This window comes from Coregonus lavaretus, assembly GCF_964263955.1.
Source record: "Coregonus lavaretus genome assembly, contig: HAP1_SCAFFOLD_4385, whole genome shotgun sequence".
NCBI lineage: Eukaryota > Metazoa > Chordata > Actinopteri > Salmoniformes > Salmonidae > Coregonus > Coregonus lavaretus.
This window is the reverse complement of record NW_028164527.1, coordinates 1-50,949: the sequence shown is the minus strand read 5'-3', so window position 1 is coordinate 50,949 and position 50,949 is coordinate 1. Positions and strand designations below refer to the sequence as shown.

At 43.4% G+C, this 50,949-nt stretch overlaps 4 protein-coding genes and 2 pseudogenes across 6 annotated transcripts; 2 read left to right on the top strand and 4 right to left on the bottom strand.

Moving 5' to 3' along the window:
* Positions 1 to 6,842: 6,842 nt before the first annotated feature.
* LOC311116947 (gamma-crystallin S-1-like) lies at positions 6,843 to 7,926 on the top strand (the record flags this gene model as incomplete). Its single annotated transcript, XM_084191957.1, has 3 exons — positions 6,843 to 6,851; positions 7,105 to 7,347; positions 7,657 to 7,926. The coding sequence occupies 3 exons, from the start codon at positions 6,843 to 6,845 to the stop codon at positions 7,924 to 7,926; spliced, it is 522 nt and encodes a 173-aa protein (XP_084048083.1).
* Positions 7,927 to 9,100: 1,174 nt separating this feature from the next.
* LOC311116945 (gamma-crystallin M2-like) lies at positions 9,101 to 10,054 on the bottom strand (the record flags this gene model as incomplete). Its single annotated transcript, XM_084191956.1, has 3 exons — positions 9,101 to 9,379; positions 9,593 to 9,835; positions 10,040 to 10,054. The coding sequence occupies 3 exons, from the start codon at positions 10,052 to 10,054 to the stop codon at positions 9,101 to 9,103; spliced, it is 537 nt and encodes a 178-aa protein (XP_084048082.1).
* Positions 10,055 to 11,131: 1,077 nt separating this feature from the next.
* LOC311116946 (gamma-crystallin B-like) lies at positions 11,132 to 11,872 on the bottom strand (annotated as a pseudogene). Its single transcript has 2 exons — positions 11,678 to 11,872; positions 11,132 to 11,397 (listed from the first exon to the last, which is right to left on the bottom strand). The product of its transcript is annotated as a gamma-crystallin B-like (transcript).
* Positions 11,873 to 16,694: 4,822 nt separating this feature from the next.
* Positions 16,695 to 23,622, bottom strand: LOC311116944 (gamma-crystallin M2-like). The gene is made up of 5 exons (XM_084191955.1): positions 23,071 to 23,622; positions 22,838 to 22,968; positions 18,965 to 19,133; positions 18,256 to 18,498; positions 16,695 to 17,339 (listed from the first exon to the last, which is right to left on the bottom strand). The coding sequence occupies exons 3-5, from the start codon at positions 18,971 to 18,973 to the stop codon at positions 17,064 to 17,066; spliced, it is 528 nt and encodes a 175-aa protein (XP_084048081.1). The 5' UTR covers positions 18,974 to 19,133; positions 22,838 to 22,968; positions 23,071 to 23,622; the 3' UTR covers positions 16,695 to 17,063.
* Positions 22,799 to 28,891, top strand: LOC311116942 (MOB-like protein phocein; annotated as a pseudogene). Its single transcript has 8 exons — positions 22,799 to 22,979; positions 24,162 to 24,224; positions 24,530 to 24,630; positions 24,748 to 24,790; positions 24,922 to 25,008; positions 25,405 to 25,484; positions 25,709 to 25,820; positions 26,404 to 28,891. The product of its transcript is annotated as an MOB-like protein phocein (transcript).
* A 2,449-nt stretch (positions 28,892 to 31,340) lies between these two features.
* LOC311116941 (protein boule-like) lies at positions 31,341 to 34,877 on the bottom strand (the record flags this gene model as incomplete). The annotated part of the gene is made up of 10 exons (XM_084191954.1): positions 31,341 to 31,502; positions 31,645 to 31,755; positions 32,003 to 32,131; positions 32,272 to 32,319; positions 32,641 to 32,724; positions 33,136 to 33,296; positions 33,716 to 33,791; positions 34,258 to 34,312; positions 34,453 to 34,544; positions 34,689 to 34,877. The coding sequence occupies 10 exons, from the start codon at positions 34,875 to 34,877 to the stop codon at positions 31,341 to 31,343; spliced, it is 1,107 nt and encodes a 368-aa protein (XP_084048080.1).
* Positions 34,878 to 50,949: the final 16,072 nt, after the last annotated feature.

The window sequence follows — 50,949 nt, the reverse complement described above, 5'->3', positions numbered from 1 at the left end:
GCCCAGCCAACAGCGAGTTGCAGTAATCCAGACGGGAGATGACAAGTGCCTGGATTAGGACCTGTGCCGCTTTCTGTGTAAGGTAGGGTCATACTCTGCAAATGTTGTAGAGCATGAACCTACAGGATCGGGTCACCGCTTTGATGTTAGCGGAGAACGACAGGGTGTTGTCCAGGGTCACGCCAAGGTTCTTTGCACTCTGGGAGGAGGACACAATGGAGTTGTCAACCGTGATGGCGAGATCATGGAGCGGGCAGTCCTTCCCCGGGAGGAAGAGCAGCTCCGTCTTGCCGAGGTTCAGCTTGAGGTGGTGATCCGACATCCACACTGATATGTCTGCCAGACATGCAGAGATGCGATTCGCCACCTGGTTATCAGAAGAAAATTAATTGTGTGTCGTCTGCGTAGCAATCTTTGAGTCAACTACTCACCACATGTTATGCACTGCAGTGCTAGCTAGCTGTATCTTATACTTTCAGTACTAGATTAATTATCTGATCCTTTGATTGGATGAACAACATGTCAGTTCAACCTATCAGAGCTCTTGCAGCATGGAGGATGTCCTCCGGAAGTTGTCATAATTACTGTGTAAATCTATAGAAGGGGGTGAGAACCATGAGCCTCCTAGGTTTTGTTTTGAAGTCAATGTACTCAGAGGAGGACGGAAGCTAGCTGTCCTCCGGCTACACCATGGTGCTACCCTACAGAGTGCTGTTGAGGCTACTATAGACCTTCAATGCAAAATAGTGTGTTTTAATCAATTTATATTTTTATGAAATTCACTGAGGAGGATGGTCCTCCCCTTCCTGCTCTGAGGAGCCTCCACTGATTGTTTTAGTGCTGAAGATAATGAATATGAGGTTCCATAGTGGTTAAGTGCCTCTTCAAGAACCTAATAAAGATTCAAATACACTCTTTTGTTAGAAAGAATGTTGTTTGTGACTTATAAACACAGAAACTCATTTGTTACTTACAACCCCCCATTTCTTGAGGGTAGATAGGATAGTTTCCTACAAAGAAATTAACTTTGCATTGGATTTTGTATTGGAATATGCCACTTACTGTAGATCTAAAGAAAATGTAATACTAACAGAGGAAATGAACATGCATTATATAAATCTTTACGTTTAAATGTTCATGTTATTTATCCACTCACCATCGTTTAGTAACTTCACTTATTTTCTTTGTTTAGACACATACTAGTATTACAACATTTGAGGGATTAAGCCTATAGAACATCTCACAATAGGAGGGTTTGAAGCCAACAAAACCGAAAAAGACAGAGAGTTTATTATGCTGACCCCATAGCAATGAATGGTGTAAATACGCAACGTATAAAAGGTCGACTGCAACACTAAATGAACACAAACATCCCCATGGGAGACGGTTTGTAATGGCTCTAAATACAACATGTAGATTAGAAAGATAATGGATACAAACAACAGTTCAATTGTAATACATTTACATTTACATTTTAGTCATTTAGCAGATGCTCTTATCCAGAGCGACTTACAGTTAGTGAGTGCATACATTATTTTTTTATTTTTCATACTGGCCCCCCGTGGGAAACGAACATAGTTAGAAAAGTATTGGATCTGCATACAGCTTGATCTTACCTGACAAAGTTGTCAACTCTGCAGGGGAAAACAGTGATAGAGCAGATGTTTTGGTCAGTGTTTACTTGACCTCTGACCCAGACCTGCAAGGGCTGTTGTTTACTTGAGTTCTGACCCAGACCTGCAAGGGCTGTTGTTTACTTGACCTCTGACCCAGATCTGCAAGGGCTGTTGTTTACTTGACCTCTGACCCAGATCTGCAAGGGCTGTTGTTTACTTGACCTCTGACCCAGATCTGCAAGGGCTGTTGTTTACTTGACTGACCCAGACCTGCAAGAGCTGTTGTTTACTTGACTGACCCAGATCTGCAAAGGCTGTTGTTTACTTGAGTTCTGACCCATATCTGCAAGGGCTGTTGTTTACTTGACCTCTGACCCAGATCTGCAAGGGCTGTTGTTTACTTTACCTCTGACCCAGATCTGCAAGGGCTGTTGTTTACTTGACCACTGACCCAGACCTGCAAGGGCTGTTGATTGGCCAACACCAGCTACTGCTTACCCTAACCGGCCTTGCAGTGGCATTCCTCACGTACAGTGGGGAGAACAAGTATTTGATACACTGCCGATTTTGCAGGTTTTCCTACTTACAATGCATGTAGAGGTCTGTAATTTTTTATCATAGGTACACTTCAACTGTGAGAGATGGAATGTTAAACAAAAATCCAGAAAATCACATTGTATGATTTTTAAGTAATTAATTTGCATTTTATTGCATGACATAAGTATTTGATCACCTACCAACCAGTAAGAATTCCGGCTCTCACAGACCTGTTCGTTTTTCTTTAAGAAGCCCTCCTGTTCTCCACCTATTACCTGTATTAACTGCACCTGTTTGAACTCGTTACCTGTATAAAAGACACCTGTCCACACACTCAATCAAACAGACTCCAACCTCTCCACAATGGCCAAGACCAGAGAGCTGTGTAAGGACATCAGGGATAAAATTGTATACCTGCACAAGGCTGGGATGGGCTACAGGACAATAGGCAAGCAGCTTGGTGAGAAAGCAACAACTGTTGGCGCAATTATTAGAAAATGGAAGAAGTTCAATATGACGGTCAATCACCCTCGGTCTGGGGCTCCATGCAAGATCTCACCTTGTGGGGCATCAACGATCATGAGGAAGGTGAGGGATCAGCCCAGAACTACACGGCAGGACCTGGTCAATGACCTGAAGAGAGCTGGGACCACAGTCTCAAAGAAAACCATTAGTAACGCACTACGCCGTCATGGATTAAAATCCTGCAGCGCACGCAAGGTCCCCCTGCTCAAGCCAGCGCATGTCCAGGCCCGTCTGAAGTTTGCCAATGACCATCTGGATGATCCAGAGGAGGAATGGGAGAAGGTCGTGTGGTCTGATGAGACAAAAATAGAGCTTTTTGGTCTAAACTCCACTCGCCGTGTTTGGAGGAAGAAGAAGGATGAGTACAACCCCAAGAACACCATCCCAACCGTAAAGCATGGAGGTGGAAGCATCATTCTTTGGGGATGCTTTTCTGCAAAGGGGACAGGACGACTGCACCGTATTGAGGGGAGGATGGATTGGGCCATGTATCGCAAGATCTTGGCCAACAACCTCCTTCCAAGATGGGTCGTGGCTGGGTCTTCCAGCATGACAACGACCCGAAACACACAGCCAGGGCAACTAAGGAGTGGCTCAAGGTCCTGGAGTGGCCTAGCCAGTCTCCAGACCTGAACCCAATAGAAAATCTTTGGAGGGAGCTGAAAGTCCGTATTGCCCAGCGACAGCCCCGAAACCTGAAGGATCTGGAGAAGGTCTGTATGGAGGAGTGGGCCAAAATCCCTGCTGCAGTGTGTGCAAACCTGGTCAAGACCTACAGGAAACGTATGATCTCTGTAATTGCAAACAAAGGTTTCTGTACCAAAAATTAAGTTCTGCTTTTCTTATGTATCAAATACTTATGTCATGCAATAAAATGCAAATTAATTACTTAAAAATCATACAATGTGATTTTCTGGATATTTGTTTTAGATTCCGTCTCTCACAGTTGAAGTGTACCTATGATAAAAATTACAGACCTCTACATGCTTTGTAAGTAGGAAAACCTGCAAAATCGGCAGTGTATCAAATACTTGTTCTCCCCACTGTATGTACAAATGCTTCAACTATTTTGATACCTCTATTTGCTGAGTTTAACATTTCACATAGCAGGGACACCATTTAAAGCAGAATTGTGGGTAGTATGGCCATCGCATGAGATGCATAACAAAATATGATTACAGAAACATATTAAATTAGAGCAGGGCTGTTCAATTTTGGTTTTATGAAAATGTCACAATGTAGAGGACCTGAGGAAGTAACACAAGGCACATTGAATATATAAACATTTTTAATGACTTGACATTGGATAAATGACTCAATTATATGTTTTACAGTGTTTTTTATGTTAAATCCATGCCATCAAATTTTCCCTTCAAATCAAATCAAATCAAATTGTATTTGCCACATGCGCCGAATACAACAGGTGTAGACATTACCGTGAAATGCTTACTTACAGCCCTTAACCAACAATGCAATTATTTTTTAATAAAAAAGTAAAATAAAACAACAACAACAAAAAAGTGTTGAGAAAAAAAGAGCAGAAGTCAAATTAAATAACAGTAGGGAGGCTATATACAGGGGGGTACCGGTGCAGAGTCAATGTGCGGGGGCACAGGCTAGTTGAGGTAATATGTACATGTGGGTAGAGTTAAAGTGACTATGCATAAATAATTAACAGAGTAGCAGCAGCGTAAAAAGATGGGGTGGGGGTGGGGGGGCAGTGCAAATAGTCTGGGTAGCCATGATTAGCTGTTCAGGAGTCTTATGGCTTGGGGGTAGAAGCTGTTGAGAATCCTTTTGGACCTAGACTTGGCGGTAGCAGAGAGAACAGTCTATGACTAGGGTGGCTGGAGTCTTTGAGAATTTTGAGGGCCTTCCTCTGACACCGCCTAGTATAGAGGTCCTGGATGGCATGAAGCTTGGCCCCAGTGATGTACTGGGCCGTACGCACTACGCTCTGTAGTGCCTTGCGGTCGGAGGCCGAGCAGTTGCCATACCAGGCAGTGATGCAACCAGTCAGGATGCTCTCGATGGTGCAGCTGTATAACTTTTTGAGGATCTGAGGACCCATGCCAAATCTTTTCAGTCTCCTGAGGGGGAATAGGCTTTGTCGTGCCCTCTTCACGACTGTCTTGGTGTGTTTGGACCATGATAGTTCATTGGTGATGTGGACACCAAGGAACTTGAAGCTCTCAACCTGTTCCACAACAGCCCCGTCGATGAGAATGGGGGTGTGCTCAGTCCTCTTTTTTTCCCTGTAGTCCACAATCATCTCCTTTGTCTTGGTCACGTTTAGGAAGAGGTTGTTATCCCTATAGGCTGTCTCATCGTTGTCGGTGATCAGGCCTACCACCGTTGTGTTGTCGGAAAACTTAATGATGGTGTTGGAGTCGTGCCTGGTCATGCAGTCATGGGTGAACAGGCAGTACAGGAGTGGACTGAGCACGCACCCCTGAGGGGCCCCCGTGTTGAGGATCAGCGTGGCAGATGTGTTGTTACCTACCCTTACCACCTGGGGGCGGCCTGTCAGGAAGTCCAGGATCCAGTTGCAGAGGGAGATGTTTAGTCCGGGGTCCTTAACTTAGTGATGAGCTTTGAGGGCACTATGGTGTTGAACGCTGAGCTGTAGTCAATGAATAGCATTCTCACGTAGGTGTTCCTTTTGTCCAGGTGGGAAAGGAAGTGTGGAGTGCAATAGAGATTGCTTGAAACATGTTGGTATTACAGACTCAGTCAGGGACAGGTTGAAAATGTTATTGAAGACACTTGCCAGTTGGTCAGCGCATGCTCAGAGTACATGTCCTGGTAATCCGTCTGGCACTGCGGCCTTGTGAATGTTGACCTGTTTAAAGGTCTTACTCACATCGGCTATGGAGAGCGTGATCACACAGTCGTCTGGAACAGCTGATGCTCTCATGCATGCTTCAGTGTTGCTTGCCTCGAAGCGAGCATAGAAGTGATTTAGCTCGTCTGGTTGGCTTGTGTCACTGGGCAGCTCGCGGCTGTGCTTCTCTTTGTAGTCTGTAATAGTTTGCAAGCCCTGCCACATCCAACGAGCGTCGGTGTTGTACGATTCAATCTTAGTCCTGTATTGACGCTTTGCCTGTTTGATGGTTCGTCGGAGGGCATAGGGGGATTTCTTATAAGCGTCCGGGTTAGAGTCCTGCTCCTTAAAAGAGGCAGCTCTACCCTTTAGCTCAGTGCGGATATTGCCTGTAATCCATGGCTTCTGGTTGGGGTATGTACGTACGGTCACTGTGGGGATGACGTCATCGATGCACTTATTCAATGCCATTGGAAAATTCCCGGAACATATTCAAGTCTGTGTTAGCAAAACAGTCCTGTAGCTTAGCTTCTGCGTCATCTGACCACTTCTTTATTGACCGAGTCACTGGTGCTTCCTGCTTTAGTTTTTGCTTGTAAGCAGGAATCAGGAGGATAGAGTTATGGTCAGATTTGCCAAATGGAGGGCGAGGGAGAGCTTTGTATGCGTCTCTGTGTGTGGAGTAAAGGTGGTCTAGAGTTTTTTTCCCTCTGGTTGCACATTTAACATGCTGGTAGAAATTAGGTAGAACGGATTTAAGTTTCACAGAGCCAAGACGAAGATTGGTGACATGGAGTAATTTCCATTTCTAAAAGTTCAATAAAGAACTCCCCCCAAAATGTACTGTGTACTTTGTTTTCTATAAAATGTGATGGGGTACATGCAGGAAAACATAATTTCCACTACTATAATGTTTTAACCTGGATTGGTACACAAAACTGGACACATGTATTACTCAGATTGGTCTGCCATTTCTATACCAGCTTACTCAGTTTAATTTATTCATATAGAAATAGAATTGTGTATCCCAAACAAAGCACAATCTAGTCTAAAACAACATAGTTCTAATCATCAAGAGATGATCACTCATCTACAATACATTTTATGATTACAATCATCCTAACATAAGAAGCCTTTCTTGAAAGGAAAAAATACTTACTTTGTTGACCACCAAAGACAAAAATACATTGCAGTGTTCACAGCATTCTCCCGAAAAAAAAACGCTGACGTGTTAAAAGTCAAACCATTTACATGACAATACTGCAGTTTGTCCATGGATTATAAAGAGAGCACATCCCGATCCGTGCTGAGTGCCAGTGAGCCCAAAGTTGACCTTCACAATGGGAAAGGTAAGGCTGTTTTTTATGCTATGCATATGTGGTGCCCCTGCATTCCTCCATAGATTATTCAATATTATTATAATGAATGAATGATTATTCAAAATCAATAAAAGGGGATGAGATTAATGAAAGGTAATGTGTGCCTCTTATCAGGAATTTTTGTCTGTACAATAATTCTAAATAATTCTAAATCTTGGGGCTCACTGCTGGGGAAGATATCTGGTGTTACACTAAAAAAACACCTCAACTGATCTGTTTTTAGATAATTTTCTATGAAGACAGGAACTTCCAGGGTCACTCTTATGAGTGCGGTGGAGAATGCTCTGACCTCCATGCCCACTTCAGCCGCTGCAACTCCATCAGGGTGGAGAGCGGCAACTGGATGGTGTACGAGAGGCCCAGCTACATGGGCTATCAGTACTTCCTGAAGGAAGGCGAGTTCTCCGACTACCAGCGTTGGATGGGCTTCAATGACTGTGTCAGGTCCTGCCGCATGATCCCCCAGGTAAGCGACAGATTAAGGAAGAGGTTAAAGAGATACCGTTAACTCTGAAGTATTGGAGGGACTCTAAAGTATTACAGGGCCTTTTGGGCCTTTGTAGTTTGATCCCATGAAATCAACTGCTGGACTCTGAGCAGCGGAGGCTGGTGGAGGGAGAAATGGGAAGGACAGGCTCATTATCCTCCCCATTTCTCCCTCCACCAGCCTCCACTGACTCTGTTGGACGTATTCTACTGCTAAATAGTATGAATGTTTTCTGAGATAGGCTAGACATGATTATCATCCCAATAACGTTCCTCTCTGTCTCCACAGCATCAGGGATCTCACCGTATGAGAATCTTCGAGCGCTCTGAGTTCAGAGGACAGATGATGGAATTGACGGACGACTGCCCCAACCTCTACGAGCGCTTCCATTACAACGATATCTACTCCTGCAACCTGATGGAGGGCTCCTGGCTCTTCTATGAGCACCCCAACTACAGGGGGCGCCAGTACCTGCTGACCCCTGGAGAGTACAGGAGATACAATGAGTGGGGAAGCATGAGCGCCAGGGTGGGCTCCATCAGACGTATTACTATGTAAGAAGCTGAATGTACGACTGTTGAATGAATGACCGTGGGAAATCATGTTGAAATAAATCCATCCACACTAGCCGCCTTTTTTTCTCCTGCCTTTTGTATTTTAAACCCCCAGAGACATAATGAATATGCAAATGTATCTGTTAGGTTGGTTGAACTTAAAAAAAGTTTTTACCATGAATTAACACCCATATTACCATGGTTTAAACGGAGTGAAACTGTGGAGTGAAACAACACCAATCGACCTAGAATAGATTGCTACCCTAAATACTTCACATCAAATGCTTGTATTTATTGGTTGCCATCTTTTGTGTACGAGAGCACCATTCACACGAATACAGGCTGTTTGCGACAATCTGAGAATTATATGACGTGAATACCCTACATATTTTGCTTTGCACTCACATTTGTGTAATGTGTTACAGATGTAGGATCTTAATTTGATCACCCTGTTTCAGGAGAACTTTCCTGCAACGCAGAACATTTCAAACTTGTAGTGTAGTTAAGGTTTCAAAAAGGCTTCTGAAGTTTGTCATTTCCACTTTGAAATTACGAAAAATTTATCAACTCCTACAAAAATGTTAATTAATTATAATCCACATGATAATTCACATTTCCTGTTGCTGCAGGATTATTTTCCTGCTGTACCAAACTGGCTCAAGTTAAGATCCTACATCTGTACTCAGCAGAATTTGCTAATATTTTCATTCTTGATACAATAGGGAAACGTCTGGGCAACTCATAGTCAGCACTATTGATTGAAGAACTTGAGTTACAGAAAGGGAATTGATTATGTTGCAACATTGCAACATGAAAATGTGCATCTGATAATGTTTACATTGTATTTATGAACCGTCTTCCATGTTGTAATGGCTGGAATGAAATCAATGGAATGGTCCCAAACACATGGAAACAATGTGTTTAACTCCGTTCCATTGATTCCATTCCAGCCATTATAATGAGCCTGTCCTCCTATAGCTCCTCCTACCAGCCTCCTCTACCATGCATATGTGTAGATTTATTGTTATACAATGCCATTAAAGAGCATGATACTGTAATACTCAATATTGAATACAAATCACTCTGTGTTCTGTGGATGAATCTAGATGCCCCTGTTCACCGTTTGACAGAAAGAGACACATAATGTTTGGTTGAACATGCAGATTTATTGAGAACTTTTAGTTGTTGGACTCAGTGATTCTTCTGAGGGATCCGATCCTGGGGCTCAGGCCACCCCAGTCGCTGGGTCTGCGGTACTCACCAGGCTTCAGGTAGTACTGTCTGCCCTTATAGTTGGGCTGGTCGTACATGAGCCAATGGCCGTCCATCACGTTGCAGGAGTTGATGTCGGACATGCGGAAGCGGTCCTGGACATTGGGACAGTCGTCGTTCAGCTCCTGCATCTGGCCACTCATGTCGGGGCGATCGTACAACCTCATCCTGTAGGAGCCGCGGTGCTACAGGACAAGGACATTTAGATGAAAGGGGTTTTTAGATTAAAATGATGGTCAATCATTAACGAGACAATATAGCAAAAGGAAGTAGGGCCCAAAACTGAGCCTTGAGGAACACCTTTACCAAGTTCAAGAAGTTTTAATTGGTGCTCTTCTATAAAAACACATTGCAATGTGAGCGTAGCCCTGTGTTTGAGACATCTACACTGGGTTTACCATGGGGATCATGCGGCAGGACCTGATACAGTCATTGATGCCAATCATGCGCTGGTTGTCATTGTATTCTCCCCTCCTCAGGAAGTACTGGTGGCCAGTGTAGTTGGGCCTCTCGTAGACCATGAACATGCCACTCTCCACCTTGATGGAGTTGCAGCGGTTGAAGTAGGAGTGCAGGTCGGCACAGTCGCTCATGCACTCATGGTGCCGACCCTGGAAGTTCCTGTCCTCATAGAAGATGATCTGCAAAGGGGAGTGTAGACATTTTAAAGCATAATTTGGTCATTGTTTAAAAAAAAAAGTTTTTTTATCATACATCTACTGATATATTTTTTTCCATTTCGTAATCATTATATGGTGGATAAAAGTAAATGTTTGGTGTTTTTTCCCCGTTATACTATAAAACTGCCTTATAGTAATATGAATGCAAGTGGATGTCTGGCTTACCTTTCCCATTGTCATGGTTGTGTGTGGGGCAGATAGACACTCAATGGTCACTCTCTCTGTGCCTCTGTCCTTTTATAAAAAGCAGCTGTGTGATTGCGCAGCATAAAGTATTGTCATTCAAATAATGATCTGGAGTTAGCACACAAATCTGTTTATATATAGCCATGCCTTACTGTGTGATGAGTTATTGTTGTTGGCCAGTTTTCACATGTTCATCACTATTGACAGAAAACACTACTGTATACTGGAGACCCGGGGCATGGCTGGGCTTAGCATCAGCAAAACAAATCAATGAGACATTTAGCATATCATTGTCATTCACCAACACGGTCCGTTTCAATTGTGTCCTTTTATGCACAATTATGCATATGTATCAGCATATAAAATGCCCTTCTTGGATTGAATCCGTGAGACTTTCAAGTGAGCCACAGAATATGTTTCTTATTTCTAGATGTAGGGATGCACTCTGAAAACGCTGATGTTACCGTAATTATGTAATGAACGGTTGTTTGGCCCCGTTGTTATTTTCTATACTTAAAGATCTGTGTTCTGTGGGCAAACAAAATCTCTGGCCATATGAATATGCATATATGTAATCATATATCATGTTTACATACATAATGGCCAACAATATTGCCATGATGTCATTAGTAAGAAAAAAAAGAAGTAAAAAACTGTGGTAATTCACTTTGAGAGGAAATACTTAATTTTCAAACTGATCCGGAATTTAAAATAAAAGTCAATGTTATACCGCATGTCAGTGAACGCTTACGTGATGAGTAACCTTGTCGGAGACCTGAAGACTTGCGTTAGCTCCACAAACTAAAGCCTAGGCTTTAGCTCAGTGGGCAAACACATTCTTGTGGTGCGCAGGGGACCCAGATATGAATGCCAGTCAGTCACAGAGGCAGCATCATGTCAGTGTTATGTAATTGAGAAAGTTAACAATAGCACTACCTAAGCATCTAGGAAAAACCATCAGGGACATTAGGATTACTGATACCAATTTATTGTGTGAAAAAAGGCGTACAGGAGACACTTGATCAGGATTGGTTTGTCATTGAAGGTCCTTTTCTTAATAGGTCCTTTTCATTAGAAGTCCATAAGATGCTTGATGGAACCGATCCTGGGGCTCATGCCTCCCCAGTCGCTGTATCTACGATCCTGGCCGGTCCTCAGGTAGTACTGCTGCCCCTTTAGTTGGGTTGGTCGTACATAATTCAGTGGCCATCCATCACGTTGCAGGAGTTGAAGTCGGACATGCAGAAGCGGTCCATGCAGTTGGGGCAGTCGTCATCCAGCTCCGTCATCTGGCCGGCCATGTCATGGTGTTCGTACATTCTGAAGCTGACACGGTGCTGTGAGGAATGACAGAGTCACGTCACTCAACCCAATTTCTACATGTCATCAACATAGCCAGAATAAATGCAGCTTGTTGAGTGATGATCAACACATTATTTAACTAGATGTAGATTAGAACCTACAATTGTCAGATAGGTAATTTACACAAATAGTGAACTATAATGGCCCAGGACAAGAACCCTGTGATACTCCAGTACCGTTTTATAGAATTACCAATACATAGCACAAGATTACCGGTGTACAGGCCTACTCATGTTCTGGTATCAAACTCCATACCATGGGGATCATGCGGCAGGACCTGACACAGTCGTTCATGCCCATCATACGCTGGTAGTCGGAGTACTCTCCCCTCCTCAGGAAGTACTGGTGGCCCATGTAGTTGGGACGATCGTAGATCATGAAGCAGCCGCTCTCCACTCTGATGTACTGGCAGCGGTTGAAGTAGGAGTGCAGGTCAGCACAGTCGCCCATGCATAACCGTGGGAAGTAGGGGTGCTGAGGGTTCTGCAGCACACCCTGAAAAATCGGAATAAAAAAATACAAAATACATATACAGTACCTAGACACACCCACTCATTCAAGTTTTTATTTTTTATTTTTCTATTTTCTATTTGTCATTTTTCAAATAGCCACCCTTTGCCTTGATGACAGCTTTGCACACTCTTGGCATTCTCTCAACCAGCTTCACCTGGAATGCTTTTCCAACAGTCTTGAAGGAGTTCCCACATATGCTGAGCACTTATTGGCTGCTTTTCCTTCACTCTGCGGTCCAACTCATCCCAAACCATCTCAATTGGGTTGAGGTCGGGTGATTGTGGAGGCCAGGTCATCTGATGCAGCACTCCATCACTCTCCTACTTGGTCAAATAGCCCTTACACAGCCTGGAGGTGTGTTGGGTCATTGTCCTGTTGAAAAACAAATGATAGTCCCACTAAGCGCAAACCAGATGGGATGGCGTATCACTGCATAATGCTGTGGTAGCCATGCTGGTTAAGTGTGCCTTGAATTCTAAATAAATCACAGACAATATCACCAGCAAAGCACCATTTTTTTTTTTTTTTTTTTTTTTTGTCATTTAGCAGACGCTCTTATCCAGAGCGACTTACATGAGCAATTAGGGTTAAGTGCCTTGCTCAAGGGCACATCGACAGATTTTTCACCTAGTCGGCTCGGGGATTAGAACCAGCGACCTTTCGGTTACTGGCACAACGCTCTTAACCACTAAGCTACCTGCCACCATCACACCTCCTCCTCCATGCTTCACGGTGGGAACCACACATCTGTTCACCTACTCTGCGTCTTACAAAGACACAGCATTTGGAACCAGAAATCTCAAATTTGGACTCATCAGACTAAACAACAAATTTCCACCGGTCTAATGTCCATTGCTCGTGTTTCTTGGCTCAAGCAATTCTCTTCTTCTTATTGGTGTCCTTTCGTAGTGGGTTCTTTGAAGCAATTCGACCACAAAGGCCTGATTCACACAGTCTCCTCTGAACAGTTGATGTTGAGATGTGTCTGTTACTTGAACTCCATGAAGCATTTATTTGTGCTGCAATTTCTGAGGCTGGAAACTCTAATGAACTTATCCTCTGCAGCAGAGGTAACTCTGGGTCTTCCTTTCCTGTGGTGGTCCTCATGAGAGCCAGTTTCATCATAACGCTTGATGGTTTTTGCGACTGCATTTGAAGAAACTTTCAAAGTTCTTGGAATTGTCCGTATTGACTGACCTTCATGTCTTAAAGTAATGATGGACTGTCGTTTCTCTTTGCTTATTTGAGCTGTTCTTGCCATAATATGGACTTGGTCTTTTACCAAATACGGCTATCTTCTGTATACCCACCCTACCTTGTCACAACACAACTGATTGGCTCAAACGCATTAAGAAGGAAATAAATTCCACAAATTAACTTTTAACAAGGCACACCTGTTAATTGAAATGCATTCCAGGTGATTACCTCATGAAGCTGGTTGAGAAAATGCCAAGATTGTGCAAAGCTGTCATCAAGGCAAAGGGTGGCTATTTGAAGAATCTCAAATATAAAATATATTTTGATTTGTTTAACACTTTTTTGGTTACTACATGATTCCATATGCGTTATTTCATAGTTTTGATGTCTTCACTATTATTCTACAATGTAGAAAATAGTAAAAATAAAGAAAAACCCTTTCTCAACAAAACAAAAATAATGTTCGGTACTAGAATTGTTGTTACGTGTCTGACGTGATTGAGAGGATCAAGTCTGTATCAGCGCAGCCCCGCCGCCAAGGGCAACGAGCCTGGTCCACTTCCTCATTCTTTGCTATACCTCTCATGCTGCACAGACGTTAGGGAGTTTTTCCTAGCCACCGTGCTTTTACATCTGCGTGGCTTTTACATCTGCACTATCTCCACCCGGCACAGCCAGAAGAGGACTGGCCACCCCTCAGAGCCTGGTTCCTCTCTTGGTTTCTTGGTTCCTGCCTTTCTATGGATTTTTTTCCCTAGCCATCGTGCTTTTACATCTGCATTGCTTGCTCTTTGGGGGTTTTAGGCTGGGTTTCTGTATAGCACTTTGTGACATCTGCTGATGTAAAAAGGGCTTTATAAATACATTTGATTGATTGATTGTTAACACTTGAATAATGCAACATGGAAATGTAGACATTTTGAAACGTTTTTGTTGTTGCGGTATCGTTTTGGTATTTCGATTATCGCAATACTAAACTTGGTATCAGTATCGAAAGTCAAAATTCTGGTATCGCGACAACACTACATTAATGACATAATCAAGTATTATACTTTTTATGTTACTTTAGTAGTAGGCCTTTTGTACACTGTCTGGTTGAATTCAGATTATTGATATTTGATGTGATCTATTTTTGTACTCTGCAAACAGATATTGTTACAGGTTTTGCTTATACAATATTTTTCTACTCAGAAATGCATATACTGTACACTGAACAAAAATATAAACGCAACATGTAAAGTGTTTCATGAGCTGAACTGAAAAATCCCATTAGTGTTCCGTGTAGCTCAGTTGGTAGAGCATGGCGCTTGCAATGCCAGGGTTGTGGGTTCGTTTCCCACAGGGGGCCAGTATGAAAATGTATGCACTCACTAACTGTAAGTCGCTCTGGATAAGAGCGTCTGCTAAATGACTAAAATTATATGCACAAAAAGCTTATTTAGCTCAAATTTTGTGCACAAATTTGTTTACATCTGTTAGTGAGCATTTCTCCTTTGCCAAGATAATCCATCCACCTGACAGGTGTGGCATATCAAGAAGCTGATTAAACAGCATGATCATTACACAGATGCACCTTGTGCTGGGGACAATAAAAGGCCACTTTTGTCACACAACGCAATGCCACAGATGCGTCAAGTTTTTAGGGAGCATGCAATTGGCATGCTGACTGCAGGAATGTCAACCAGAGCTGTTGCCAGAGGATGTAATGTTAATTTCTCTACCATAAGCTGCCTCCAACTTCATTTTAGAGAATTTGGCAGTATGTCCAACTGGCCTCACAACGTGTAACCACGCCAGCCCAGGACCTCCACATCCGGCTTCTTCACCTGCGAGATCATCATCTATTTCTGTCTGTAATAATGGCCTTTGTGGGGAAAAACTCATTCTGATTGGCTGGGCCTAGGCTCCCTAGTGGGTGAGTCTATGCCCACCCATGGCTGCACCCCTGCCCAGTCATGTGAAATCCATAGATTAGGGCATATTTAATTTATTTCAATGGAATAGATTTCCTTATATGAACTGTAACTCAGTAAAATTATTGCATGTTGCGTTTATAGTTGTGTTCAGTATACATAACTGGAACATAACAGATCTAACCAGACATAGAAAATGTTAGATTTATTATAGAACAATCTTGTAAGTAACAATATGATTCATACCACAATTACAATATTTTAAATTCTGACAGCACTTTAAGCTAAGTTTGATAGCACTTTTAGGTGGTCCTTAAACATTACTAATAAAAGTGTAATTGTATTGATAAAAAGCCATGATGACAATGTAGGCCCATCTATACACCTTGAAGTAATTGTAATATATTATTATTTATATTACTGACATTAACATTTGCTTCTATATACTTTGACTGACAGGGCCTAGTAACCAATAGGATTTATGTTATATGGCATAAGGTGGAAGCTTCCACCAGCAGGTATGAAAAGAGCTTCAGGATCTCTGTTTTCTTATTTTACTCCTTTCTAGTATGGGCTTTGTTCTGGGACCTTCCTTTCTAATATGGGCTTTGTTCTGGGACCTTCCTTTCTAATATGGGCTTTGTTCTGGGACCTTCCTTTCTAGTATGGGCTTTGTACTGGGATCTTCCTTTCTAGTATGGGCTTTGTACTGGGATCTTCCTTTCTAGTATGGGCTTTGTTTTGGGACCTTCCTTTCTAGTATGGGCTTTGTTCTGGGACCTTCCTTTCTAGTATGGGCTTTGTTCTGGGACCTCCTTTCTAGTATTGGCTTTGTTCTGGGACCTTCCTTTCTAGTATGGGCTTTGTTCTGGGACCTTCCTTTCTAGTATTGGCTTTGTTCTGGGACCTTCCTTTCTAGTATGGGCTTTGTTCTGGGACCTTCCTTTCTAGTGTGGGCTTTGTTCTGGGACCTTCCTTTCTAGTATTGGCTTTGTTCTAGGACCTTCCTTTCTAGTATGGGCTTTGTTTTGGTACCTTCCTTTCTAGTATGGGCTTTGTTCTGGGACCTTCCTTTCTAGTATGGGCTTTGTTCTGGGACCTTCCTTTCTAGTATTGACTTTGTTCTAGGACCTTCCTTTCTAGTATGGGCTTTGTTTTGGTAACTTCCTTTCTAGTATGGGCTTTGTTCTGGGACCTTCCTTTCTAGTATGGGCTTTGTTCTGGGACCTTCCTTTCTAGTATGGGCTTTGTTCTGGGACCTTCCTTTCTAGTATGGGCTTTGTTCTGGGACCTTGCTTTCTAGTATGGGCTTTGTTCTGGGACCTTGCTTTCTAGTATGGGCTTTGTTCTGGGACCTTCCTTTCTAGTATGGGCTTTGTTCTGGGACCTTCCTTTCTAGTATGGGCTTTGTTCTGGGACCTTCCTTTCTAGTATGGGCTTTGTTCTGGGACCTTCCTTTCTAGTATGGGCTTTGTTTTGGGACCTTCCTTTCTAGTATGGGCTTTGTTTTGGGACCTTCTTCTGGTTGGGAACTTTGCCAACGAGGAGGCAAGTTTCAACTGTGTGACCCTTTTTGACCCAGTGACTCTGTGTCAAAGAAGCATGAAGAGTGAGTGAGCTAGAAACTTGATCCTGAACATGGTCTGCTTAATGTCATATGATTCACCACTTTAATGTTAAATGTGCAACACAGAGAAACACCATTAAACAGCCCATTCAGGTACATTCTTAAGGTGTATTTCAAATATATATTTACATCCTCTTATGTAGGCCTATTTGCAGTATATTACATTATATTTATGCCTACTTGCAGGATACTGTATAACATTTGCCTCTTGCTCAATGTATTGAGATTTGTCCTCCATTTAAGTTAAAGGCACAAACATAGACCCCAAATATCATAAAGGTCACCAATTAAATCAATCAGTTAATCAGAAACAGTGAAATGGAAATATCAACAGCAAGTTTAATTTAAACAATAGTTTTATTGACTGGTCAGAGTGGAGAAGATGTTGGGCCTAAAAGTCGGTGATCCTACGGAAGGAGCCAGTGGTGGCGCAGGTGGCGCCCCAGTCACTGAACTTCCTGTACTCGCCGGGCCTCATAAAGTACTGGCGCCCCCTGTAGTTGGGGTGCTCGTAGAGGGTCCAGTAGCCATCCATGACGTTGGCGGAGTAGATGTCACGGCTGCGGAAGCGGTCCTGGACAGAGTCACAGTCCTCACCGAACTCCATCATCTGTCCCTGGAAGTCTGGCCTCTCGTAGATTCTCATGCGGTAGGGACTGCCGCTGGCCTGCTCGGACAGAGAGGTACAGGAGAGTTAACACTGTCAAAACACAGGTCACTTGGGGGGCATGGGGAATCACAGGTAACCAGTACATCTGACATTTTTCAGTGGGCCTTAGGTTAACACATGTAAGTAAAAATGCTAAAGAAGCCAAACACCACATTTGGTGTCAGAAGTGGGATATCGCAATTGGGGAGGTCGCAGTGTGTTAACATAGGCCAGGGTCGTTACAGTCACAAAAGGTAGTTTAGAACATTTCCAGAATGTCTCAGAAATGTCTCTTGAGGGAACCCAAGATGAATCCAGAATGATCTGGATCAGATATTCTTCTGATTAGGTATGGTTCTGGTTAGTGGGAGGCTTTAGTCTGTGGCTAGCCAACATGAAATTGCCTTATGTTATATTAACATGACATACTGTACATGCTAGATCATTATGTCATATGAAACCTCCTAATACAAAGGGACCATGGGATTAACATTTTATGGGCATCCATCCATCCATCCATCCATCCATCCATCCATCCATCCATCTATCCACTCTCCTCCTCTAGGTGAGTCGTAGAGTCATTTTGCTTTATTTGACATGCACCTTCAGACCTTTACGTGGTCTGGTTATCTCCCAACCATTCACATACTCATGTGTTGTGCTTGTAAAACTATGGGCGGGATTCCCGGACACAGATGAAGCCTAGTCGTAGACAAAAATCAATGGAAAATCTCCACTGAAAGTGGTTGTTAGTCCAGGACTAGGCTTCATCTGTGTTAAGGCAACCAGCCATAAAACCACCAGTTGAGTGAACAAGTACACACTGATAAATCCCCACAATGCATTACTACAATACAGATTGAGGCATGAACAAATAAGACATTAAAACCCATCTCAAAAGAGAGCCCCCATTTCTCACCTCCCGGCTACTCACATAAGAGAAGGTACGGCAGGAGCGAACAGTGTCGTTGTAGCCCATCCAGCGCTGATACTCTGGGTACTCTCCCCTGGTCAGTACATACTGGTAGCCTGCATAGTTGGGCCTCTCGTACAGCACCCAGCAGCCGCTATCTACCTTGACAGAGTTGCAGCGGCTGAAATGGGGGTGCACATCGGGGCAGTCCGTGTCGCACTCATAGGAGCGACCCTGGAAGTTTTTATCCTCGTAGAAAGTGATCTACACAGCCAGGGCCGAAGTTAGGAGGGAAATGTTAACATCAGTTAAGCATTCCCTTTTTTCTGTCATTTTACTGCATTTCAAATAAAAATACACTTCCTAATATTTGATATAAACACATTTTCTATGATTTCTATAAATGGCAAAATATACTGCCTTCTCTGGACCAACAATTATGTACAAGTAAGTTTGTCTCCTGTTTGTAGGTCTCCTGTTAAAGGCTAATACACTGTTAGCATTCTACAGCTTGTCTACCAGTAAAACAGTGATCAATGATCATTGTCATTACCAAACACTATGAAACTTACCTCTGGATAATTTTTCTTGGCAGCACTATGGAATTACTGTGTTGAACAATCAACCAGTTTCTTTCCAAATCAGCATTAAAATCCATAAAACAACCAGAGACCACGACCCAGAGCGCTGTATAAAGCCAAATAGTTAGAGAAAAACTGGTCTGCCTTACCTTACTCATGTCTGCACAGTTGTTAGAGCACTCTTCCTCAATGTAATATCCAGGACAGAGGGACACGCGCCTCTTTTATAAACCTCAATCAAAGGTTGCCGGATCAGAGGTTTTGTTCTTTTAATGAACAGGGATTTGGTGCCATTGCGATGCTGCCAAGTTCTTGATCCTGTCCATACAGATAAAACCCCTGATTCATCAATGCAAATGTCCTAGCCCTGCACATTATTCACCCACGTGCCATTGGCCACTGCCCTTTTGATACTGTACGTCTACCAAAATACATGTTATTGTCCAGTAATCCACAATAAAGGGACATATGTTTACCGTTTGGAATGCATCATCACAACACTATGGTATAGGACCATCACAACGCTACGGTATAGGACCATCACAACACTATGGTATAGGACCATCACAACACTACGGTATAGGACCATCACAACACTACGGTATAGGACCATCACAACACTACGGTATAGGACCATCACAACACTACGGTACTAGACCATCACAACACTATGGTATAGGACCATCACAACACTACGGTATAGGACCATCACAACACTATGGTATAGGACCATCACAACACTACGGTATAGGACCATCACAACACTACGGTATAGGACCATCACAACGCTACGGTATAGGACCATCACAACGCTACGGTATAGGACCATCACAACACTACGGTATAGGACCATCACAACACTACGGTATAGGACCATCACAACGCTACGGTATAGGACCATCACAACGCTACGGTATTGGACCATCACAACACTACGGTATAGGACCATCACAACGCTACGGTATAGGACCATCACAACACTACGGTATAGGACCATCACAACACTACGGTATAGGACCATCACAACGCTACGGTATAGGACCATCACAACGCTACGGTATTGGACCATCACAACACTACGGTATAGGACCATCACAACACTATGGTATAGGACCATCACAACACTACGGTATAGGACCATCACAACACTACGGTATAGGACCATCACAACACTACGGTATAGGACCATCACAACACAACGGTATAGGACCATCACAACACAACGGTATAGGACCATCACAACACTACGGTATAGGACCATCACAACACTACGGTATAGGACCATCACAACACTACGGTATAGGACCATCACAACACTATGGTATAGGACCATCACAACGCTACGGTATAGGACCATCACAACACTACGGTATAGGACCATCACAACACTACGGTATAGGACCATCACAACACTATGGTATAGGACCATCACAACACTACGGTATAGGACCATCACAACACTACGGTACTAGACCATCACAACACTATGGTATAGGACCATCACAACACTACGGTATAGGACCATCACAACACTACGGTACAGGACCATCACAACACTACGGTACAGGACCATCACAACACTACGGTACTAGACCATCACAACACTATGGTATAGGACCATCACAACACTACGGTATAGGACCATCACAACACTACGGTATAGGACCATCACAACACTACGGTATAGGACCATCACAACACTACGGTATAGGACCATCACAACACTACGGTATAACACTACGGTATAGGACCATCACAACACTACGGTATAACACTACGGTATAGGACCATCACAACACTACGGTATAACACTACGGTACAGGACCATCACAACACTACGGTACAGGACCATCACAACACTACGGTACAGGACCATCACAACACTACGGTACAGGACCATCACAACACTACGGTACTAGACCATCACAACACTATGGTATAGGACCATCACAACACTACGGTATAGGACCATCACAACACTACGGTATAGGACCATCACAACACTACGGTATAGGACCATCACAACACTATGGTATAGGACCATCACAACGCTACGGTATAGGACCATCACAACACTACGGTATAGGACCATCACAACACTACGGTATAGGACCATCACAACGCTACGGTATAGGACCATCACAACGCTACGGTATAGGACCATCACAACACTACGGTATAGGACCATCACAACACTACGGTATAGGACCATCACAACACTATGGTATAGGACCATCACAACACTACGGTACAGGACCATCACAACACTACGGTACAGGACCATCACAACACTACGGTACTAGACCATCACAACACTATGGTATAGGACCATCACAACGCTACGGTACAGGACCATCACAACACTACGGTACAGGACCATCACAACACTACGGTACAGGACCATCACAACACTACGGTACAGGACCATCACAACACTACGGTACTAGACCATCACAACACTATGGTATAGGACCATCACAACACTACGGTATAGGACCATCACAACACTACGGTATAGGACCATCACAACACTACGGTATAGGACCATCACAACACTACGGTATAGGACCATCACAACACTACGGTATAACACTACGGTATAGGACCATCACAACACTACGGTATAACACTACGGTATAGGACCATCACAACACTACGGTATAGGACCATCACAACACTATGGTATAGGACCATCACAACACTATGGTATAGGACCATCACAACACTACGGTATAGGACCATCACAACACTATGGTATAGGACCATCACAACACTATGGTATAGGACCATCACAACACTATGGTATAGGACCATCACAACACTATGGTATAGGACCATCACAACACTACGGTATAGGACCATCACAACACTACGGTATAGGACCATCACAACGCTACGGTATAGGACCATCACAACACTACGGTATAGGACCATCACAACACTATGGTATAGGACCATCACAACACTACTATATTCAAACAGGACTATGTAACATGGAACATTATCATTGAAAGTAAGCTAATGGAGCATCAGTTAATATTCACAAACAGGATATCCTGTATCCTACAGTAGGCTACTGCAGCCACAAAAAGGCTTATAAGGGTTACGGTATTATTGGGTCTGATGGGGGGACAATATATTATGGGGAATAGGAGTATATGTTATGGAACAACATATAATGGGTAGACAGTATGGAGAACATATAATGCTAATAATATAGCCTCTACTGCATCAGATACTGTCACAGGACTGGTGGTCAGCACTGTGGTCTGTGAATTTAAAAGGACTCGATCCACAGGGGTGGGAGAACTGGGTGTATTCATTAGACGGATTTATTAATTAGTCGGATTCCGTTGCAAAACGTTTGGTCTGTGGCAAAACGTTTAGCAATGGAAATCGTTCACTCCAAACGGAAAACGTTTTGCAACAAAAACGAGAGTTTCGTTTGGAGAAATTCAGGTAGGTCCCTCCCCGTTTCGTTCGCTCTGTTTGTTTCCTAGAGTAAACGGTATACCATATACACACACACACACACACTATACATTGACAATCCCACACACATTCACTACATAAGCCCGCGCGCACACACACACACAGGCTAACACACACTCGCAGAACGACACAACAAACATACACACATCATATGCTGCTGCAGCTCTGTTCTTTATTTTAGTCTCATTATTATCTATCCTGATGCCTAGTCACTTTACCCTGCCTTCATGTACATACCTCGTACCTCTGCATATTGATCTGGTACTGGTACTCCCTGTATATACTGTAGCTCCATTCTTGTGTATTTTATTTTATTCCTCTTGTACTATTTTATTTTTTAACTCGGTATCGTTGGGAAAGGCTCTTAAGCAAGCATTCCATGGTAAAGTCTACACCAGTTGTATTCGGCGCATGTGACAAATACAATTTGATTTGATATTTGATTTAAACGGTTTCTTTTCCAAAACATTTTTTGCAACGGAATCCAATTAATGAATACACCCCTGAAGTTCAATCAAATCCGCACTTGCCTTTTTACTGTACGAAGATAGGCTACTTGCACCGCGAGCCAACACTTCCTCCAGCTTTGGCAACATCCGGATTCCAGTCGAGATGGTCATGGCGGAGGGTGCAGCTGTTATGAGGAGGAATCGACCAGGGACTAAAGAAAAGGTACCAGATTTTAGCAACATGGTTTAATTTGATATAGTGTGGCGGTATGCTCAATGCTCTTGTCTTGCATTTTACTTGGGCACATTTGTACCTTTCCTTGACGCCCCGTTTGTCAGCTGTTGGCTTAGTTAACTAGCTAACTTAGCGAGCTACATACAGCCAGCTGGCTAGCCAATGGGTTGGTAATAGCTATCAAACGGTGCCTGTTTGTATTGTCAATTGTCTGAAGTTATCTGAAAATCGAATCTACAGTTAGCTAACTATCTAGTAGCTAGCTACCTAGCCCTTAATCATGACTATCAGTGCTATTACATTACACATAAGTCACTGGACGAAGGCGTCTTCTGTAGGTGGGTGTTTTGTTAAGAGCCGCGACACTCGGTCTGAACATTAACACGCATCGTTTGCAGTACGATTTTGGAAACGTAAGGACCTTATCTTTCATATCGGCGAGAAATACTGTTTAAAAAAAAAAGGTTAAATTGATTAACACCTTTAAAAGGTTAGGGTACCCACATGGCCATATTTCCATGTTACAGCGCTTGTTAAGGTCTCTACCTGTGCTAATTAGCTATCTCGGCGTCTCTGAACACCTGTGTGTAAACTGAAGACAGGCCACAAACATGTTGTCACAAAAAATACTGTCCATTGCAACTGTGTTAAAACCGGTTGAAGCAGTGGTGGCTGGTGGGAGGAGCTATATGAGGACGGGCTCATTGTAATGGCTGGAATGGAACGGTATCAAATATATGGAAACCACATTTGACTCTGTTCCATGAATTCCATTCCAGCCATTACAATGAGCCCATCCTCATATAGCTCCCCCCACCAGCCGCCACTGGTGTACAGTAAGCATGTATTTTGCATTTGTGAAATTATTTTGATGTGACATGAAAGTAGAGGGATTTATGTTTCACGTTTCTAGAACCGTACCGCAATTGAGAATGGATTCACTTTTAGATGGAGTATTTGGTTTTTGCTTCCAGAGCCAATTCGCCCTTTAAACAGAACATGTAAGGTCCTTGGACTATAAGGAATAAAGTTAGGCTTCTTTAGTCCAATATTGGGCAAGTAGCTACCTAGTCATTTACCAGACAGAGATAAGCTAGCTAGCTAGGTCTTTTTGTCAGCAGAATCAGTGCAGTTAGTTTGCCCTGCTGAGTTTCTTGTGTGTGCCCACAGGACTTCTACAACTGGCCCGATGAGTCATTCGAGGAGATGGACAGCACACTGGCTGTGCAGCAGGTGAGAGTCAGATGTCTCCATTTTAATGTTTGAAATATCTTACTGTTTGAGTCATTTAAATGAGGAGACACCGTGGTTCATTGGAGAAGTCCAATCAGGCATTCGACTAGCTAGTGTTGATCTGTATGGGCAGCTCTCTGTAAGATTACCCAGTATGGATTGAGCAGTTGCATATAGCTAATATATCAGAAAAAAATGTATGGCTATTCTGCCATTTGAGTTGCTGAGGTAGAATGGCTTAGTCGGGTTTTGTATTTAATACAGTACTGTTTCTATCTAAAGTCTATGTTTGTGGTTCTTCTCAGTACATCCAACAGAACATCCGTACAGACTGCTCCAACATGGACAAGATCCTGGAGCCCCCAGAGGGCCAGGACGAAGGTGTCTGGAAGTACGAACACCTCAGGTAGCAGCTGACGTTTACCACTTAGAAGAAAGTAATGTGGCCATCCAAAATGTGTACTGGTGCTGAAAACAAATCCTTCTTTTAACATTTAGTCTTGTCTCTTGTTCTCCGTTTTAGGCAGTTCTGTTTGGAGCTGAATGGACTTGCTGTGAAACTACAGGTATGCCCTTACAATTGACCACATAGCTCTTCAGGAAGATCATGTTCAACATCCATTCTTCTCACACTGTGTTTGTTGGAGTGGTAACTTCTGTGAAGTCTGTTACTAACATGTACTCTGTCTTCCCACAGGGAGAATGCCACCCAGACACATGCACCCAGATGACGGCAACAGAGCAGTGGATCTTCCTCTGTGCTGCACACAAGACTCCCAAAGAGGTAATGTCCACTCTGCCCACATCATTTGTAGGGGTGGATCCCTCATCCAGTTCTTAACCCCTTTCCCTGGTATAAGAATATAATAATAATATATACCATTTAGCAGACACTTTTATCCAAAGCGACTTAGTCATAAATTTTTCGTTTTCAAGTAAGCATTTTGTTGGACTGTGTATACCATGTGTATCCTGTACATATGACAAATAGATAAACTTGTAACTTGGGTGGCCCCAGTGGGAATCCAACCCATGACCCTTGGCGGTGCAAGCACCATGCTCTACCCACTGAGCCACACAGGACTACGAGATAGTCACATTCACCATGCCAGAACTAATAACAACATTATACTCATTATTGTATCATGGCTGGTACTCAAGCCTGTTGTTCTGTTTGCAGTGTCCAGCCATCGACTACACCAGACACACCCTGGACGGAGCCGCCTGCCTCCTCAACAGTAACAAGTACTTCCCTAGCAGGTAACAACTGTTTACTATGTTCCTATGTGTCCTGTGACATTTAACTTTCTCATTAACCCCCAGCACCCTTCGCACAGAAATCAGAAGAAGTTATCGAACACCGTTTCATCCAAATGTTCATTCGCATCAGACTGATTTATGCACCTACCTACATTTGCTGTAAGTGTTGTAATAAAGTTACAGTCTATAGACTGTAATCTGATTTGGTCTCTGTTCTATGGTAGAGTGAGCATTAAAGAGTCCTCAGTAGGGAAACTGGGTTCAGTTTGTCGGCGGATCTACAGGATCTTCTCCCATGCTTACTTCCACCATCGTCAGATCTTTGACAAGTATGAGGTAAGCAGTGAGATTCCATTTTCTAGGACTGTCTTTATTCCTGTGAATAGTGTATTGTAATTACACATGTACTTAAAGCACTAACCCTAACCTAGCCCTAAGACTGGAATTCAATCTGATCCCGCGCTGTCCAATGTTCCAGCGGTTGCGGAGATCGCATTCACGGTTAATGCTGCGTATGTCGGCTCAATGGGAAATTACCTTTACATGTTAAGCGTGCTACAATGCGTGATCAGATTGAATCCCATCCTAACTGTTACCCCAACAGGTTTCACATAGATTCAGCTGTGATTGTGATGATACTTGACTGGTGTATTGATTACAATTTACATTTTAGTCATTTAGCAGACGCTCTTATCCAGAGCGACTTACAGTTAGTGAGTGCATACATTTTTTTTTTTCATACTGGTCCCCCGTGGGAAACGAACGCACAACCCTGGCGTTGCAAACGCCATGCTCTACCAACTGAGCTACATGGGACTGTAGCTACCAGTGATTACAGTTTAACTAGCATTGGGTTTAGAAACGTTAAGGTTGTTTAGGATTTTATTAAAACTCAAGCGAATGCTCTTGCCCTCTCCAGAACGAGACATTCCTGTGCCATCGGTTCACGCGCTTCGTGATGAAGTACAACCTGATGTCCAAGGACAACCTGATTGTACCCATCATGGAGGATGAGACTAACCCTAATGAAGCAGAGGGCGAGAGCGACGCCTGAGGACTGGGATTTGAAGAGGATCTGCTACACCCTGCCAAACTATTTCTCTCTCACACACACCCACAATACTCCCAAAAGCACACTAAAATCACCAGTTTTTAAGTAGAACATGTTTTATATTGTATTAACATCCTAATTTAGCTTGTATGTAAGACAGTGTTGTGGTTAAATGACTAACCAAAATACACTGTGGCCAGTTAATTGGGTGCACCCATCTAGTACCGGGTCGGACCCCGCTTTGCCTCCAGAACAGCCTGAATTATTCGGGGCATGGATTCTACAAGGTTGTCGGAAACGTTCCACATGGATGTTGGTCCATGCTGACGCGATGGAATCACGCAGTAGCTGCAGATTGGACGGTGGTACATTCATGCTGCGAACAGCCCGGTCCATCTCATCCCAAAGATTCTCTCTCTATTGGCTTTGGTCAGCAACATTTACATTTACATTTTAGTCATTTAGCAGACGCTCTTATCCAGAGCGACTTACAGTTAGTGAGTGCATACAATGTTCAGATACGCTGTGGCGTTCGATCGTTGCTAAATTGGTATCAAGGGACCTAACGTGTGCCAGGAAAATGTTCCCCACACCAGTACACCACCGCCACCAGCCTGTACCGTTGACAACAGGCAGGTTGGGTCAATGCACTCATGCTGCTTATGCCAAATCCTGACTCTGCCGATCAGCATGAACCGAGAACCGGGATTCGTCAGACCAGGCAAGGTTTTTCCACTCCTCAATTGTCCAGTGATTGTGATCGTGTTCCCGCTAGTGCTTCTGCTTGGTTTTAGTGGAACCCAGTGTGGTGGCCTGCTGCAATAGCCCATCCGTAACAAGGGTCGATGAGTTGTGCGTTCCGAGATGCTGTTCTGCACGCCACTGTTGTACTGCGCCGTTATTTGCCTGTTTGTGTCACGCCTGTTAGCTTGCACGATTCTTGCCATTCTCCTTCGACCTCTCATCAACGAGCAGTTTTCACCCACAGTACTGCCGCTGACTGGATGTTTTTTTGTTTGTGGCACCATTCGCGGTAAACTCTAGACACTGTTGTGCATGAAAAGCCCCGGAGGCCGGCCGTTTCTGGAGATTTTGGATCCGGAGCGACTTGCACCGACTCATACCACGCTCAGTCACTTTTACACATTCTAGCATTCAATCAAACAGTTACTGAATGCCTCGATGCCTGTCTGCCTGCTTTATATCGCAAGCCACGGCCACGTGACTCACTGTCTGTAGGAGCTAATCATTTTCGTGAACAGGGTGGTGTACCTAATAAACTGGCCAGTGTGTGTGACACCCTTGGCTAGTTACCTTATGTGCTTTCTGTTTGGTCCTTCGAAGGCGTTTACACAGGCAACCAAATTCTTATCTTTTGCCCAATTATGGGCTAAATAATATCTCTGGTTGGTCAAAAGACCAATTGGTGGCAAAAGTTCATAATTGGGCTGTCTGTGTAAACGCAGCCTTTGTTGTGTTCTAGGTGTCAGGAACTCTGGTCTAATGTAGAGCTACAAATTACATTTGACAAGTTAATATAACAGGTATTTAATAAACAGCCTACATTATACAGGTTGATATAACAGGGATTTCATAGTCCAATATGTGACTATACTATAAATAGAACAACGTCAGTCTTCCATCCTAGATTAAGGAAGTGGAAGGACATGATTAATTGAAGACTATAACAAAAACGGGTTGTAGGGGGAAGTTGCCCCTAGTTGCTTTTACCCCATTATTGGTTGAGGTTAGGATTAGGGGAGGGGGAAGCTGATCCTAGATCTGCACCTAGGGGAAACTTGAACCTGGAGCCAAAAACGGCAACATTGCCGCAGGGTAGCCTGTTTACTAGGCCAGAGTCCCTGCATCTTCGACATTACATAAGGACTGCTTTCCTAATAACTTATTGTTTCTATAGAATGGGACTAGGGGTGTTTTATGTTCAAGCCATATAGGGCAACAGACTATTTTCACAGTATTTATTTAAAAGAAAGGAATTTGAAGTTTTCATTATTTGTGAAAATTACTTAATGACAGCTACTCAGAACTGCCTTAGGTTCTCAAAGCACAAGTATGTCTCATTCCCTTTCTATATTCTTGTCTCATGAATAACTATTACTCAGGCAACACAAAAACTGTGTTGACTGTGTTGTCATTTTGTCCCTAGTGGATATCCATTCACATTTTCTTATTAAAATAGCAGATATATTTACAATGAAGTGCCATGTGTATACCTATTGTACTTTTGTGACCTGTAGTCTTCACATTTTCACAGTAGTGCAATGTTTTCGAACAGGCTTCCATTTCATTAGGTAGGGTTTATTAATAAAGGGTTGTTTCCCTGGGCTCAATGACACACGGACGTATCCTTCTCAAGGGTTCAAACTTTATTCTTATGAACAAGACAACCCCACTTCTGAACATAAATTCTTAAACATTTCCCCCCAATATTCGGAAGAACAAGGCACGATGTAATGTGCAGAAGAACGTCAAACGTAAACATCAAAATATAAGCGAGTGTTCAGAACTATACACAACACATTCAACTGACAACATGCACTGATGTTAAAACAAAATCGTAATCAAAATCTTAATCATAAAAATGCCATACAAAAAGGGTAGGCGAAGGGAACATGTCTTACCTCCAAAACAATGTGTCATTTTTTTTTTGCTCTGTACTTTGGATCAAAGCAGTTAATCTGCTCCTCAAATTGAGCAATGGGATTACAGGAGGTAGAGAAGACATGGGGAGTGCAATATCCCCAAACTGAACTCATCTAACATGTAACATTATAATAAAATAGTAAAACATATATGTATGTTTTTAAAAGGCAAGACACATTGAATTGACAATGTGGTGCTATTAAAATATGTAAAGAGTAAAACATGTTTATTAAAATTGAACATTTTGAGAAATTACAGGCATGCTTGGAATACAACAAAATACTTATCCTAAAATGATCTAATTTCAAATCAAACTTTGATTCCGTTTTATTAGTAACTGACAAATCAAATTTACCTAAAAGGTTATTTTAATGTCAAATTAACAGAACATGGGAGCACTTGTTTATGAAATTCTGTCATTTGTTTTCTTCTGGCATTGACTTTCACTATGATCAAAAATTAGAGCAAAACGGCATAAATTTTCAATTGTGAACCGTTGTGGCAAATTCTAGCTGTTTCTACCGATTATTATTTATTTTTACAGGGAAGACCATGAAATTAAAGCGAATAGCATTTCACACAATACAAAATCATACACCTCATAGTACATGCAATCCAGCTATTAAAATAAATCCAAAAATAGGCCTACATTAAATATATGAATGAAATATGTAAAACCTCAACTCTGACACCCATAGCTTATCAGTTATATAATACCATTTATATTTTTAAAAAATGTTTACAGAATACATACATAACCAATGACGGAGCAGACCGAGAAAGAACAGAGAAACCAAACCGTGTATAACTGAGTGGACCATGTGTGACTCATGACTGAACCGAGGGAGATTGAAGTTGATGAAGATGAGGCCAATAATTTACAGGCGGGAAAGAACGGCAAAAAAATAGATTACTTTGTTGATCTTCCAATCTTGAAATGTCCCAGCCATCACACAAAGCCGATGTGAAACCATGTGAATATGTTTGACTGATGTTCATTGTCCTTTATTTGTGGTCCCAGTCCTGTGGACAGAGTTCTTTTGATGTTACCCCTCACTTGGGAGGGCACATTGTTTTTAGACTCACAAACACAGCTAAATCTATATGAAAACATGAGGATACATAAAAATGCAAAATGTATAAAATAATGTCCTGTTTGTTTGTTTTCATCCAGTTGGAGAATTATGTAACGATTGACCCTTTAGGGATCTATTTGCCCTCTTCTGTGACAACAGCTTAATTATTTTTCAATCAATTGTCTGACTTTATAAAGACAGTAATCTTGAATATTCTAATACCATTGAGATAAAAACATGCTCAATGGCAGCTTTTATCTCAAAGTAATATTGGCAGGAATCTTTGTTACAGACCTTTTTTTTTGCTTTGTGTTAAGAGCTAATTTGAAAAAGAAAAGTTGTGATTGGCCGATTGGCCTATATAAAGCAGTACCAGGAAATCACAGGAGGCTGCTGAGGGGAGAACGGTTCATAATAATGTCCGGGAACGGAGCAAATGGAAACCATGTGTTTGATGTATTTGTTACCATTCCACCCATTCCGCTCCAGTCATTAGAACGAGCCCCTTCTCCCCAATTAAGGTGCCACCAACATTCCTGGCAAGGAAATATGTTTCCTGTTGCGTCTATACTCTGAATGGTTACATGACAAAAGTTTGACACAGATGCCAAAGCAAGAACATTCTTGTTTTACGAAAGATCGTTTATCTTAGCTTTAAGATCAATTATGCATTAGGTTAGTTATGAAACAGTTAAACAGTACTGGGAGCTAGTTATCCCTCCCTGAGTTGTGGAAAAAAACACCAGAGAGAACAATGCACAATGTTCACAGTCTGGGAGTGATGGAACGAGCTTTTACATCATAGCACTTACAGTACTTTTTAGAAGCTAAGATAATAGAATATTGAGAATATCACATTAAATTATACTACACAGATAAAAATTCACATTCAGCGAGCACATAGTTGTCTGGACTGAATAATATAATGCGGGTGATGGGTTGTGTGAAGTGTTGGAGGAGACAGGTTCATGGAGAGATTGAGAAGCGGGTGGAGAGAGTGAGAAGCGGGTCTTTCTGCCTGAGGAGATGGGAGTTTCATTGGCTGAAAGGAAACGTGGATGACCTCTACTTGACTGGTTCGGTGGTGGGCGGAGGGGAGTGGTCGCTGGTGATTTCGGGGCGGTACTCCTTGCGCAGTTGGGCGTAGTGCGGGTTGCGGCCGTACCTGGGCTTCAGGCTGACGGGCGAGGAGGGGTAACCTCGCCTCATGACGTGGAACTTATGTTCCTAGATGGGTAACGTAACAGACACAACACATGACAACACTTCTCCAACAGTCATTCATCACAACAGACCAATAAAGATGAGTATCTAGCATGCATTAACATATAATGTCATAATAAGTTTATACTGGTATAATAACTGGTACCTTTCCTGGTTCTTGCTGTATCATCACGGGTGTCATCCCCCCTGGACTTTGTGGGTAGTATGATATCGTGTGATTGTAGGCTGGTTGCACCATGTGGTCGATGAACTGCTGCTGTGGTAAAACAAGCAATAACTGAGTATGGATTTATACATCAACTGTCACCTAATGCTAACGCTATGAAGTAGCATATGGGAAATAGTACACTGACTGAGGGAACTACAAAATGGTTGTGTTCAGTAGGGCACACTGTAGCAAAACATTTTGAAACAGTCAATAAAAACATGCCTTTCTTATTGCACCAAGTAAGTTTCTCTGTTTTGAGTGTATTGAACAGGACCCAGGTCAAGATGTTATCTACCTCTGGGATGGGGGCCTCTATGAGGGGCATGGCAGGCTGGACACAGCCCCCGTCGCTGGGCTGCTCCATGGGCTGGTACAGGAGCTCAGAGGGCTGCATGTACAACACTGGGCTGGAGGGCACTGGAGACTGACACACACACACACACACACACACAGAATTTCGCATGCACACACATTAGTTCGCTTTTAGAACGGACCTTGCCTCCGACAAAAACCCACTCACAAACGTAGAGGTGAAGAGCAAAGACGCCCATCTCCTTCCCTTACCTGAGGAACGTTCCATTGCAGGTGACTAGGGTGACACTGTGTAGGGGCCTGAAGGACACAGTATAGGAAACAGATCAGTACCCAGGAGTACACAAGCTTTCTCCTGGAATAACACCTCGATAGCATTCCATTAAATCTGCACAGCTGACTTGGTTGTCAGTGGCTGAGGTACCACTATTTACAATGGATTTTTCTTATGACGCTGTACTGGTGACTAAGGTTAGCCTGGTCCCAGATCTGTTTGTGCTGTCTTGCCAACTCCTATGATCATGGACATCATTGCCTATAGAGCACAAACAGATCTGGGATCAGGCTGGTCAGCTGAGTTGTAATGGTGGTGGTGAGACGGTCCAGGACAGACTGTCTGACCTGGTAGTGGTGGTAGGCTGGCTGCTGGTAGATGGGTGGAGGCTGGTGGGTCAGCATGACTGGAGAGCCAGGTACTGAGTGGGACTACAAGGACACAGATCGGAGGTTAGAGACGCACATGTAATATGGGGACACCAGCCATGTAAGAAAGAACATGTATCTTTACGCCGAATGTATAATACATTTTATCAAATGCAATCCATTATATACAATTTTTACATTTTAGTCATTTTAGCAGACGCTCTTATCCAGAGCGACTTACAGTTAGTGACTGCATACATTTTTTTTATTTTCATACTGACTAAAACACTAAAGAAATGACTAAAATGACTAAAACCCTGTAGTATGTCATGTCTGTTTCATGGATGAAACAATGTCAACAGTCTCTCTATGATTCTCATATGTTGCTCTGTATATTCATGATCAGAATGCACAATTTCATTCACGAGGGAAAAAGTGTCATGAGCACGTGGCTGAGTGAAGGATAGGACTCACAGGCCAGTGGTAGGGGGCGGAGGGGCTCATCTCTGGGGTGTGGAAGTAAGCCACTCCGTTGTGGTAGGTGTAGGGGTACCCCGTAGAGGTGGTGAGGTACATGGTTCCACAAGGGGTGGGCATCATGGCAGGAGTATGGCTGGACACAGAGAAGCTGTTTGCTGAGTGAAGGAGGCACAAGTCAACCACCAGGTTATGTACAAAGGCAAATGTTATCGACACTCAATCCCAGGTGACGAGTCAGCATTTTAAAGCCAACAAGTGCAAGAGCACATTAGCCCCCCACGATCAAGATAAGACAATATATGGTACGAGTGTTAACATTTTCTACGATGCATTATACATTTGTTGCAAATGTAATTTCCACAGCATGGGAAGACAACCCTGTTCCTGGAGTGCCGTAGGTACTGCAGGATTCTGTTCCAACTAGGCACCACACCTGACCGACTGAGCTAATTGGTCAGTTCAGTGACTGCCTAAATTCAACACACCTGGTCTTCGAGGTCGGTTAAATCAAAAACACGCAGGCACTTCAGGACCAGGGTCGCCTACCTCTGCTCTACGGTGCTCTGTCACTTACAGTGCCCTCCCACTTGTTGCTTGCGGACGGCTTGGCCGATGTTGAGCCTCTTGTCCCGGAAGCACAGTCTGTCAGCCTGGGGATGTGGTGGTTGCAGAGGGAGAGGGGGTATCCAGTACAGATTGAGACAGATCACTTTACACTGAGCATTTACTACCCATGACCATGACTTTACTGATGATGGACTGAGCTAGATCTAATGTGAATTAGAGCTGCTGCCCTCCAGAAGGAGATATAAGGTTCGTATCGTATCGCTTCTTTCCCATTTCTGTACAGTATATTGGCTCTACACTCTTAGAAAGAAAAGGTGCCATCTAGAACCTAAAAGGGTTCTTCGGCTGTCCTCATATGGGAACCTGTTGAATAACCCTTGTTGGTTCCAAGTAGAAACATTTTGGATTCCATGTAGAACCCTTTGCACAGAGGGTTCTACATGTAACCCACAATGGTTCTACCTGGAACCAAAAAGGGTTCTTCTATGGGGACAGCCGAAGAACCCTTTTGGAACCCTTTTGTCAAAGAGTGTACCTTTAGTTACTTACATCATGAAGGATTCTCTCGGTATCCTCCTGGGTCTCAAAGGTAACAAAGCCATATCTGTGGGATGGACACATACACAAGGCAATGATACAGTGTCCCTGGATTACATTTCCATTGCTGTAGTTTATTTAATAAACATCATTGCAGGTGTCATCCAGTCTATGTGGGCAGAACATTTACAGTTTAACTGAACTCACCCTTTTGACACCCCAGTACGGTCAATCACAATCTTCACCTCCTTCACCGCTCCATGCTGGGAGAAGAAGCGTCTCAGGTCGTTCTCATTGGTCTACGCACAAAAAGAACACACACACTTGAATTAAGCTGCCCTTTTTATGCTCCAGTAACATGCAGCAGCACCAAAAAATGTCAAGTTAGGTCGCAGCACAAAAACAGGAGACCCTATGAAAGTAAAGAAAGAGTCGATATTCACCTTGAAATCAATTCCTCCCACAAAGATGCGGTTAGGGATGATGGTGCCAAAGCGGGGGGCATGGTGAGAGGGAGTGGTATTGTTGTTGGGGTCTTGAGACACTGGAGCAGGAGGAGGAGAGGGAGTGCTGGTCTGGGTGCAGATTGAGATTAGCTTGAAACAGAACAAGAGCATCACTGGATTGGTCATCCTCACCAATGCTGAGAAATTCTGATAATGTAGCAAAAAGTTAGCTGTTTTACAAAGCAATATTGTTTGATATCTTTAAGACAAAAGGTATGTTGTAAGCCTTTGATCTTTCAAAACAAGCTGTCTATACAACTGTATTCTTGGGAACACCTGCACCTTGAAAAGAGGTTGTCTTTGTAGCTGCACTTTTGTTTTGTCTAGGGCTGGGAATAACTAGCCAACCCTGAGTGACCTTTTGCTTTTTAAAGCCTATAATATGGCTCACAGAAATGCATGAGAAACTGTACATTGCTAGGCTAAGGTTTAGGAGAGAGAACTTTGCTACTACATTAGCTAGTTAGCTAGCTACTGTAGCTAACAAGAGCCAGCCAACACATTTTCGATCAGGAGAGAAACATGCTAGATCAATCTCCATTCACCAAAAACGAGTTACAACATAACTTACTCTGGTTTAGAATACATTAGCTATATCAAGCGACATATAACTGAACATAAATAAAGTCGCTAGTTAACATAGCTTGCTAGCTAGATAAATTAGCTAAACTAAAGACCCTGCTAACTTTATGCACTGCATGCAGGGAAGCTAACGTTAGTGATAGCTAGACAGTTATCGTTAGCGTTCAAGAGTGACATTTTAACTCGCTGGCTATATAACGTTAATTTATATAATTGTAGTATTGGCAACCCACATTGTTACATGTATCACAATTAAATATACCGACACAATCAAACGCAACACTGATCTTTTTAGCCACTTAGCTAGCTAGCCGATGGTTTTTTACAACATATTAATGTTAGCTAACTAGCATACTGGCAGCTAGCAAGATGGCAAGTAGTACGCTCGTGAAAGGTAACTTACAGCTATTTCGTTCTCCATCGTAGACACCGTGCTTGATTAGATATCTTGAACAAGTAAAGTGGAAACAAATAATTGATTGAGGGTTATATCCAATGTAAATCAGCAAGACAATGGCAACTAAAGTTAAAACAACTTGCAAGAGATGTGCACACAGACAGGAACAGCCGACCCTGTATCAGAATCATCAACACTAGTCCCGCTCTAGCTGCAGTATGAACGAAGTAAAAATATCTGGCGTTTATCAAATTGAGCTAGTCGATCCTAAACCACTCATATTCATAGGTGGGCAAGTATTGGTTACATTTATATTGTTACAGTTGTATTTAACCAGAGAAACATGTATCTATAGATTATTGTTAGTTTGTTTCAATGTGCCAAAGGTAGGAAACTGTAGAGCAGTTGCAGGTTAGCTAGCTAGTTTAATTCGGTTTTATTTCCCGCTCTTCGAGGCTCTGCCGCCCTCAACTTGTCAAGATGGCACTTTCCCAGTCCCTAATGACAACGTTGATGGCGGGAGAAAAACCCTATGTATGAAAACCCTTTTTATTGAACAATTTCAGTTAATTCCTACATGAATTTACAATACATGTGAATTAATGAACATGGTAATTATTGTATTATTTAAATGTTGGCACAAATATTCTATAAACAAAACTAGCAAACATACCAAAACATTTAGGCACATTTACCCTATCGCCCTTGTCTGTCATATGGTTGGAACCGGGTTCTGTCTTGCCTGGTCGCCATTTTTTTTTGTAGCTAATGTTAAACTCCTTGTACTTCATATTCAAATTACTTGGGAGTACAAGGAGTAGAATGTTAGCTAAACAGACTGGCAACCAGGCTACAAGGTTCTGTCTGGCAGAGACCGTTTTACACCACATTGATGCAGCACCTGTTGCTGTCTTCAATGCAGCCCCCCTCCCCTCAGTCTAGCTCTCCCTGAGAGGCCTATTATAAATGAACCCTCTTCGATTAGCCATGCACTGTAGTGTGCAGTCCTTTGCTGACCTTTTCACAAGTAGACCTATGGGTAAAATAAAATGGAAAACTGTTTGAATGTGTCTGTGATGATGTTCAGCATTCTTTTGCTAGGCGTTACATTACATAGGCCTATTGAAAAACGGGCATTGCAAAGCAGTGAATTGATTTTGTGTGCAAGCATTCAATACTGCTATTAGTGCCTAATATGTTGCAGGTGTTGTGCAGTAAGGTGCAAGTGTACAGGTGCTATTATTAGTCGCGATCCCCTGCTCAGACGCTGCATGCATAAACCAATGGTTGCGTGCCATGTCATCGACTATGCAGTTGGGTACCAAAATGCATTTGATGTGGTTAGCTGATACATAAAATACCTCAGCTACTTCTGAGTGGAGGAACACGACCATTGCCATGCCTTGCATTGTCATGTTCCCTAGCATAGCAGAATGTCACACCTGTTCACGCTGCCGGTGCTGGGCTTACCTACCTGGGAGCACTGAGGTCCAGGGAGACAGGTGGGGGAAAAAAGGGATACATTACTCAATCACATCAGGGTGAACCGTGCATTTCTTCATGGTCCTGGGAGAGACAGGGTTTAGTGCGATGAAAGAAAGAGACACTGTGAGAACTCGTGTCACCAGGCTTGCAATGCCTTTGCTGCACATACCAGGACGGTATCGTTTAACTGTGAACTGGGCCATGAGCACCCCCCCCCCCCCTGCCCCAGATCTCTCACTCTGTGTTGCTTTGCTTATTGCAGTCCCTCCTTTTTGTTCATTTTTCTCTAGCCCTGACCAATGAAAGAGTTCTGGTATGTACACTCTGTCTTGGCTATACTCTGAGTGTACAAAACATTAGGAACACCTTCTCTTTCCATGGCGTAGGTTGACCAGGTGAATCCAGGTGAAAGCTATGATCCTTTATTGATGTCACTTGTTAAATCCACTTCAATCAGTGTAGATGAAGGGGAGGAGACTGGTTAAAGAAGGATTTTTAAGCATTGAGACAATTAAGAGATGGATTGTGTAATGTGTGCCATTCAGAGGGTGAATGGGCAAGACAAAACATTTGAGAGCCTTTGAACAGGGTATGGTAGTAAGTGCCAGTCGCACCGGTTTGTGTCAAGAACTGCAACGCTGCTGAGTTTGGTCCACCACCCAAAGAATGGTCCACCACCCAACGGACATCCAGCCAACGTGACACAACTGTGGGAAGCATTGTAGTCAATATGGGCCAGCATCCCTGTGGAACGCTTTTGACACCTTGCCCTGACACCTTGTCCATGCCCTGACAAATTGAGGCTGTTCTGAGGGCAAACTCAATATTAGGAAGGTGTTCGTAATGTTTGGTATACTCAGTGTATATCCCTCCTGGCTTGGCCAGTCTTATGACCAGTATGCTATATGATTGCATACTGGCCATAAGACTGCAGAGTAATATAGGCCTGAATAAATATGTATGCAATATTCAAGATTAGTCACAAGAGGGCAATGTCTCCATCTGAATTTGTGCCGGTTAGGCCAAAACCTAGCCTACCTGTCTACTACAGTATGTCATGAACTGGGTTTGTTTGACATTTCTAATCCAGAGAACTGTAAAGCATGTTGTAGGCCTAGTATGTCGTGAGATGTTTAGAGAACGTTTCAATTGATATCTGTGTTCTATCAGGCAATATGGCTCATAACAGTTTTATCCACCACCAGGATAGCTTCAGGCCTATCGCTGGGAGGGTTAGGCCTATAGGATGTGTCTGTCTGACTCTTAGGCAGGTGGACAGGGTACCTGACAGTCTCAGCTTCTAATACAGTTGAACATCTAGTGCAGTATTTCCCTAGCACTACACACCTGATTCAAAGGTTTGATGATGAGTTGATTAGTGGAATCAGGTGTGTAGTACTAGGGCAAAAACATGGCCTCCTCAGCCTGACAGGGCAGCATGTGGAAAGGGGTCTGCTTGGTAAACAACAGGTGTAGACTAACAGTGAAATGCTTACTTACGGCCCTTCCCAACAATACAGAGAAAAAAATAATTGAAAGATAATAACAGGAGGAATAAATCCACAATGAGTAGCGATAACTTAGCTATATACACGGGGTACCAGTATCTAGTCCATGTGCAGGGGAACGAGGTAATTCAGGTAGATATGTACATATAGGTAGGGGTAAAGTGACTAGTCAACAGGATAGATAATAAACAGTAGTAGCAGCGTATGTGATGAGTCAAAAGAGAGTGCAAAGGGGAGTCAATGCAGATAGTCCGGGTAGCTATTTGGTTAACTATTTAGTAGTCTTATGGCTTGGGGGTAGAAGCTGTTCAGGGTCCTGTTGGTTCCAGACTTGGTGCATCGGTACCGCTTGACGTGCAGTAGCAGAGCGAACAGTTTATGACTTGTGTGGCTGGAATCTTTGACCATTTTAGGGCCTTCCTCTGACACCGCCTGGTATAGAGGTCCTGGATGGCAGAGAGCTCAGCTCATGTAATGTACTGTGCCGTACGCACTACCCTCTGTAGCGCCTTGTGGTTGGATGCCAAGCAGTTGCCATACCAAGCGGGGTTGCAGCCAGTCAGGATGCTCTCAATGGTGCATCTGTAAAACATTTTGAGGATCTGAGTGCCCATGCTAAATCTTTTCAGCCTCCTGAGGTGGAAGAAGGCGTGGCCGTGCCTTCTTCATGACTGTGTTGGTGTGTGTGGACCATGTAAATTCCTAAGTGATGTGGACACTGAGGAACTTAAAGCTCTCGACCCGCTCCACAGCCCTGTCGAAGTGGATGGGGGCGTGCTCGGTCCTCCTTTTCCTGTAGTCCACCATCAGCTCCTTTGTCTTGCTGACATCAGTGATCAGGCCTACCACTGTTGTGTCGTCAGTAAACCTAATGATGGTGTTGCAGTCGTGCGTGGCCACGCAGTCGTGGGTAAACAGGAAGTACAGGAGGGGACTAAGCACGCACCCCTGAGGGGCCCCTGTGTTGAGGGTCAGCGTGGCAGATGTGTTGTTGCCTACCCTCACCACCTGGATGGCGGCCCGTCAGGAAGTCCTGGATTAATTTGCAGAGGGAGGTGTTCGGTCCCACGGTCCTGAGCTTAGTGATGAGCTTGGAGGGCACTATGGTGTTGAACACTGAGCTGTAGTCAATGAACAACATTCTCACATAGGTTTTCCTCTTATCCAGATGGGAGAGGGCATTGTGGAGTTCAATAGAGATTGAACTCCACATCTGTGGATCCGTTGGGGTGGTATGCGAATTGGAGTGGGTCCAGGGTGTCTGGGAGGATGGTGTTGATGTGAGTCATGATCAGCTTTTCAAAGCATTTCATGGCTACAGATGTGAGTTAAACGGGGCGATGGTCATTTAGACAGGTTACCTTGGCGTTCCTAGGTATTACAGACAGGGTCAGGTGCTTGAAACATGTAGGTATTACAGACAGCGTCAGGAAGAGGTTGAAAATGTCAGTGAAGACACTTGCCACTCAGGTCACCGCTGCTAGCACAGGCTTAGGCCTGTGTCTGAAGTCACTGTAGTACAATGTGGTTAGACCTGCGCTAATTTGTGTGTAAATGTGAACACAAGGATAATACTTTGGAGTTGTTATGAATGGGAATTGTGTAACATGTTAGGTTGTGTTTGGTTAGTTGGTGGGTGGGTGTTTCGGTGGGTTGGTTAGCTGGTTGGTTGGTTGGGAGTTGGTTGGTTGGTGGGTTGGTTGGTGGGTTGGTTGGGGGTTGGTTGGCGGGTTGGTTGGTTGGGGGTTGGTTGGTGGGTTGGCTGGTTGGTTTGTTGGTTGGGGGTTGGTTGGTGGGTGGGTTGGTTGGTTGCAAGCAACTGATGGCATGTAAAGTAGTCACTTTGTCAATAAGCAAGGGTGCACAGCAATATACCTTTTAAATGTAATTTAATGAAGTCGTCTCTAGGTCTGATAAGGGATGTAGCCATGTAGCCCCTTTTAACTCAGTCAGGTTAGACATGTAGCCATGTAGCGCCATTTAACTCAGTCAGGTTAGACATGTAGCCATGTAGCGCCATTTAACTCAGTCAGGTTAGACATGTAGCCATGTAGCGCCTTTTAACTCAATCAGGTTAGACATGTAGCCATGTAGCGCCTTTTAACTCAATCAGGTTAGACATGTAGCCATGTAGCGCCATTTAACTCAGTCAGGTTAGACATGTAGCCATGTAGCGCCATTTAACTCAGTCAGGTTAGACATGTAGCCATGTAGCCCCTTTTAACTCAGTCAGGTTAGACATGTAGCCATGTAGCGCCATTTAACTCAGTCAGGTTAGACATGTAGCCATGTAGCGCCATTTAACTCAGTCAGGTTAGACATGTAGCCATGTAGCGCCATTTAACTCAGTCAGGTTAGACATGTAGCCATGTAGCGCCATTTAACTCAGTCAGGTTAGACATGTAGCCATGTAGCGCCAATTAACTCAGTCAGGTTAGACATGTAGCCATGTAGCGCCTTTTAACTCAGTCAGGTTAGACATGTAGCCATGTAGCCCCTTTTAACTCAATCAGGTTAGACATGTAGCCATGTAGCCCCTTTTAACTCAGTCAGGTTAGACATGTAGCCATGTAGCGCCTTTTAACTCAGTCAGGTTAGACATGTAGCCATGTAGCCCCTTTTAACTCAATCAAGTTAGACATGTAGCCATGTAGCCCCTTTTAACTCAGTCAGATGTGTGCTTTGGAGTGAGGAAAAGGTAGTAAGGTTCCACTCTTCCAGTTCCCCAGCACACTCTTCAGTATTTTAAACTATTCGCCCAACTTATAACAGAAAGCCACCATCCTAGACGTTGTAGTTTTTCTCCCTAAGTCAAATTGGGCCAGGTAGTGGGAGTCCCTCTGAGCCGGAGAGAGACAGTGGAGGGGAGAGTGGGTGGGAGGCCAATTAGAACCTCGTTAAAGACAGGGCTGATTCAGGTGGTACAATCAGAGCACTTTGTTAATAAAGCTAGTACATGTAATTTGAGCGCTCTGCCCCACACCACGCCACTCGACGCTGCACTGATCCTCAAAGAGCCACTTTGTCTCTGATTATAGGCCTTGTGCAGCTGTAATTTCTCTCTGCTTGAAGACAGATCACTCTAGTCTTGACAGTCTGTAAATTGCATCTTATTTTTTTCCCAACCTCTCCTAACCACAACAAAGGGATACGGCATCAGTTGTACCAAGAGTTTCCACCAGAGCACGAGGCAGCAAATCGCCTGCTCCATTACCTGTAATGCATTGACCAATCCGAGGGGGGCGGTATATTGAAAAGTTTTCACTTCCAAACTTTCCCCTCCTGTGTGGGCTGTTACTGTTATGCATATGCTGGTTGGTCGAATTCGTTTTTATGTCTCTGCTTTTTTCCTGTATTGAATTGTCTGTCTTTTATACGTTGTCTGTACTTTACAGTGACCTTAAATTGAAAATGAGTGTTTTATAGTGAACTAGGCCTATGTGCCAGACATGAGGACGAAGCAGACTTGCCTAAGGATGAGCTGGTTGGGTTGAAACTAGGGGTGTAACGTTTCGTTTTAACAACGATTCGATTTGTATCACGATTCGTGGTTGTCGATACGATTCAAGGACGATATTGGTTCATTTAGAACGATACGATCTGAAACGATTCAGTGACTTGAAATCGATTCAGTAACCTTTTAGCCAAAAATTCAACCAGTGTGACTGAAATAAATACCTGGATACTGGACAGTGCAGGTGAAGTTTCCTAGATTCCTGTTTCTTGTAAGGACCGCAATGGTGGCTTGATAATTTCTCGCTCGTCGGCTTCTCCTCTGTCGTCCGCCATGCTATGTTTTGTTGTCTTTGCGCCTTTGCGCTGCTGCGGGCGCGGGGCGATGACGTCACGGATAGGCAGACTGAATCGAGTAATGTTTAAAGCCTTTATCATTAAAAGTGCTAAGAAAAAACATCCATATAAAGTCTGACGTGATTAAATCCAATGGGTTATTTCCTAGTACCGATACAATCGATTTATTACATTTTAAAACGATGTTAGATTGATATATGTTGTCCAAAAGGCCAACTCGCCGAGCACAGATCGATGTAGTTGGATCATAGGAATATAAATCGATACATCGATGTAGTAGATGGATCGTTACACCCCTAGTTGAAACGTCATTCCATTTACACCCTTTCTCTGTCCAATTTAGATTTTGAAAAACCTCTCTCTTGCTCTCTCTATTTTTCTCTCTCTCTCTCTGTCTCTGTCTCTGTCTCTGTCTCTGTCTCTGTCTCTCTCTCTCTCTCTCTCTCTCTCTCTGTCTCTCTCTCTCACTCTCTCTGTCTCTCTCTCTCTCTCTCTCTCTCTCTCTCTCTCTCTCTCCCCCCCCACACACACACACACAGACACGTCTTCTCCCTCCATACATGCACACTCTTGCTCATACAGCACTTACCTGCTCCCCACTGTTCACTGAAAGCCTCATAACATTAGCCCCCTCTTCATGGTTCCTGCTTCATTATTTCAACCCCCCATCCCCCTTATTGTCTGCCCTCCCGCTCTACAATATGGACCTCTCAACTGGGGCTACAGTCACTTGTCCACGGCCAGTGGAAGTTAATTGGTGCTTTAAATTTCCCAACGAGGTCTTACTGTGCTAAATGAACAGGGCTTTGCGTGATAATTACAGCAATCTAGCACCCCTCCCATTTACATCCCGCAAAGACGGTTTTAGATAGAAGACGGTTAGGCTACTCTGAGAACATCTCTGCTTTAAACAGAAGAACAGAAAGGGGCCCATTCTTTTTATCTGCTGTGAAAAACTACTTTTATGCGTACATGCATGGCTGAGTGTGTGTGTTTTTTTTTACAGTTATTACTCAGTTATATGGGGATTTCTAGCTTATACTGTAGAACTGCCTCTATTTTGACATGTTGTTATTCCTAGGTCTAGACCTATATCTGTGTCATATATACAGTGCATATACAGTGCATTCTGTTACATTACAGCCTTATTCTAAAATGGATTAAATTGTTTTCTTTCCCTCATCAATCTACACACCATACCCCATAATGACAAAGTAAAAACATGTTTTTAGAAATTTTAACAAATTTATAAAAATAAAACCCCCCTGAAATATCACATTTACATAAGTATTCAGACCCTTTACTCAGTACTTTGTTGAAGCACCTTTGGCAGTGATTACAGCCTCGAGTCTTCTTGGGTATGACGCTACAAGCTTGGCACACCTGTATTTGGGGAGTTTCTCCCATTCTTCTCTGCAGATCCTCTCAAACTCTGTCAGGTTGGATGGGGAGCGTCGCTGCACAGCTATTTTCAGGTCTCTCCAGAGATGTTAGATCGGGTTCAAGTCCGGGCTCTGGCTGGGCCACTCAAGGGCATTCAGAGACTTGTTCCGAAGCCACTCCTGCGTTGTCTTGGCTGTGTGCCTAGGGTCGTTGTCCTGTTGGAAGGTGAACCTTCGCCCCAGTCTGATGTCCTGAGCGCTCTGGAGCAGGTTTTCATCAAGGATCTCTCTGTACTTTCCTATGTTCATCTTTCCCTCGATCCTCACTAGTCTCCCAGTCCCTGCCGCTGACAACATCCCCACAGCATGATGCTGCCACCACCATGCTTCACCGCAGGGATGGTGCCAGGTTTCCTCCAGGCAAACTCCAAGCGGGCTGTCATGTGCCTTTTACTGAGGAGTGGCTTCCGTCTGGCCACTCTACCATAAAGGCCTGATTGGTGGAGTGCTGCAAAGATGGTTGTCCTTCTGGAAGGTTCTCCCATCTCCACAGAGGAACTCTGGAGCTCTGTCAGAGTGACCATCGAGTTCTTGGTCACCTCCCTGACCAAGGCCCTTCTCCCTCGATTGCTCAGTTTGGCTGGGCGGCCAGCTCTAGGAAGAGTCTTGGTGGCTCAAAACTTCTTCCATTTAAGAATGATGGAGGCCTCTGTGTTCTTGGGGACTTTCAATGCTACAGACAGTTTTTGGTACCCTTCCCCAGATCTGCAGCTCGACACAATCCTGTCTCGGAGATCTATGGACAATTCCTCCGACCTCATTGCTTGGATTTTTCTCTGACATGAACTGTCAACTGTGGGACCTTATATAGACAGGTGTGTGCCTTTACAAATCATGTCCAATCAATTGAATTTACCACAGATGGACTCCAATCAAGTTGTGGAAACATCTCAATGGAAACAGAATGCACCTGAGCTCAATTTCGAGTCTCATAGCAAAGGGTCTGAATACTTATGTAAATAAGGTATTTTTTTTATTAATTTTTTTATTTAATTTGCAAAAATGTCTAAAAACCTGTTTTCGCTTTGTCATTATGGGATATTGTGTAGATTGATGAGGGGGAAAAAAACATTTTATCCATTTTAGAATAAGGCAGTAACGGAACAAAACGTGGAAAAAGGGAAGGGGTCTGAATACTTTCTGAATGGACTCTATATGACTATCCCCTCCCTCTGGCAGGCTGGTTCTACCCCAAAGCAACGTCTGCCTGCTGCCTGAAATCTGCTCTGATGCAGCATGCCATGACAACCCTCCTGCCAACTGTCCTGCCACTGTCACTGTCACACCCCAGGGAAAGGGTATATCCTACAGTACTAGGTAGATCAGGGTATATCCTACAGTACTAGGTAGATCAGGGTATATCCTACAGTACTAGGTAGATCAGGGTATATCCAACAGAACTAGGTAGATCAGGGTATATCCTACAGTACTAGGTAGATCAGGGTATATCCTACAGTACTAGGTAGATCAGGGTATATCCTACAGAACTAGGTAGATCAGGGTATATCCTACAGTACTAGGTAGATCAGGGTATATCCTACAGTACTAGGTAGATCAGGGTATATCCTACAGAACTAGGTAGATCAGGGTATATCCTACAGTACTAGGTAGATCAGGGTATATCCTACAGAACTAGGTAGATCAGGGTATATCCTACAGAACTAGGTAGATCAGGGTATATCCTACAGAACTAGGTAGATCAGGGTATATCCTACAGAACTAGGTAGATCAGGGTATATCCTACAGTACTAGGTAGATCAGGGTATATCCTACAGAACTAGGTAGATCAGGGTATATCCTACAGAACTAGGTAGATCAGGGTATATCCTACAGAACTAGGTAGATCAGGGTATATCCTACAGTACTAGGTAGATCAGGGTATATCCTACAGAACTAGGTAGATCAGGGTATATTCTACAGTACTAGGTAGATCAGGGTATATCGTACAGTACTAGGTAGATCAGGGTATATCCTACAGTACTAGGTAGATCAGTTTGTCCATGTCGCTGTATGTGTTTGGCACCGTATCAGTTCATGTCAATGGAGCAGTTTTGAGATGCAGTTAAATGTGACCTTGCAGGACCGTTATTGGTGGTAGTTCACCCCAGCTCACATTGTTAAGACTGAGAGGAAAAACAGGAATTTTCCATTCCAATAACTTGTGTTTCCACAGAGTCCAGTGTTATGTACGTGTAGCCTACCCATTCAGCTGGTTGTTCACTACCCATTCAGCTGGTTGTTTACTACCCATTCAGCTGGTTGTTTACTACCCATTCAGCTGGTTGTTTACTACCCATTCAGCTGGTTGTTTACTACCCATTCAGCTGGTTGTTCACTACCCATTCAGCTGGTTGTTTACTACCCATTCAGCTGGTTGTTTACTACCCATTCAGCTGGTTGTTTACTACCCATTCAGCTGGTTGTTTACTACCCATTCAGCTGGTTGTTTACTACCCATTCAGCTGGTTGTTTACTACCCATTCAGCTGGTTGTTTACTACCCATTCAGCTGGTTGTTTACTACCCATTCAGCTGGTTGTTTACTACCCATTCAGCTGGTTGTTTAAAGCAAAGACCAGGTCCTGACTAATGCGCCTGTAAGTAAGAGGGGGCCAAGCAAGGAGAATGGACAAGACCAGGCTCCCAAAGACAAGACCAGACGCCCTGCCCCAAATTACCAGGGGGTGTGGGGTGTCCCCAAGGAGTCAGTCAGTCAGTCAGGCCAGTCCCAGTGTCTCTGGCCGGTCTCCAGTGGCAGGTCATGGTGGATGTCTGGTCTGTGAGCCAGTCTTTGACAAAGCAGGGCATCCAGCTAATCAATTCAACCAAGGCGCAAATGCAAACAGCAATTAGTTTCTGTCACTGAGCTGGGCGCCTGGATTACGTGGAAACCTGGTTGTTGTTGCCACCCCGATGCCATACTTGTATAGGGGTTTGTTTGTTTGGGCTCTGTTTTGCCCCCATTGCAGTATTGCAGTGTACTGAAGTGTTGCACGTTTTGGATGAATGGACACATGTAGTTTGCATTACAGTTACAGGATTAAACTAGTTACTTTGCATACGTTTAAGGCTTACATAGGCCTATATGCTCGTTATAAAAAAGCTTACAGTATCGGCAACCACACACTCTCTCTCTCTCTTCTCTCTCTCTCTCTCTCTCTCTCTCTCTCTCTCTCTCTCTCTCTCTCTCTCTCTCTCTCTCTCTCTCTCTCTCTCTCTCTCTCTCTCTCTCTGTCATTTTTTTCGTACTCTCTTTCTCTATCTTTTGACCAAATTCAGGGTATTTTAACATTCAAATTCTCTCTCTCTCACTCACTCACTCACTCACTCACTCACTCACTCACTCACTCACTCACTCACTCACTCACTCACTCACTCACTCACTCACACACAAACACACACACACACACACACACACACACACAGAGCCACAAACCCATAGACAGTCTGTGTTTCTGAACACGCTCCTGCTATGCTGGTTTTGCTCAGTCTGATTTTCACCCCATGAGGCGTTAGATCCATTTCCTCCCTGTCAAACCCGGTGACACCGAGCCTGCTGATAGCCCAGACAAAAGACAGAGATGAAGACAGGCCTTAAACACAGGCACTGAAAGGAAGAGAATTGACACATACAGAGACATACGCTTTGATGGAGAAGGATAGGCCTGAGGCAGATGTATAATTGTGGAACTCTTTAAAGCCGAAGATGTCAGACAGTTTCCCTCTGCGGTATCTGTGATTGGCCATTCTTGAGAGTTCCGTTTGTCCAAATGTTAAATCTTAACCTGATGAAGTGTGTGTGTAGAGCGAAAGAAAATGAAAGTCTGTAAAAAGAAACAGGCTTTGATTGACAGAGTGGTATGGTACACTGCATAGTTTGAATGGTCCTCAGTTGTTATTCAGTGTTTGAGGATGCCCTCAGATTGACAAATGCTGTTCTTGTTTTATGTTATTCTGTTGCTAAATGATGTGCTGGTAGACGGACATCAATAAATCAGAATGAACACTGTCCTCTCTGCATTGCCACGTAGGTTAGCCTTTTGACTAGATAAAAAAAGATCCTAAATTCTATGTTTCATGTAGTTCATAGATACATATGATAGATAAATAATATAGAATAGAGACATTTCAGGTCAAAGTGCATGTCCCATCAGCCCCAGCGTAGCGGTCTTTTTCTCCCCAGGCAGACAGACACTAGAGACAGAGGTTGAAGAGACGTTACCATAAAACAGTGGTTTGGCTCAACTATGTAATTACTTTACAAATCTCTGATTTCCCTTCCTTTAACTTTCGGCTATTTTTAGACAGGGCCATTCCTTTGGAAAATAAATAAGCTCTGTCACAAAGTACAATACCAGAAATGAACGGTTTAGACAAACATTTGCAGAGGCGTGGTCGAGCACATTGACCACTACTGGCCTTGCGTGTGGTTGTGGTCCTCATGTGGTTGTCTTTCTCAATGGCACAGTAGATTGTTTTTGAATGTTAGAGCCAAAGATAGTTCAAACTAAAATAAGCCTGTACAGTATTGTTTATTGGCTGAATTAGTAATATTGATGGTTGGTCTAGAAAGTAAAAAAAGTTGAAGTGTATTTTACAGTCATCCTTTACCCCTACCTATTCCCATAGAATACGGTCAAAGGCAAACACATCCTGCAAAAATGCATACCCTCCTCACACACAGGCTGTTGTGTCTGTGAAAGCTCAGGTAACGATAATCCTTCAGACCTCCCTACTCCTGTCCCAGTGTGTTTATGTTATAATCACAGGCCTTTATTGGTAGATATGCCCAACCCTCTTCTCCCATTGAGACTAACCACCTCTGATATGTGTATAGAATCTCAAGCTCCCACAGTGTTTAGGCTATCAGAGGACCGTATTTACAATGAGCAGTTCCTCATTGATTATGTCTGCCCTCCACTCTGTTTACAGAGGAAATAAAGAACACGTGTGTACTTCTTATCCTCTCTGCATCTTCTTCTCCTTCTTCCCACAATCATTCCATTCTTTCATAACAGGCCTCCTACTCTCTGTCTCCTTTGATGACCTAGAGTTACATTTTAGTCGTTTAGCAGACTCTCTTATCCAGAGCGACTTACAGGAGCAACTAGGGTTAAGTGCCTTGCTCAAGGGCACATCGACATATTTTTCACCCAGTCGGCTCGGGGATTCGAACCAGCGACATTTCGGTTACTGTCCCAACGCTCTTAACCGCTAAGCTACCTGGATAAGTTGTGTGTGCGTGAGCGTGACTATATGTGTGTGCGTGTATGTTCGTGTGTGTGTGCGTGACTGGTGTGTGTGCGTGCGTGACTGGTGTGTGTATGTGTGTGACTGTGTGTGTGTGACTGTGTGTGTGTATGTGTGTACATGCGTGTGTGCACGTTTGTGTGTGTGTGTGTGTACGCATGTGTGTGTGTGTGTGTTCGTGACTGGTGTGTGTGTGTGACTGTGTGTGTGTGTGTGTACATGCATGTGTGCATGTTTGTGTGTGTACACATGTGTGTGTGTGTGTGACTGGTGTGTGTGTGTGTGTGAGTGTGTGAGTGACTGTGTGTGTGTGACTGTGTGAGTGAGTGTGTGTGTGACTGTGTGTGTGCGTGACTGTGTGTGTGCGTGACTGTGTTTGTGTGTGTGACTGTGTGTGTGTGTGACTGTGTGTGTGTGTGACTGTGTGTGTGCGTGACTGTGTGTGTGTGTGACTGTGTGTGTACGTGACTGTGTGAGTGTGTGACTGTGTGTGTGTGTGACTGTGTGTGTGTGTGACTGTGTGTGTGTGTGTGACTGTGTGTGTGTGTGTGACTGTGTGTGTGTGTGTGACTGTGTGTGTGACTGTGTGTGTCCTATAATGTGTTGTAATGCAGCATCACACATTACTGTTATAAATGTCCTGTCTGTTACAGGAGGAGTATTTCTCCCTTTGACTCTATACAACAACACTTTCTTAAGACCTCTTAAGAAATGTCTTATCTTAAACCAGTGGATTCCAGATGCATTAGGAAATAGTTTGTATGCTTAATGCTTATACTCCAAACCAAAAAGAGAGAGCAGAGACATTCACAGAGTGGAGATATTCAACAGCATTATGTATGGGACCACCCATACACAAAAATGTATGCACGCATGACTGTAAGTCGCTTTGGATAAAAGCGTCTGCTAAATGGCATATTATTATTATTATTATTATGGGTAAACAGTGTCAAATATATCCCTACAGAGAACTGTGTGTTTAACTAAATCAATGTGAATAGTAGGCCTACTTAATCTAGTGAGCTCTGTGTACTGTGTACTCTGCAGGTACACTCAATGGACCATATTCACAAATCAGAGTCTCAGAGTAGCAGGGCTGATCTAGGATCAGGTCCCCTCTGTTCATATAATCTTATTCTTAAATTATGATCTAAAAGGGACATCTGATCCTATATCAGCCCTCCTACTCTGAGACTCTTTGTGAATACAGGCCAATGTTTTCCATCTTTGTCAGTTTCACTTGAGTATTCAAATAGTATTTGAACCCTGGTCAGGAGTATTCAACTGTTATTCAACTGTCACTAACTGTCACTAAAGTATTCAACCGTCACAAATGAGCTGCCATTCTCTAGTCTCCCAGCAGGGAGCAGTAGAGTCTGGATAAGGAAAGAGCCAGCGGCCCCCTACAGGCTTCATGCACTGGATCCCCCTCAACCAGAACTACACTCAGAGAGAGAACGACTACTCACTGTGACTGAACACTTCTGTACCCTTCTACATTCTACACCATATTAACTGAACGTGTCATCCTTCTACAATCTACACCATAGTAACTAAACGTGTCATCCTTCTACAATCTACACCATAGTAACTGAACGTGTCATCCTTCTACAATCTACACCATAGTAACTGAACGTGTCATCCTTCTACAATCTACACCATAGTAACTGAACGTGTCATCCTTCTACAATCTACACCATAGTAACTGAACGTGTCATCCTTCTA

Bases quoted from the DNA above. Each gene is read 5' to 3' on its own strand.
- LOC311116944 (XM_084191955.1), bottom strand. The intron at 17,340-18,255 runs GTGAGTAGCCGG...CTGTCCGAGCAG, and splicing joins CCTGCCGTACCTTCTCTTAT to GCCAGCGGCAGTCCCTACCG.